This window comes from Castor canadensis, chromosome 7 (assembly GCF_047511655.1).
Source record: "Castor canadensis chromosome 7, mCasCan1.hap1v2, whole genome shotgun sequence".
NCBI classification, from domain to species: Eukaryota; Metazoa; Chordata; class Mammalia; order Rodentia; family Castoridae; genus Castor; species Castor canadensis.
Window position 1 is genome coordinate 35424070 of NC_133392.1, and position 72089 is coordinate 35496158.

Here is a 72089-nt window from a genome sequence, read left to right on the forward strand (position 1 = left end):
ATTCCCCTCTTCCCATGTTTCTATTTTTTGCCATGCTCCTGTGTTACTGGTTGGCTACTTGGTGGTTTTATTCACCTGTTATTTTTCATGTGACTTAATTACTATGCTTTGACTGTCTTATTCCTTAGCTAGGTTTTGGTGCTATTTCTGTTCCTGACCCGGAGGTATAATTTAGCAGTAATAAATTCACAGATTGAAAACCAGACCAGTTTTTTACATAATATACAGTGAACCCCTTGGTGATAATATCTATAAACAGTGAGTATTGGGGGTATAATGGTTGTTTGGAAAGAGAGAGATACTTTGGTAATTGAAAAAGTGGTGGTGCAGGAGGGGGCAGAAAGAGGGAAATACATTGTGGGGGGATTGGGAAGGTGATGACTATAGGGTAATGGGACCCTACTGTGTGTTAAAGTGTAATTTGGTTGTTGTGGGGGAGGGTGATTGTTGTGGGGGGGGTGTTTTTGTTAGGGATTGTAGAGAGCTAGGATGAATGTGTGTAATGTGTAATGTTGGTATAGTAGACCATTCAGAGAGTGGTGAGAGTGGATGAAGTAGGGTAGTGGAGTGAAAGGTAAGGGGAAACAAACAGGGTGGAGAAAAGAGGAGAGAATGGCAGAAAAGGCTGAAAAAAATAGTTGGGGAAGAGAAAGAAATGTGGGGCAAGTAGGGTTAAGCAGATTGATATTTGGACAGAAAGGAAGAAGGAGAGGTAACACTGGATTAGAGTATAAACAAAGGAGAGAAAATGAAGAAAGTAAGAATAAAGATAAGAAAAATTTTAGTGATAAAATTAAAAATACTAAATAAAAACCAGAGGGAATCAGTTTGCTGAAAGCTTTGGACTTACTCCTTTGACTTCAAATTTAGTTGCTGGTGCTTTTGACAGGGGCATTCTCAGTGTCTCTGTCTCTTTTCAAGTTTGGTATGTTGGGGTGTTTGGTGATGGACAACTTTCAGGGAGTCGGCTCAGAGTGTTTGAGCTCAGATTTTCCTTGGTTTGGTTGGCCATCTGGTGTAGTAGGGATCTCTCATGTGGTCCCACCAGGAGACTAGTTTGTGAGCAGTAGTGATTGCTGACTTTTCAACTCACTGCTAGATTCTGCAAGGTGGTCAAATATGTTTCTGATTTCCCCAGGTGTTAGCTGTGTCTCTCCACTGATGCTTTTGGCTCTGGCAGGTCAGCCCTTCCACCAAGAAGGTAGAGCAACTCAGCACTACCTCACACCCAATTCCACGAGTAAAATTCAATGTTCCTCCTCATCCCTGCTGTGGGAGTTTGGCTCTGCATTTTGTCCCACCCCCATTCTGGAAGGCCAGGTCTGAGTTTCACCCTACCCTTGCTCTAAGAGGTCAGCTCAGAGGTTCACCCCACCCCTGTCAGGCAGAGTTGAGTTATGTTCTCTGTCTATGGTGGTCAGTTTTGTGCCCACCAACTCTTTTGAACTTTGTGGTCCCCTCGAGGGTGGTTGATCTCTGACTCACCTGTGTGGACTGCAGATTCATTCTGGCAGAGTTAGATGCTGGTAGGCTGTGTCAAGGTGAAAGGTGTCCAGTACATCACAAAATCGTTCATTTTGTTTCACAGTGCTCTACTTTTTTCCAAGAAAAAAAAAGGGAAAAACCACTGGTGGCTTTCTTCAAGGCAGACTGGCACCTGGGGTGGTCCCTGTATGCGCTAGGACTTCCCAGGCTGTTATGTGCAATAAAAAGCAGTTTTAAGGGTCAACTGTGGAACTTTATGTGGACCATATGTATTGGCAATGATTTAGTTGCCTAAAAAATATAAATCAGAATTACCCATGTCTAGCTATCAGGAATGTGAAATATTTTTCTGAAATCATGCAACTCAGGGTTTCTGCTTCCCTCAGCTATTTGCCATCTTGGATTTCCCTATCCATTATATATATGACATGTTTTCTTTATATATTCAACCATTGATTGGCTTTTCAACACAGTAATTTCATTTCCTTTGAAGATAAATCCAAAAATAAGATGAGTGGATCATATGCTGAAGGCAAGCTTCAGAACCATTTGCTTATTTTATTTATTTATTTATTCATTCATTTATTCATTCATTTGATACTGGGAATATCACTCTAAAGCCCATGTTAGCTTTGAGCTCATGATTCTCATGTCTCTGCCTCCCAAGTGGTGGGATTTTAGACCTGCAACACCACCCTTAACTCAGCTTTGTTTTCTTTAAGTATTTTCACAGTTTTATTCCTTCATTCAATAGCCAATCAATTATGAGTTGACATTTGTAACTAGTAAGTTATAAATGGTCTGGTGTCATTCTTCTCTGTGTGGATATCAGGTTTTCCCAACATTAAAACTGTCTTCTCTAGAGTCCTGGTTAGATTTTTAAATGAAATGCATAAGATTTTTCTATTGACAAAATAGATGGCACTGGTGGTCCATGGCTATAATCCTAGCTAACTGGGAGGTTGAAATTGGGAATATGACGATTCAAGGACAGTTCAGGCACCTAGCTTATGAAAACCCCATCTCCAAAATAACCAGAGAAAAGTGGACAAGAGGCTTAGTTCAAGTGGTGGAATGTCTTCTGTGCAATCATGAAACTTTGAGTCCAAACCCCTTAAAAAATAATTGCTTTTCTTAATTCAAAAATACCTCCTTTTTATTAGAGTCTATGAAATTTTTATAGTACTTTTCTGAATATTTTATTATTTGTATCTCACATTCGTCTCATCGGATAGGAAGGTATGTTCTTATCCATAATGTATAAGAAAAATGAGACTTGTGACTGAAGGGATTTACCCAGTTTCCTAAAAACAAGGCAAAGACTCCAACACTGATTTTAGGACTAGAGAAACCTATATTGGAAGTAATTTAAATTCAAAGACATTACATGAATATTAATTGCTATGTATCTAAGACAAGCTATATAAAGTAAAACTTATTGGGACTCAGATACAATATGACCTTCCTAGTGGCATAAAATTTGATCACACTGTGCATATAGTACAATACATGAGACCTAGCTTAAGAGCATGCACAGAGTAAGTCAAATCTATCCATAACCCTAGCCCAATGCACACGAATGGCCCAGATATTTTCCAGCAGCAACTTCTCTTGCTCCCTCCTGCTTGACCTCTTCCCTCTCACTGCCATGCTTGCAGTTCTTTACCTCACCCATAAAAAAATTCCTTTTCTCCCTCACCCCATCTAAATATCATGCATGAATTGTTTCCAGATGGAATGCAAGAATCTAAGTGTCTTCTGACCAGAGTCTGCAGAGATTGCCAGACACTACAACATATCCACACACCATCATTTAAATCATAAACAAGTCCTTTAATCTAAACAGTCACTGATACAGTGATTTTCCACAGGATAAATAAAAATGAGAGTTCAGAAAATTTAGAACTTTGTAGTCTTTACAACATTGGGAAACCAAAATTCAAAGATTACTTCTTCCCCCAAAAATTCAATTACCAGTAGCATACACCACCTCAGAGATCTTCAGATTATGTAAGAAGAGCAAATTTTAAAATAGTTAGATAATTTATATAATGGTAATTGTTTACAAGCACATGTGAACACACACACACACAGAGTGAACAATTCCATTGTCCAAGAATCTTGTGTCCTCTCTCTACCTTAGTGACCTTTTTGGAGTACATCTCAGATGGCCCTCTTACTCTTCAATTTAGGAAACAGAAAACAATTGATTTGGGAAAGATCTTAGAAATCATCTAATGAAATCCTTAAGGATATTTTTTGAGTAATGACAAAAAATTACTCAGAGAAGCAAAAACAACTTTGCATTTAGCCACATACTGGGTTAAGCTCATAATTTAAGTTTTTGTATCAAATGAAAGAACTTTTATCACCTGAATCTAAAGAAATCATCAATACACTAGCATAAACACGGACTTTGAAAGTTTTGTTAAACTTCTTGATTATATTCCAGATGGGAGTGAGCAAATTTTTGTGTAGCACAAGGGAGATCAAAGGAATAGGAAGCAGTTGTTAGTTACCTGAAAACCTCAGAGTATGCTCAAAAAAATACTTGACTCTTAACTCAAAATACACCCTCTATTTTTAGTGACTATGAAAATTCTGGAATATCAGAGGACAGAACCTACATTCTAGGTACTCTTTCCTACTTTCTAAGGAGATGTATTACTAAATAATGTACAGAGAAGCAGAATCAATCAACTTTCAAAAGTAAATTTGCATGGGAATGTGCTTAAGTAGTTACGGAGGCTGAGAAATATGACAGTAAGCCATTTGCAAGCTGGAGAATCAAGAAACTCAATGTTCTAACTCCATATACTAGGACCAAGGCCTGAGACGAAGGAAACAATGGACTGCTAGTATAAATTCTGCTTATTTTGCACACAAGCATGTGTGTGAGTGTGTGTGTGTGTGCATTTTCTAACACCAGGGATTCACACATGCTAGGTCAGTCACAACTACTGAGCTGCTCTTATAACCTCACAGCAAGTTCTAAAATCAAAAGGCAGAGAAACAGAACTTCAGTGTCCAAGTGAAAGTGAACAGAGGTGTCTTAGTTGAACCCACAATGTATTGCATGCTATCCACTCACTTTGCAGGGTGATAGGGTATTTTCTTGACTAGCCTATTTATTGAAATGTTAATTTCTCCCAGATAAACTTTAACCAGACATACTGACAGATAATGCTTCATCAGCCATCTGTGTATTCTTTAGCAAGCTCAAGGAGACCCATAAACTATCATGATTGGTATAAAACAGACATAACAGTGCTTATGCCAGTTATTGTCACTTTCTTGGACAACTACCTGAGAATATGGCTGCTTATGGGTGGACAAGTATGTCTCCATCTTTATGTAAACATTCAAGAGACAACCATGACCCCAAATTTATGTTATACCTTTTCCTGTTGTCCAAATGACATAAGGTTCTCTTCTGTTTTGGCAGAAGTTATTTAATAACTTTTAAGTAAATTTATGCAAAATTGTAGAAGTGAGTATTAACAAGGTAAGATAGTACCCATTCCTGTGTTCGGCATATATTTATTATTCTAAAGAAAACCATATTGGAAAATAAAATAAAAGTAGCAGTAAAGGGATGAAACATTTACTATAATCTTAAAATTTCTACTTCTAATTATATGTCCAATTCATTAAGAAAAATCCTTATTTTTTTACTTTCTCTTCTTAATTAAACATTTTATTTTGTGATAATTGTATATTCATGTTCAGCTATCAGAACTAATACATAGCTAGCCTATTGCACACTTTACCCAGTTTATCCCAGAGCTGTACCTTTCAAAAGTATAGAAAAGTAACACACCAAGATATTGAAGTTGATACCATGAAGATGCAACACGATTCATCGGAGGAAGGGTCCTCCATCATTCCCCTTTATGCCATAAAGACCTCACTTCATTCAGCCTTACTCCCGGCTATTTTTAACCATCACAAAATACTAACCTGTTTTCAATATCTATGATTCTTCCAATAAGAATGATATGTGAATGAAATCATACAATGCCTGACTTACTGGGAGATTATTATTTCCATTTATCACAATTCTTTGTGAATTAACAAAGTTTTTGCCTATATCAGTGTTCATTCTTTTCATTATTGAGTAGTATTCTAAAGCTTCTCTGTACCACAGTGTGTTTAACTCCATACCCATTATAGAACATCTAGGTTGTTTAACAGTTTTTGGCTATGGCAAATAAACCTGCTGTGAACACTCATGCAGGGTTTTTGGATATAAATTCTCATTTCTGGGAGATTAACTCCCTGCAATTTTCTTGCTACTGTGGAGATATGGGAGTTGCTTATTTAATTTTTCATGAATCTCTCAATCCACTTTAGCAGACTTACTGTTTTTGTCTGAATGTTTTCCAAAAATTAATATATTGAAATATAATCACCAATGTGAAAGCATTAATTGATGGAAACTTTCAGATTTGATTAAATAACATGGGCAGAATTTGCATAAATGTGATTTATATGCTTCCAGAAAAGGTATAAAGAAGTTCTTCACCCTCTTTTCCATGAGAGGACACAGAAACTTGGCAACATCTTCAAAACAGAGACCTGGCTCCTGCTAGACACAAAATCTTTTACTGACTGAGGTTGGACTCCCACCATAAAGAACTGTAAATATTGAGATTTATCTCCTTATAAATTATAGTCTAAGGTATTTTGGCTACAAGGAATGTACTAAGAAAGTCACTGTACTATTTTACATTGCCACTATCAAAGTATGACTAGCAAAGTGTAACTTTTGTCTTTGTAATCATTGCTATTAACCAATCTCAGATGTATTGTGGTATCTCATTATGAATTTAATTTGAAATTTCCTGAGGTGAATGATGTTTTCACATGCCTACTTGCTAAATATGTATATCTTCTTTAGTGAAATGCCTGTTCATATCTTATGTCCAAAATTTGAGTGATTTATAAATATACAAATTATACAAATGTGATTTACAAATATCGTCTCCCATTTTGTAGCTTCTAGTGTTTTATATTTTAGCTAAATAAAAACAGTTGCAGTCTTCACACATTTACAGAAATTGGAATGATACAGAGATTAGCATGGCACCTGAGCAAAGATGAGATGCAAATTCCTAAGGCATTCCACATTTTTACATATAATAGAAACAGTAAAACAGAATACCATGTCAGAGGACAATGGGATAATATTCATAAGGATATTCTGGGAAAGAAGTTAGATTCTGCCAGAGTACTACTCATCATAGGGAAAGTCTCATCGAAGACGTACTTCAAGGCAAAAGGGCTGTACTTGGGAGGAGGAGAGGTCCAAAGACATTTTAACACTGAGCACTTACTATGTCAGGAACTGTAGCTCTAATGTAAGACTTACCACATGGTTATCATCATCACCTTTATAAAGATGCAAACAGTGATACCTAGAGTGTTAAGTAACTTGTGCAAGGTCATACAATCAGAAAATGACCCACATTCATTGAATTATCACAAAATCACTCCAATTTCTGCTTCCACCTTTGCATTCTCTTCTCTTCCCTGCTTCTTCATTTTCTTAACTTCTCTTAGCACTCTGAGTGTACTGATTCCCTCTTCTAAAGACCTTTGTGATTTACTTTGGACCCACTTGTACAAAGCAGAAAACCTTTCCATCTCAAGATTGTTCATTATATCTGCCAAGTCATTTTTGCCAAGCAAGATAACATAATCATAGGCACTGGGACCCAAAGTGTGAACATCCTTGAGGAGCCATTATTCAGTCTACCACAAGTTTGATTTTTGATTTCTGAAAAATAAGTTTGTCATATTTGTATGGTCTACCTTTGAGTTGTGGTCTACCTTTGAGTTGTCTATTCTTTTCTACTTTTTGATCATTTGTTTTGTTTTATCATTTATTCATATGTGCATACAATGTTTGGGCTATTTCTCCACCCTACCCCCAGCCCCTCCTCCCTCTCTCTCTCTCTCTCCACCCCCTCACTTCCGGGCAGAAACTGTTCTGTAATACCACTTTCTTGATTATGTGAGACCTTACATCAGATAGATATCTAATTCCTACATTTCCAAAATATCTTAAATGTATTTGTTCCTTTGAAATTCCATATAAATTTTTGAATTGACTTGTCTGTATATATTTGAAAGATCTTGATGGATATTTTTTGCCTTCAAAAGAAGTGCATTAAGCCAGCATATCAATATAGGAGGAAATAACTTTTTTTGTTAAATGTTCCAGTACAAGAACACAGTATATTAGTACTGGACATATTTTATTCAGTTTACACTGAGAATTTCGGGGTTTTTATCAGTGATACAGTGTCCTCATAATGTTACCAGCTTTATTGAAGTTTATTTTTTAAACTACATGTATTTAATATAGTCAGACTGTGAAATCAGCCTAGATGCCCAATAACCAATGAATGGACAGTGAATGTGTGCTATATATACACCATGTAGACTTATTCAGCCATAAATAAAAATAAAGCATAAGAACAATTTTATAAAGAACTATATTCAATTTATTTTAAATGTGTACATGATATATGTCACCATTACAATGATGTACTCATATATACAGTCACATACATGTACCCAGGCAGTAGTTTATTTTCTTAAATTGCATCACAAAGTGGCTTCCTTGAGAAATGAGCGTGGAAAAGTCAATGGTGATATAACTTCTCATTTCTAATACTCCAATACAGAAGGAATGGTAAATGATTAGAATTAGAAATGCATTAGATTTTCCTTGGTGTATTCTGTCAAGATGAAATGTGGCTACTGACTTTATGGACATAGAATCAAATTTTTATCAGATTTGTATTGAGTTTAAAACTTTGTGGTACAAAGTAGGAAAATTAAAGACCCTGGTGAGGCTTTCCAGGGGTTTCTTTCATGTTTGGAGAGAATGACACTAGGACATGAGAATAGTGATATGGAAGCATAAATTTCTACTAGACTCAAAAATGCAAACATGAAGCAAAAATTATATTTTCCATATTTATTTTATTTTCACGATAATACTAAAGCAGAAATATGTGTTCTAACACTTAATGTTCACTACTGTCCATGGCTGAACTTGTAATATTTCAATCCAGATTGGATCTTCCTTTGTATAGTTTCATTCTTTCAAATCCATAACTCTTGCAATATTACATGATATTCATTCATGAAGTTTTCTTAACATCTTCTGTGTTACTTCTATTTGCTTAACATAATGAAAAGAAAATACTCTCCTGGGCGTCTGTTTTCTTTTTCTTTAGCTGTATTATGCTCAAAAGAAAGAATGTTTGCAAACTGTCCCAAATTAATAATTCTTTTTACTCAGGACATGATTTCAAAAATTCAAGACAATTCTTCTGCCATTTTACAGTGATTACATATTAACAATTCAGTATTAGAAGTACTAACAATTCAGATGGTCAAAATATGTAGTTTAGAATTAGGAATAGCAGATATACTTATGCAGTGACCCAGGTAACTCTCCAAAAAGGGGGTAAGGCATTCTCTGTACCTCAAAGAAATGGAAAAATGTAAGGGATATCAGAGAAGGCAATCCTGAAGGGAGAAGGAGGTGGACGATGCCCCCAGAAGAAGGGATTGCAGAATATAGCACAGCAGCGGACAGTCTGCTCCTCTTCAGACAGGAATGAAGGACATCTGGTACTTGTGAGGCAATGAAGTGAATCCGTTGGCAACTGGGGAGGTATCAATATCCTTTGGGTCAACTGCAGATTTCAGGTTAAAGTGCTGTAAAATTGTGGTCAGGAATAAAAACAGCTCCATGCGGGCCAGTCCTTCTCCCACACAAATCCGTTTTCCTGAACATAAAACACAAAGAAGATTGTCACTTCTTGTGTGTGACTCTGGCAAGCACTCTTTCTGCAACTGTCACAAAGAAAATACCTAACAATATTTATAGATGACTCAGTGGATGGATGGATAAATGAATGGGTTGATGTTTGATTGGATAGACAAAGGGAAAAAAGATGGACAGACTTGGTCTCCACATCTGATCTTAATAAATATTTTATCTAAAATATATATTACCACTTCCATGTCATATGCTTCATTAAGTATTCCTGAATTATAATTGTTGTCTTGACATTTCCGAGTTCCCTCTATATTCTTCTTATAAACTACCAACATTACTGTTTTCTATTCCTGTCTGAGGTCCATGATCTTTGCTTCTACTGTTCATATCCTGTTTTCTCAACTCTAACTCTACAATCTTTTGATCGATTTCCAATATACTATGAATGTTCATGTTTTTATATCATGTTATTTTTTTTTTTACCTAAGAAGTGCTTTGCATCACTACTATTAGGTTGCAGACCAAATTTCTTTCTTGTCCCCTCAAGGAATACAATCTTGTCCTGTATTGATTCCCTCAAAATGATGTATGTACTTATACTAAAGCATGAATCACCTGGAATCTAATTTTACTACATATTTATTTATATTCTGTTATGGTAAAAATATGAGCAGACCTCTGGCTTTGTCATACAGTTATTTAAATTGAAGGGAACAAACTGGACCTTAATTTCACAGCAATGAAGAAAAAGATTCTAGGGCCAGAGTCAGCACACACACATTGAATTACGAAATTATGGAGATCCAACATTCCAGAATCTTGATCATGATTGGAGGAAGAGCAGGGTACTCTGTTGTCATTACAATATATCTTTCCTCATTCCAAATGTTTTTATGACCCCCTGATTATTTGGCAGAGAATCTAAACCCATGATTTGGATGTATGTCCTTTTACTATGAATTAATACCTGCTGAAAAATAATCTGCATTTTTCTTCCATTTTCTTTCTCCTTTTAATCATCAAAGTCAATTATATTATGCCATGTAACATTAATTACTACCTCTGATAATAGGTTATGAATGAGCCCAAAACCTGCACCTTCTCCCCCAAACCTCTTCCACCAGCAATATAAGCTTCCTTCTCTCTCAGTGCCAGTCCTATACAATGACAACAAAGTATCTATTCATCCCGTTCTGTTGTGGCTATGAGGGGTTTTGGGATCCATTTACTGCCTGTGGAAATTTGTGTCATCATAGCTGAGCCTGGGGATTTAGCAACACCACACAGAAGAAACTTGATCATGCTGTGGAGTTAGATGTCTTTCTCATAGTGGGTGTGGAGAGTCTAAATGAATTTCAACTTCTAGATGGAGAGCTCTAGTATTTCACTGATAAGTGGAAATGAAGAATTCAGTCAATCTATACTCTAATCCTTTCAATTTGGAAAAACTGGGTCAAGATCCCAAAGCCCCTCTAACCAGAACTCAAAATAAGGATGTATCATGGACAGGGAAAGTGTTGGAATTTGAGAGTGGTAGTGCTTCTGATCATGTACAAACAGCTACACGGGACCCCAGCACCTGTGTGATGCCATATATATTGGAACTGATACTCCAAAAGGTATTCTGTTCCCTGAAGAACACATGTGTAATTCTTATTACCTGATGAGAAAGCCATGAAGTAGTCACTTTTCTTAAAGTTTCCACTCTCATCTAGAAAGTGTCCAGGGTCAAATTTCTCTGGGTTGGGGAATTCTTTGTTGTCTTTTAGCACAGATGAGAGTGATGGTAATATTGTTGTTCCCTGAAAACAAAAAGCAGAGATAAATAAAGTTTTAAAGAATAAATGGTACTGAATGTTAAAATGGCAATTACTTATTTTTATCTTCTTGTGTATATGAGGAAAATCAAGCCCAGAGAGAAGTGACATTTAGTGTAGATCATGTATCAAAAAATGATTTTGAGGCCAGCGCAATCCAATACCATCTTAAGTGCTAATAACGTGGGGTTTTGAAAAATCTTCTGAATTTTTTCTCCTTATTATCAGCTTGGAAACTGATGTCTGCTCCCATCTACCTATCTAATCCATCACTTCAGTGTAAACATAGCACATATATTATTTATATTTTCAAATGGAAGTCTTTGCATAGAAAATATGTAGAGTATATGTTCATAGGTTTTCTGTACTTTGATTTTTGATGTGGTAACATTATATTTTGGTGGTATGATAACAAATGTAATAACCAGTATACCATTATTAATTGTTTACCATTGCCATGTAGTTTGTTTTAATTTTAAATCATTGCAACCTTTATTATAGATTAATTTTAAAAAACAAAAGAGATGATAAAATTATAAATTTTATTTTGTAATATTTCAGGTCAGGAACAGCTGTTCAGTCCCTAATCATCAGTTTAGGGAAAGAATACTTGAATGAGTGATTTAGGGATCAGATTTTTTGTGTGGTCTTAAAATATACAGTGTCTGCCTGACCAGCACCACAAAAGAAAGAGGAAAATGAATAATCCCCAGGCTTGGCTCTCTTTAAGGTACTACACTGGAACTTATACAAATGATAAAATGAAGTGTGCTTCAAATTTCAGTTACAAAGAAATAGAAAATATATTATAAAATTATAGCAATAAAAATGGTTGTTATCCATTGCTGTTGCTTGACTATAAATTATCCTCAGAAGGCTCATGGGTTGAAAGTTTGGTCTCCAATTCAATGTTCACAGGGGAGGCATGTGGGGAATTATTAGATCATGAGGTCTCTGACCAAATCAGTGTTTTGATCCATTGGCTGAGTCAGAATTTAATGGAATATTCAAACTTGGGAAACTAGGATATGAGGCCTGTAGGGGGAAGTGTATCACTGTAGCCATGCCTTTGAAGTATATATTTCTTCTAGACCTATCCTCAGCCTCTCACATCTTCCTCTCTGCCATAAGGTGACTCACTTTTATCTACCACATCCTCCCTGCCATGATGTCTTGCCTCACTCTGCAAAGGTTCAGAAGCAACAGAATCAAACAACTAATGGCTGAAACCTCTGAAATTGTGAGCTGAAAGATTTCCTTCCTCCTTTAAGATGATTATCTCAAAAAATTTGTTAAAGGGATGAAAGTGAGGAACACAGCTAGAAAAAAAATTCAGAAAAGTTTATCATTCACTGAACTACAACCAAAATAGTATTGAAAAAACAAAAGAAAGTCTAAATAATATGGAACAAAACATTTCAAGGAACTAAATGAATCAATGGGTCAAAATACCAATTCTTTCCAAATTTACCTAGAGATTTACTTTCACTCTGAGAAATATCTTAGAATTAACTTTTGAAAAATTGACGATCTGAAAATTTAATATTTATTAGTAAATGCATCTAATAGTAGCCAGAATACTATTTAAAAGGAAGAAGAAAATTTAAAGAGTTACACTACCAGATACCAAACTTGTCATAAATATTCATAGCCCGAAACCGAAAAGAGCACAAAACCATCAAATAGCCATATGTAAGATTTTTGTACTTGTGTTGATAGGAAATTGGAGCCATATTGTGGATTGGGGAAATAGGACATCACTGTGGTGTATCACAAAAGAAAATTTACCTTGGGAATGAGATAATTTCTGAATTTAATGTCACGGGTTACAGAATGGGGCACACCAGCAGGTACAAGGTCAATATATCTCTGGGTTTCATGTAACACAGCATCCATGTAGGGCATGTTGCTTCTGTCCTGCATGCAGGGGATCCGGTGTCTGCCAATCACATGATCAATCTCTTCCTGCAGTTTAGCTGGAGAGACACAAGCATGAAATGATGGAGTAGAAAAACACTATGCATTTGTCACAGCAATTCAGTGCCACCTATAACATAAAGGATGCACACACACAGCATTACACATTCATAAATCATATGGCTAGAAATATATGTGGACACATAAACACAATCAATACAATATATGTACATAATACTCTCCTACAAACTAGGAATTATGATACATCACTACATAATTATAAATGGGAATACATGATACCTATATATAGAAGTAATTATTTCAAATAAACTAAACATAATTAAGCCAATAAAATACAGAATTACAAGATATAAATTATAATCAAATCTTAAATGCATATCAAAATTATTAATGTAATTAATGTAGCATAAAATTTTATATATATAAAATTATATAAAATAATGAACTTAAAATTAAAAATTTTATATATATACATGTGTACTGTGTGTGTATTATGTGTGAGTGATGTGCAATGATAAGCCCATAATATTCAGATTCCAAACATACCCACTGAATAGTTTATCAGCGTATTCTGAAATTTATATTTATGATTCTAAATAACAACTATTTCCTGTTTATCCACATTTGTACAAATTTTAATGATATCTTGGTATAATGTAAAGAGAATTTTCATCCCTATTTCAATGCACAATAGATGAATACACATACATAGACAGATGCACACACGAAATAGAGAAACACACATATGTTTCTTCTCTACATTTATAGAATGAATCATGGAATAATTTTTGGTTATATCAATATCCACTGTTTACATTGCTATGAATAAATATGATGAGGTGTCAATGTTGTTATTTTTTGGACTTCACACTGTTTCTCTCTGTCAGATCATAATGCTTATTTGCAAAATATCAGGTAGATTTTTGAAACTCCTAGGAATAAATTTCCCATGTATTGGTAAACATCAGACTCTGGATTGCTTCTCTTGTGCTCCTGATTCTACTCTCACACCTGCATCATCTACCTGGTCCATTCTTAAGAGGATGTTTTCTAGGCCTAGTGCCCAACAGCCTTCCTGATACACTTGTCCTCCTCCATGAGCTCTACTGACTCCTGGAGCCCATGATTTCTGATGACTGGATTTAGACACATAGATGCAGCACATTCTACAGTATGTTTCTGAGAAAGGGAAAAAAGGGCATAATGGTTTTGGAAAATGTTCAAGACTGTATATACCCTTTTCTAGTGATAGCAACATATTGGTTTCTTGAGAGTTTGGGTGCTATTCTAAATCATAATCCTTCTTATATCATATGGCATAGTTCTCTGAAAAATTTTATGATATTCTCTTCATCCTTTTGATCTGAAATTCCATGCCCTGTTCTTTTGGTGGATGTTTTTACTACATTCGCTCTTCTGGAAACTTGGAGAGAATTTTCTATTAAGGCAAAATATGGTGGCCTTTCCTCTACAGTTCTTCAATCTATGGAGGACATAGCTGGCTCCTGAATTTCATGAAGACTTATGGAGTACAGAGCTCAGAATGTTTGCATTAACAGAATTGACTCTTTGTCAAACTTTCCCTTTAAGCCCTAAACATCACTTTTTTTGTTTCTTTGTTTTCTGTCACTGCTCACATTCATGAACACTGGGCTTCTCAGGCTTTTTCTCTGGAGATTGTGTTTCTCTTTCCTATGTGTACAAAATCAGTCACATAGTGAATGGTGATCTTGAGGGAATCCATGCATGGCAAGTCTTCTTTTGCAAGCACATTTGATAATATTTTTGACACAAATTATTTCCAAACACATAGGGAGGAAACTTGCTTTTCTTTTTTCATGAATTCATTTGTCTTATATTTATTTTACAGTATCATCTTTGCTGCTCAATTAATTTTCACCCTTTCAGACTACTCTGTTTTTCAGAAATCTTCTGAAACATCTCTTAGGTGTTTACTCTTCTCTCTTCCTAAACTGAATTACTAATTGCAGTTTGTAATTATGCAATCCTCATTTCAGTGGAATCCTAGCACAAAGGAAATATGTTTTACATGTGCTGCTCAAATGCACTCTTTATTGTGATGTTTGAAAAAGATAAAGTTATTGTTGCCCCAGATAAAAATGTCTGAATTGTTGAATAGTTGTTTTATGGATAAAGACTTCTGAAGTAATACATAAATTGCTTCAGAAGCTTATTCTCCCTATAATAGAAATATTTTCCAATGAATTTCAGTTTTTAAAATATTTCCCACAGTGGAAATTTTATCTGACAACCTCACTTAATATTAAATTTCTTACTAATGCTACATGAGGAGAGTTTCCATGGAATATAATTATTTGCATAAGAACTGTAACTGCAGAAATTTAAGTGCTGAATAAAATGGGCTTTTTTCAATACAGTCAGTATGCAATCTTTTGCCAAGTCATGTTGATTGTGCCTGCCAAAAAACTATACCCTATGAAATCAAGACATTACACCAGAGAGTTATTGCTCTCCAGTGCCATGCTGCACTGAAAGCTAAATATTGAGAATTTTCTAAGAAAATCATGATGATGCCACTAAAATGTCTTCCCAACATCTTCCTGAAGTTAACCTTGCTCATCATCTTTGGTCATACCTGTGACATCTGGATGCTTCATTAGGAGCAATAGAGCATATCTCAGTGTTGTGCCTGTGGTCTCTGTTCCAGCCGCAAACAAATCAGAGACAGTGACTAACAAACTTTCCAAAGTAAATACAGACTCTCGATTGTGTTTTTCCTAGGAATGATTTGATAATATTATCTGTCAAATTATTTACCAACATTTTTAGCTACAGTAAATCAAAAATTACAATAAGAAATTACTCACACCTCATCAAGCTGTGCTCAAATTTACTTTCCCAAAAGATACATGCAAGGAAATTCTACCCTTTTTTTCTATTTTCTTCCACTTATAAGGAGGTAAGGTAAATATCATCTTGGTATATGATGAAAATGAATAGTATATATGAAAATGAAGGTTTTAATTGTAAATGAGATGAAGAAAGTGTCCAGACTCTCATATTATCCCTATACTATTTCAACTTGATTTTCTTCATATTTGAAACAAATGCTTACATCTTTGATAACTAGACACTCTCTTTTATGTCTATAAAAATAATTTTATTAAGAAAAAAGCAGAAAAGTGAAGGTGATAAAATGCTACATTTTAATAGCCATTCTCAGGAGTTTGCAATGGTCTTCTTTCACAAATTTACATGGAACTAATAGTTCATACAGACTCAGTAAATGTTGAAAAGACATAAAAATGTTATGACATAAACCTAGAAGGAATCCCAGGTAAAGAGAGTGGATTTGTCAGAACAAACTTTCTCTGAACTTCTGTATCTCAGGTGGAAACCTACAGACATAGTCACATATGAATGCATGGAGGAGTGAATAGATATTCTCAAAGTAAGGAGAGACTAAGGGTGTCAATGTATCAATTACCTACATGGGATAAAGGAGAGTATGAATAGTGCAGATACCCATGCTAAGGTCTATGACTGAGAAAATCACATGTCACAGAATTGAAAACAAGGTAACAGTATAAAAAATGAGTACAAGGGATTATTAATATAGAAAAGATAATATATTCTATAAGTCCATGAGCTAGAATTCAATTAAAAGTTACTTTACAATTTCCAATTTGCCATTAGTGTATATAATATATGCAATCACACCATTAAACTGAATGGTTTCAATATTTGTACTTGAAAGACAAAGCCAGTCCTTTCAACTAGTAATATCAGTTTCAAGTAATTTCCTATGCTTATCAAGTTAAAGTTGTTCTTAAGTCAAGTTATTATAAATCAAACAATATTCCTAAAGCAATGTTAATACTTTCAAATTTTGATGTGAATTTATAGAATTAGTCATTATAGCCACACAGTCTATTTTAATTAAACTATACTACATAAACATCATTGAAAGAAATTAAACATATGAATGAAAACGCATTTTATGCCTCAAATTAAAACACTCATTGTGGTGGTAATCCTAGATATGAAAAAAATGGTAGATCTGGAAATGCAGACATGATTCCATCAACTAAATTAACCATTGACTTGCAAAATCTTCTGAGGAAATAATTTTGCTGTGCTGTAATCTACAGACACTTGGAAAATTATAGAGAGTACCTGATGAAGAAAGTTTCAGCAAAATTTTAGCATCTCATGTAGACTCTAGCATTCTCCATAACCCAGTTCTGGCACAGGTAGTTTTGGGGTAAGTGAAATGTGTTGTTGTGTAGCTTTCTGGTCATAGACTAAAAACAGAGACCTCTCCTTTAAGAATTAAGTTATGGGTCTTGATTACTGATGAGGTAACACAGACCAAGGTGATCATTGTCTCAGTCCTCATGGAATGAAGTGATTTTACCAGTACCATTAGATGAGGATCTTAAAGCAACATAAAGATATCACTTTTGTCTTTACTTGTTGGACTCAGGGAATTAGGGAAAGTTCCATCAGTCTCATTAGCCTGTTTTTGATATAACTGAGGAGAGATTCAAGTGATCACAAATGGTAAGTTCAGTATTTGCAAACATTATTTGAAAAAGTCACTCAATGAATGGATCAATGCAACCTTCAAACAACAGCAGTAATTTCTGGAAAAGTAACAAAAATCTGATTTCAGAGTTAATACTGCAGTATGTTAAAAGCCCAATTCTCCACAAAAAATTACACAGTGAACAAACAAAAAATGTATATGGTGCATTAACAGCTAAAAAGTGGATTTGACAGTAATCAACCACAAACAAACCCACATATTGGTTTAACTAAATAAAATTATTATTTAATTTCTCACATAGACTAAAAGAGCTGAAAGAAGTCACATAAAAACAACTAAAAATCAAGAGAATAATATATGCAAAATCTTCAATGTCAACAATGAAAAAGAAATTTGAAAAGGGGAAAAAATAGAATTTCTGAAGGTAAAAGTAGAATAGGTAAAAGAAGGTAATTCACCAGAGGTGGCAGTGGTGAACTTCACCAAGCTGAAGAAATAGACAGCAGGCATGAAAAACAACCAAAAGGAAAGGGAACAAAGAAAAATGAATAGAGTCTTAGAGACCTATGAAGTTCCACAAAGTGCAGAAAACTACACATTATGGTAATACCAGAAAAGAAGAGAGAAATATGATGCTTAAAATATTTGAAGAAATAATGACAGAAAACTTTCAATATTTTGGAAAGTTATTAATGTACACACATAGGAATCTCAACACAGTGAGAAATGAAAAAAATAGATGTGATTCATATCAAAGCATGTCTTAATGAAATTGTTAAAAACTAAAGACAAGGCAGAGGATTCCAAGATGGCGGCTAGAGGGAGGAAGTAGAAAATGAGCCTGCTATAGTGAAATCTTGGAGAGAGGCTAGAGACACACTTTGCAGGCATAATCACTGAGAAAAGGCATAACTTTGACCCCTCCACAGCTCCAGCCGGCGAAAGAATCTCCACTTCACGTTGAATGGAGAAACAAGGAGGGCCCCCGGCCGCCAGTCACTGGTGCCCAGATGGCTTGGGAAGACGCGGACCAGGTGAGCTTTGCTGTAACATGGTACTCCCACAGACAAGCCTGGGCCACAGCAGCATAGCCCCCTGGACAGACTGACCTCCACCCGGGGAAAAAAGAGAAACTGAGTAATAAGCAATAAGAACAAATAAGACACGCAGGAGAGAAGGTGGGGTGCACTGAGCACCGAAGTTTGGAGGAAGGGAATCCTTCCCGGGACTGTAAATAAACAAGCCGGGCAGGCTGGAGAGCCTCAGGTGGGAGCGGGGGCACGTGCCCAGCAACCAGGAGTGGGAAAGCTGGTGACAGTGGTGGAGAAGGAAAACTCCACAGGAGAGGAGGGAAGACCCACTTCCCACGTGAACTATAAACAAACATGGAAGCTGGCAGGAGCAGCAGCACAGCCCAGTAATTAGGAGCAGGAAACCTTGTGAGAGCAGAGGTGGGAGGAGAAATGCACAGGAGAGGGGGGAAGACCCACCTCCCACATGAACTGTAAATAAACATGCAGGCCTGAGAATGTGGGTGCAGTGTCACCTTTCCCAGTGCTTGGAAAGGGGAAAGCTTGTAGCAGAGGCTCACACACAGGAGAACTCTGAGCAAACAAAGCCTGCAGGGCCAGGTGAGTGCTAAGCTCACTCCAGAGATCTGCATAAATAACTCCTCCAGCAACAGCAGGCTGACAGCAGCATGCAGGCAAGCCACAGATGCAGAAACCATTCTCAGAACTGTCTCCACACTGCTTTTTTTTTTTTTGTCTCCCTACCTTTGATGAGACAACAACCGAATTACACCTGCAAGCTGAAAAACTTACTGAAACTGTATTGCATTTGAACTTGGGACACTTGATGGGGTTTTTATTTGTGCGTGTGTGTGTAGTTTTGTTCTTCTTTATGCATCCCCTTTGATGAGACAACTACAAAACAACATCTGAGGCCCCATCTCCAGGATTGGAGACTGAGACTTCACTGCATTAGAACATGGAGTTTTTTTGGTTTTTTGCTTTTTTAGAATTTTCTGTTTTTTCATTTTATTTTAATACATTTTTATAAATAGATTTTTCTTTCATTTATTTATTTTTTATTTTTACTCTTATCTTTACTTTTGTTTATTTTGATTTTCAATCCTCTCTCTTTCTCTTTCATGTCTGTTCAGCTTACTGTCGATTAGTACACTAAAGCTCCCTGTTTATACCTTTGAAATCTTCTTGTCTGACACCTTGTTCTGTTTTCTCCCTCCAGTCTGTGTATTTTTTTCCCATTTCTTTAACTTCTTGCTTTCCCACTCAGCTCACCCTTCCATTCTAAATATTACCATTGTTATTATTACAAGCTAGAAAATACTTAATTTCACATAGTACAGGGACAGTAACAACACCAAAGACAATGACGGGAAGACAGAAAAAACAGGGAAACCAGTTTCCCCACAACAAAAAATTATTACAGGAACCAGAAGGAAATGAAGAAAACAGGTACTCACATCCAGACTCCAATAAAATGAAGATAAACTTTGCCAAAGGACCCAATGATGCCCACAAGAATAATTTAAAAGAAGAAATATTACAGGTACTCAATGAGAATTTTATAGAGATGATACTGGATAGGGTCAACCAAAATGTACAGGAGACACGCAAGAAATTCCAACACAACAAAAATAGAGAATTTGAAAAAACAAAAGAAGAAATAAAGTAAACCATAGAAGCACTGTATAAACACCAAAGTGAAAGAGAGAACACAATAAATAAACGGATAAATGAACTCAGGAAAAAAATAGACAACATTAAAGAGGAAAACAGCCAGGATATGGAAAACATCAGAAAAAAGAACGAAACAGAACTGCAAAACAAAACGGAAGGCCAGACAGCAGAATAGAACAAACAGAAGACAGAATCTCAGAACTTGAAGATGAAATGGTAATTAAAGGAAAAACCGAAGAACTATTAATTAAACAACTCAAGACCTGTGGAAAGAAAATGCAAGGACTCACCAACTCCATCAAAAGACCAAACTTGAAAATCATGGGCATCGAAGAAGGAGAAGAGGTGCAAGTGAAGTGAATGCGTAATATATTTAACAAAATAATAATGGAAAAATTCCCAAATCTAGAGAAAGATATACCCATACAGATGCAAGAGGCCTCCAGGACACCAAACAGACCAGAACAAAATAGAACTACTCCACAACATATCATCATTAAAACAACAAGTTCAGAAACTAAGGAAAGAATATTGAAGGCTGTAAGAAAGAAAAAACAAGTAACACACAAGGTAAACCCATCAAAATCACAACAGACTTCTCAACAGAAACATTAAAAGCAAGAAGAGCATGGGATGAGATCTTCTGGGCACTGAATGAAAATAACTTCAACCCCAGGATACTCTACCCAGCAAAACTATCATTCAAAATAGATGGAGCAATAAAAGTCTTCCATGATAAGCAGAAACTAAAACAATATGTGACCACAAAGCCACCACTACAAAGGATTCTGCAAGGGATTCTGCACACAGAAAGTGAAAACCCAATTTAACCATGAAAAGACAAGCAGCACCAAACCACAGGAAAAGAAAAAGCAAGAAAGTAGAGAGTAACCTCAACTTCGGTACACACAATCAAACCTTCAAACAACTAAGACAACTAAATGGCAGGAATCACCACATACCTATCAGTACTAACGCTTAGTGTTAGCGGACTTAATTCACCCATCAAAAAGCACCGCTTAATGAAATGGATTAAAAGGGAAGATCCAACAATTTGTTGCTTATAGGAGACCCATCTCACCAACAGAAATAAGCATAGGCTAAGGATGAAAGGCTGGAAGAAGATTTACCAAGCCAATGGCCCCCAAAAACAGTCAGGAGTAGCAATAATTATCTCTGACAAAGTAGACTTCAAACCTACTTTGATCAAATGAGATAAAGAGGGACATTCCATACTAATAAAAGGGGAAATAGACCAAAAGGAAATAATAATTATCAACCAGTATGCACCCAATGTCAATGCACCCAATTTCATCAAACATACCCTGAAAGACCTAAAAGTATATATAAATGCCAACACAGTGGTTGTGGGAGACTTTAACACTCCATTATCATCAATAGATAGGTCATCCAAACAAAAAATCAATAAAGAAATCCAAGATCTAAAATATGCAATAGATCAAGTGGACCTAGTAGATGTCTACAGAACATTTCATCCAACCTCTACACAATATACATTCTTCTCAGCAGCCCATGGAACCTTCTCCAAAATAGATCATATCCTAGGGCACAAAGCAAGCCTCAGCAAATATAAGAAAATACAAATAATACCGTGCATACTATCTGACCACAATGCAGTAAAAGTAGAACTCAACAACAAAAGTAAAGACAAAAAACATGCAAACAGCTGGAAACTAAATAACTCATTACTTAATGAAGAATGTATCATCGAAGCAATAAAAGAGGAAATTAAGGAGTTCCGAGAAGTCAATGAAAATGAAAACACAACCTACCAGAACCTATGGGACACAGCGAAGGCAGTCTTGAGAGGAAAGTTTATAGCCATGAGCGCATATATTAAAAAGATTGAAAGATCCCAAATCGATGACCTAATGATACATCTCAAACTCCTAGAAAAACAAGAACAAGCAAATCCCAAAACAAATAGAAGGAGAGAAATAATAAAAATAAGAGCTGAAATCAACAAAATAGAAACCAAAAAAACCATACAAAGAATTAATGAAACAAAAAGTTGGTTCTTTGAAAAAATAAACAAGATCGATAGACCCCTGGCAAACCTGACTAAAATGAGGAGAGAAAAAACCCAAATTAGTAGAATCAGGAATGCAAGAGGGGAGATAACAACAAACACCATGGAAGTGCAGGAAATCATCAGAGACTACTTTGAGAACCTATATTCAAATAAATTTGAAAATCTTAAAGAAATGGGCAGATTTCTAGATGCATTTGACCATCCAAAACTGAACCAAGAGGAAATTAATCACCTGAATAGACCTATAACACAAAATGAAATTGAAGCAGCAATCAAGAGTCTCCCCAAAAAGAAAAGTCCAGGACCTGAATGGATTCTCTGCTGAATTCTATCAGACGTTTAAAGAAGAACTGATACCAACCCTCCTTAAACTGTTCCACAAAATAGAAAGGGAAGGAAAACTGCCAAATACATTTTATGAAGCCAGTATTACACTTATCCCAAAACCAGGCAAAGACACCTCCAAAAAGGAGAACTATAGGCCAATCTCCTTAATGAACATTGATGCAAAAATCCTAAACAAAATAATGGCAAATCGAATTCAGCAACACATCAAAAAGATTATTCACCATGACCAGGTAGGCTTCATCCCAGGGATGCAGGGGTGGTTCAACATACGAAAATCAATAAACGTAATAAACCACATTAACAGAAGCAAAGACAAGAACCACTTGATCATCTCAATAGATGCAGAAAAAGCCTTTGATAAGATCCAACACCATTTCATGATAAAAGCTCTAGAAAACTAGGAATAGAAGGAAAGTTCCTCAACATTATAAAAGCTATATATGACAAACCTACAGCCAGCATTATACTTTATGGAGAAAAACTGAAACCATTCCCTCTAAAATCAGGAACCAGACAAGGATGCTCACTATCTCCACTCCTACTCAACATAGTACTGGAATTCCTAGCCAGAACAATTAGGCAATAAGAAGGAAAAAAAGGAATACAAATAGGTAAAGAAACTGTCAAAATACCACTATTTGCAGACGACATAGAAAAATCATTAGCATTTCTATACACTAATAATGAGCAAACTGAAAAAGAATACATGAAAATAATTCCATTTACAATAGCGTCAAAAACAATCAAATACCTAGGTGTAAACCTAACAAAAGATGTGAAAGACCTCTACAAGGAAAACTATACACTTCTGAAGAAAGAGATTGAGGAAGACTATAGAAAGTGGAGACATCTCCCATGCTCATGGATTGGTAGAATCAACATAGTAAAAATGTTGATTCTCCCTAAAGTAATCTACATGTTTAATGCAATTCCCATCAAATTTCCAATGACATTCATTAAAGAGATTGAAAAATGTACTGTTAAATTTATATGGAAACACAGGAAGCCATGAATAGCCAACACAATACTCAGTCAACAATGCTGGAGGTATCACAATACCTGACTTCAAACTATATTACAAAGCAGTAGCAATAAAAACAGCATGGTACTGGCACAAAAACAGACATGAAGACCAGTGGAACAGAACAGATGACCTGGATATGAAGCCACAAAACTATAACCAACTTGTCTTTGACAAAGGATCTAAAAATATACGATGGAGAAATAGCAGCCTCTTCAACAAAAACTGCTGGGAAAACTGGTTAGTAGTCTGCAAAAAACTGAAACTAGATCCATGTATGTCACCCTATACTAAGATTAACTCAAAATGGATATAGGATCTTAATATCAGACCACAAACTCTAAAGTTGATACAGGAAAGAGTAGGAAATACTCTGGAATTAGTAGGTATAGGTGAGAAATTTCTCAACGAAACCCCAGCAGCACAGCAACTAAGAGATAACATAGATAAATGGGACCTCATAAAACTAAAAAGCTTCTGTTCATCAAAAGAAATGGTCTCTAAACTTTAGAGAACACCCACAGAGTGGGAGAAAATATTTGCCAGCTATACATCAGACAAAGGACTGATAACCAGAATATATAGGGAACTTAAAAAACTAAATTCTCCCAAAACTAATGAACCAATAAAGAAATGGGCAAGTGATCTAAACAGAACTTTCTCAAAAAAAGAAATTCAATGGCCAAAAAACACATGAAAAAAATGCTCACCATCTCTAGCAATAAAGGAAATGCAAATTAAAACCAAGCTAAGATTCCACCTCACCCCTGTTAGAATAGCCATCATCAGCAATACCACCAACAACAGGTGTTGGCGAGGATGTGGGGAAAAAGGAACCCTCTTACACTGTTGGTGGGAATGTAAGCTAGCACAACCACTCTGGAAAAAAATTTGGAGGCTACTTAAAAAGCTAGACATTGATCTACCATTTGATCCAGCAATACCACTCTTGGGGATATACCCAAAAGACTGTGACACAGGTTACTCCAGAGGCACCTGCACACCCATGTTTATTGCAGCACTATTCACAATAGCCAAGTTATGGAAACAGCCAAGATGCCCCACCACTGACAAATGGATTAAGAAAATGTGTTATCTATACACAATGGAATTTTATGCAGCCATGAAGAAGAACGAAATGTTATCATTCGCTGGTAAATGGATGGAATTGGAGAACATCATTCTGAGTGAGGTTAGCCTGGCCCAAAAGACCAAAAATCGTATGTTCTCCCTCATATGTGGACATCAGAACAAGGGCAAACAGAAAAATGGGATTGGACTTTGAGCACATGATAAAAGCGAGAGCACACAAGGGAGGGGTGAGGATAGGTAAGACACCTGAAAAACTAGCTAGCATTTGTTGCCCTTAACGCAGAGAAACTAAAGAAGATACCTTAAAAGCAACTGAGGCCAATAGGAAAAGGGGACCAGGAACCAGAGAAAACGTTAGATCAAAAAGAATTAACCTAGAAGGTAACACACACACACAGGAAATTAATTTGAGTCAATGCCCTGTATAGCTATCCTTATCTCAACCAGCAAAAACCCTTGTTCCTTCCTATTTTTGCTTATACTCTCTCTACAACAAAATTAGAAATAAGGGCAAAATAGTTTCTGCTGGGTATTGAGGGTGTTGGGGGTGAGAGGGAGGGGCCTAGTGGGTGGTAAGGGAGGAGGTGGGGGCAGGGGGGAGAAATGACCCAAGCCTTGTATGCACATATGAATAATAAAAGAAAAAAAAAACTAAAGACAAAAAAAGATGGATCAAAGCAGCAAGAGGGATGTGACACCTCACATACAGTGGATCCTCATTAAGAGCAAGAGCTAGTTTTTCTTCAGAACTCAGGGACTCCAGAAATATAGATATGAAGTACTGATTAGTTACATGGTCAACTAAATATCACCCATGTACTCCCAAATCTTTCCATAATAAATACAAATTAATGCATTCAAAGGTAATTCTTTAAAAAATACCTAGGTACTGACTCTGAAATTGTTCTTTCCTGAAACAAACTCTAAAGAACTGAACTCCCAGGCTGAAACCAAGATACTAAACAATAAATGAAAGTCATAAGTTCATAGTCATCAATACCTATAAAGTAAATATGAAAGGTAATATTACTTTACTTTTTGTATGTCACGTCTTTTAAATTTCTACATGGTTTTTTAATGCATAAAACAGTTAAAATATAGATTTTTTTAAGACACAGCATGGTATGGCATTGCTTGGGATAAATGAGAATGGTATATGTTGGCAATTTGAAGCTAACTCAGTATAAATTCAAAGTAGGATGCTATAAACTTAGGGTATTGACAGTAATACCCATGATGACAACAAGAAAATAACTTAAAACACACAGAGGAAAAAAAGAGTTAATTAAAAAGTAGAAAATAACTAATCACACAAAAATGAGTCAATATTAGCAGAAAGGAAGAAGACAAATGATATATGCTATGTAGAAGAAATGAATTAGATAGAGCAAAGTTGATCACTATGGCTAATAGTGAATAACTATTAGAAAGGATTAAAATTATAAGTTTAAATACCAATACAGAAGGAACTATGACTGCAAAAAACCCAAATGATTTGCTGTCTATTAGAAACTCACTTTATGTCCAAAACACCAACATATCAAACGTGAAAGAATATAAAATGAAGTCCTGCAAATAGTAGCCTAAGAGAGCTAGGATGCCTTTAGTATCAAAGAAAATAAATTTTTAAGTAAAATTTGTTAAAAGCAGAAAATGAGAATGTTTCATATTGGATAAAAGATTGGGTCCTTCAGAGGATAAAACTTTATTCATGTATATGCATTAAGTACTGAGGCCCAAAATATATGAAGCAAAAAATGACACTACAGAGACAAATACTCAGTTCTATAGTAATAGGAGATTTCAGTATGTAAGTTTCAACAATTCATAGCAAATACAATCAAAAGTTTTATCAGGTAATGAAGATTTCAACAACTAGATATCTAACAGACATACTGAACTTTTAATCCAACAACAGAACATACCTTCTTTTCAAGAGCACATCAGACATTCCCCATATATCATCATATATTACCATACATCAAAGACATATAAAATCCTCAGTAAAATTTAAAATTTCAAATCATAAAATATATCTTTTTTATCACAATGGAATGTAACTAGAAATCAAAAAATAAAATTGGACTTCAAGCAAAATGCTCTTGAACACCCAATGGATTAAAGACAAACTCAATACAAAAACTAGGAATTATTGAGAGAATGAAAAGCAAAACATGCTATACCAAACGACGATCGATAGCAAAACAAAATACTTAGAGACAAAGTTCAACCTCTGAGCATCTATTCTACAGTTGAAAACAGTGCTTACACTGATGACACAAATTTACATCCTAGGAATTCATTTAAAAAAAAACCACCAAACAAGAGCAAAAATAACATAAAAAAGAAAATAGGAAAACAACAAAATAATCACTGAATCCAAATACTGGTTTGAGGAAACAATTGACTAAACTGAAAAATCATAAGCTGGATGAACTCTAAAGAAAAAGCAGATACAAATGACTACATTAATAACTGAAGCAGAGGCATAACTACTGAATTTACATAGAGTTATGAGAAAGTGATATAAACAATTCTACTCCTACAAATTAAATAATGAAAATAAATGGAAAAGTACATACTCAAGTGATTCAGGATCAAATGAAAAATGTGAATATTTGTGACAAATAACAAGTAATTTGATTGCAATCAATTTATAAGTACAAAATCAAAAGAAAGAAGGGTACATCACTATATGACTACAATGATAAATTTAACCAAAAGTTTTGATTCTGTTACATGTAAGTGGAAAATGGAAAATTATTCTGTCACAAAAAGAAGGGAGTATATATTGTACAATATAGATGAGCCACTAAAAAATTATGCTAAATGAAGAATCCAAAAACAAAATGTCACATATGCCATCCGCGATAAGCAAGACCACAGAGAAAGAAATCAGATTAGAGGATACTATAAGTTTAGGTGGGAAAACAGTGACCATTTATAGATATAGGAAGCTTTGAGGATGTTTAGTTTTTAAACTATAGAGAGATGCTGCTTGCAGAAAAATGTAAATGAATTAATACTATCACATTTTAATTGCATGGCATGTGGATTACACTTTAAATTTTTAAATGACTTTACTCCTTGAACTGATATTCAAATTTAACACAAGCATGGTCAAAATCCCCACTGACTTCTTTATAGAAATTTGCAAACTCATTCTAAATTTCATTTGAAAATGCTAGGGTTACAGAGTAGCTTAAAAAACCTTGAAAACTGAGAGTTGCAAGACTGACACATCTTGATTTGAAAACTTGATTTAAAGCAATACTCAGGAATTGTGAAGATGGTGCACTATTGGCAAAAGAACAGAACTACAGGATAATATAGCAGAATTGAAAGACTACAAACAAACCCTTATGTTTACAGACAATTGATTTTTGGAAAGAATGTGAAAGAAAGTCAATGGGAAAAAATAGCCTTTCAATAAATGGTACAATGACAGCATTGTTAATACTTCCAGGTTACCTGAACACATATGTACAACTCCATGTCTCTGAAAATTCATTTGAATTAAAGCCTTCACAATTTCATGCTCTTGTTTTTCTTAAAGCACAGTATTGTGTACTCAATTGAGTATTCAACTGAGTCCTTCTTAAATTCCCTCTCCTCTTTATGTTTACAAATATTATATTTCAATCAGTACACATACAGTAGTCTTCCTAGAATAAGCCATTCTTTTTCTTTCTCCAATACAATGTGTACAATGATAAAGTAATCTCGTATTAGGGCATATTTTTCCTCAGCTGATGACTTTTCTCTCATTGATGATTATAATAATGTTGATGATAATGATTTTCTGTGTTTTGTGTTTTGTCTGTTTAATTTTTGAGACAACATTTCACTATGTAACTCAGACTGGCCTAAAACTGACAGTCCTCTTGCCTCAGTCTCAAAAATGTTAGAAATGTAAATGTGTATTTCAAGTACTGGCTTAGAAATTTTTGTCTGAAAAAAAAGGTTCAAGATATTCTAATTATTGAAAAATTTAATTTTATTTCATCTACAATGCTTAGTAGATATTCATATACACAAAAGGTACTCAGTGTGTTTCTCAAATAAAACTGTCCTGACCTTTTAAACAATCCTATAAAGTACAGAACTATTCAATAAACAATGAGGTACTCAAATATTAAAATAACTGAGCTGATGTTAACGTCTCACCTCCTCCATTTTTATCAGGAAACAATCAATAAAATCTCGAGGATTGTTAATGTCCAATGAGGCTTGGTGTTCTTTTACTTTCTCCAAAACATAAGTTCTCATTTCAGAAATATTTTTAAGCACTCTATTATGACTTCCTGGGAAGTAATCAATGATAGCAGGGAAAATATTGCATATCTACAAAAGAAAAGAATACCTTACTCAAAAAATGAATGAAGATGGATGACCCATATAGCAATCACTGGCTAGAAAGTATAGTTCATAATAAATTATGGTGTCTCTATTGAGGTACAATTTTACTGCAAGTCTAAAGTTATTCTCTGTGCATATGTAAAAATTTGTGGGAGACAACTCTAGTAAGAACTTCAAAAATGGAAACATTCTCTGTACTCATGCAGGACCATTATTCTTCAAAATATTTTCATTAATTCACTCATTTTCTATACTTCCCTTCAATGTTGAATGTTAAGATGGTGTGAACTAATGTAAATCACATTTGGTAGATGACAACACAGATTAAGGAACCTGGAGTAACCTTATCTACAGTACAAAGCTAGCCCCTACTGTTTGTTTGTTTGTATGTATGTATGCATGTTTTTTTGGGGGGAGGGGGTTGAGACATGGTCTTGTTATGAAGCGCAAGCTGTCCTGAAAATCACTATGTAACACACACCGTTCTAGAAATTGTGATCTTTCTGTCTCTACATTCAGAATTCTAATATGTGTGCTACTATACCCAGCTGTAGTCCTTGCTGTTTTTATTTCTATGAGTCAGTTTCAGATATAACACAGAATGAGTGTGATGGAAGTAGGAAGTGCTCAATGATGTCTTGAAACACATTTGTGTCCCAGAGTAGTTAAATGGCTTCTTTCTTATCATACAAGTATTATTTAGTAAGTGTTCAGAACAAAAAAAGTTATGCCTTTTTATGATTCATACACTATAAATCTTTCCTACCTGAGCAATATTCTCTGCTAGAATGCTAACTGAAGATCAAACATCTCACCCTACTCAGTGATCCCTAGAACTTTTCATTGTCCTTCCTGGAAGAAGATAACCTCTTCCCAAATTAAAATATCTCTGATAATTCCTGTGATGAAGAAGTCTCTATGTGTTGATTGAGAGATAAGCTATCTGGGTAATGAAAGCTTTGGGGAAAAAGTTCCTGAATCCTTGAGAGGAATGAACACCTTTAGACAGGTACCAAAAACACTTAGATATCTAAAAGAAAACCATGAAGAAATATCTCCACCTTTCTTTTCCTGAATTTAAAATAAATAGCTGAAGAATGCTCTAGCCAGCAACGTGATATCCAAAGATTCACTTTTCCACTCAGTCCATATAGAATTTTGAACACATCACTGAAAAGACCTAAGATTTGTCAGGAAGACAGGATTTTAGCCACACCTGCATCCATGGGGAGCCCAATATCCTGAAGTTTTCATTGAATCTTTTCATAAGGACAAGAAAATTCTGATCTTTATAATCAAAGCGATTATGGAAGATAATGGAACAGATCACATTGCTAGGAGCACAGCTCAGGATAAAGGTGGGATCACAGGGTGAGCCTGAAGAATAAGAAAATAAAACAATTTAAATACCATTAATATTCACATAAAAACACACTTTCATGATTAACAGTAAGGTTCTTTAGGAATTTTAGGCACTATATTACATACAAATTCTCCTGACAGCAAAATATTCAGCATGCATTCAAACAACACATCACATTTACCCTAAAAGATGAGTTGGCCATTATAATCTAGCTAAGTAAAAGAGTTTAATATACTCAGTTGACATCCACTGCACTTACTTCCAAACTTTATTTATTTATTTATTTATTTATTCATATGTGCATACAATGTTTGGTTCATTTCTCCTCCATTCCCCCCACCCCCTCCCTTTCCCCCCACCCCCTTGCTGCCAGGCAGAAACTGTTTTACCTTTATCTCTAATTTTGCTGAAGAGAGAATATAAGCAATAATAGGAAGGACCAAGCGTTTTTACTAGTTGAGATAAGGATAGCTATATAGGGAGTTGACTCACATTGATTTCCTATGCATGTGAGTTACCTTCTAGGTTAATTCTTCTTGATCTAACCTTTTCTCTAGTTCCTGGTCCCCTTCTCCTATTGGCCTCAGTCACTTTAAAGTATCTGCATTAGTTTCTCTGTGTTGAGGGCAACAAATGCTATCTAGTTTTTTAGGTGTCTTACCTATCCTCATACCTCCCTTGTGTGCTCTCGTTTCCAAACTTTAAATCTCAGCTGTTTGCTATTATGGATGAAAAGGAAAGATTTTTTAACCTAATAATAAGTCTTAATAGCAGAATCACATCTGTCTGGGTGTTGGGAGAAAATTTTTCTAAACTGAAAGGAAGAACCAGAAACTTGTTACATGAAAGGACTAGGTGAATGAATAGTGTGTTCTCCAATAGAGGAAAGAAATTGTAACGTTGGTGAGTTTATGTGTCTCAAGGAAAAAATGCAGAATGTATCCATGGGAAGATAAAAGTTATATATAGATCAATAAGTACAATATGTTTATCACTAAGATAAATGGAGAATTTTTTATTTCAAATATTTCATGTATAAGGCAAACATACATAGTTAACTAATAAGTATAGTCTGACTATTTTCCATTTTGATACATAAAAAATAGAAACAAAAGCAAAAATGAATTTCCTTTCTTTGGAATTGAATGTCCACAATCTCATACATATATGAATGTCCATTCTCTCCATTTAAACTTCACATTTAACTCTTTGAGACGAAGTTATTTTATGGCTACTCTGATTTTGTTGTATTAAGCCATCAAGGGCTAGAGGCATTGCTCAAGTGGTAAATCGCCTACCTAGCTAGTGTGAAGCCCTGAGTTCAAACCTCAGTACATATATATATATATACATATATAATTAACCAGGGAGAGGATGGTATGACTTAATAATTTACATTTTTAGTTCATCAGTTAGGGAAAATCTATTACTTTGCAGGTAACAGAATTGAAGAATTTTTTTTCATTTTTGTTGGTAATTTATACCACAAAATTGCTATAATAAAATTGTCCATGAACTTTTTATACAAAGTACTCCAAATTCACATCAGCCAACCCTAAAGTTATCTTAAATTGAGAGTGTTTGGGATACATATGAAGGTGTTTTGAACAATAAAAAATTTGTTGAGACAGCTGCTTGTGTATCATTTCTTTTAACCATTATGGGATCTAAACTTTTAGAACTGGAGGAGGAAGAGATAAAGGAGACCAGTAGAGGAAGTGAATTCAAGTATGATATATTTGATACACTATAAAATCCTGTGTAAATGTTACAAATGTAGCCCCACTAAGCAAAACAATAAAGAGTGAAAAAATAGAAAAGTTTTATTTTATTCATGGAATTGAAAGCTTTGGTGGTTGTGTATGCTTGTGTGTGTGTGTGTGTGTGTGTGTGTAAGATTCACAGGAAATAATGGTTCTAATCCTTTTCAATTGATTTGCAAGGAAGAATTTAAAAAGCAGGTCATTTAGAATTCAAGCTGTTAGGGCTGGGGACGTGGCTAAAGAGATAGAGCATTTGCCTCCCAAGTGTAAGGCCCTGAGTTCAAACTCCAGGTAACAACAAAAAGTAATAATAATAACAATAATCCAAGCTGACAATCAGGTTCATTTTGTCAAACACTTCTTAGGGAATTTGAGCTCCCAGTGGGAGGGAAATAATTGTCATAAATTTCTAAACAGGTCAAATAGGCAATTCTGAATCTAAAGACAGAACACATTTAGGAAAGACTAGATTAGAGTTACCATTAATTGTTGAAATCTTGGTAAATGAATTAATTTATAAGTTATAGTTTCTCTATTTTACAGAATTTATTAAGCCAAGACATATAGATCAACCTTGGAAGTGTCAGGGAATAAGGAATAAATAAAGATAAGTGTGATGAGTTTACAGAGAACACTAACTGATGAGAAATGTATTAAGATAGAGCTAAACGTGGCTGGCAGAGTGGCACAAGTGGTAATACCCTGAGATAGAGTGCTGCCAAAAAAAGCAAAAAAGAGAGAAAAATACAGTTAAACAAATACAGCAGTGCAGACCACCATTTCTATTGTATTTATGGAAACTAAATATATTAAGGCAAACTATGAGATGTATTTCTGAAGATAATCATGTAAGTATTGTCGATTTATGTGAGAGTATATATCACTTGGAAACATCCATGTAAGTGTGTGTTGGAGTCACTGCCACGATAACCACATATTTTCTGGTGAGATGATCAGTAATAGGTGAATCACATTAATGATAAGGAAAACGGATCATTAATTTTCAGAAAGTAAGGTCAAGACCTATATTCAAGTTTTTTTATTTGAGAAAAAGAAAGAAATTGAGCAACAATATGAAGTTATGAGAATGCTATACCCACACTGGAGGCAGTCATGCCTGTACAAGCACAGCATGGATATTAAAACACTCTATTGGCTCTCTCTTTCAAATCATCCTTCCTTCCCATGAGTTCACTGCCAAGACCCAAATTGAAACATGAAATCACTTCTGAAATAAACCCAAGGACCACATTAGAGAATAGAGAAGTCTATTGAGATCATGATATGAAATATGGCCCACCATTGGTTTTTCTCAACTCCTCCACAAGACAGGATGCTTCCTCTTGAACACGGTCCTCAATGCTCCTCTTCCCCATCCCAAAATTCCTCAGAGTCATGAGAGAGAAGCGCCTCGTCTCTTTCCAGTATTTTCCATTGCTGAAAACAATTCCTAAAAGAAGATCACAAAGGAGATGATAGGCAAGGAAGGAGATGCTTTTGGCTTTCTACCACAGAGATGGCCAAGCTCTGCCTAAGCACATTTTCAAGTCTTTCTTTTCCATCCTCCTCATAACCATGACTGTTGCCCAGCACACACTGGCACATACTTGCACACTTACCAAGGCCTATGTTAATTTTTTCAGACATTGCTGATTTGCCTCTTCCAGAAAACTCCTCCCCATAATCAACCAAGGCTTCCTTTACAGCCTCATATCCATGCAGCACCACAGCGGGCTTCATTCCCAAATACAAAGTGAATATGGGACCATAAACTTTTGAGAACTGAAAGAAGGTGAAAATTGTGAATATTACTAAAAGAATTCATATTTGGTGCATATATTGTGCCTTATTCAGACAGATGTTATAGCTGTATTTTTTATGCTTACCAACATACCTTCAAATATTTGTGAAGTTCACATTTAAATATAATGATAGTGATACCCATCACATATGCATGCCCTATCATATGCTATGCACTGGTCAATGAAATGGATACACTGATTATAAGTAAACCTAACATCAACACAGTCAGAATGTGTTTTTTTGTCCTGTTTCTCAAAGAAAAAAATCTGAGGTCAGAGAATTTTCAATTCATTTCCAGGGTGCCATGACTAATGAATAAAACACTTTAATTTGGACCTTTCTGTGTAAACTACTGGATGGTGCACAAAGAGTTATATCATCTCAAAACTACCTTTAAATCAATACACAAATAGGTGTTTCAGTGTAATCTGTAAATAATTTCCCTGACTCAGGGGCACAGAGATGAACAAAAGAACGCTGTATTTTTAAGTCACCACCAGTGATGTCTTACTCCAGTCAGGTTTGCATTCTACTGGTGTTACAAACTCAGAGATTTGGCATGGAAGAGTCAACACCAGAACATGAAGCATTTCCTGAAAAAATAGTTTCTTCTACCCTGCAGCATTCTGGGCACCAGACACATGATATTTTCACCATTCAAAGAGATTCAAATCACAATCAGGTATTAACTTTTTGTGTGCTTTTTATTTCTTAAGCTGTTTCAGATATATAACTGTTTACTTGACATCAGATTTACTTTTATTCTTCAGGAAAATTTAGCTTTCATGGAAATGCAAAAATTCACAGCTAATATGTTATACAACTTACTGAATGTATATGTACATAAGACAAAGAAGAGAAGAAGAATTCATAATTTGTGTCACCTTGTAGTTTTGATTCCTGTACAAGGAGCTAAATATTTCGCTCATCAGAAAAGGCATTACTTCATTGTGTAATTTTTTACTGTGACAAATTGAAAAAGGTAATAGGTACATCAAAGCTTACAGGGAGCATTTAGTTTCACAATCACCTATTATAATAGTGTGCCTAAGGCAATATATTTTATTTAAAATCAGAAGTCAATTTACTTCCCTTTGCAAGCCTATGGAGAATAATAAGGCATACTTACATCGGCTAAGGATTTGCTCATCTGCTTAAAATTTATCTGCAGGATATTTCCAATAATTGGAAGAGGAGTGGGGCCAGGAGGAAGTTTCTCTCTTCCAGAGCTCCATCTCCATAGTGAAAGGAGAAGCAGACAGAACACACTGAACCCCAGGACTAAGATTGGATCCATGGAAGTCTTCTCTTGTTGCTATAATGCAGGCAAGCTCAAAACCCAAATCCCTATAAACCCAATGCCAGTTCGCCTTTGATTTGTTGATACCTGACTGGCCAATCAGCTATATGCATTTTATTCTCTTTCATGTCTCCTCAGAGTGAACTTTGATCCAATGATAGTGACAAAAATAATGTTCTCTTATCTTTTTCATATATTAGGACTGAGAAGTTGGAACTTAGAGACTCAGTACTTGGCTAAGAAAGCAATGCATATACTGTGTACATATGTATGTAAATGGCAAAATGATATCTGTTGAAACTATTCAAAGAATAAGGGGAGGCAGGTATGAAAGAGAATAGTTGAGGGGGTATATTCAAGTATGATATATTTGATATGTCTTAAGAACTTTTTATATGCCACAACGTATTCCCACCTAGATTAATAATAAAAAATAAAACTAATCAAATTAAATATGGAAGATTTTCAGCTTTGTAAATCAGCAACACCTTTGTGTATATATATTTATATATTCACATGGACACATTATATATTTAGTAGAATGAAAAACAAACAGAAATGATGTTATGTGCAGTGAGGCTTGTATGTGATGCATGAATCAATGTTTGCCAGCATTGATGCCATCTTCAAATTTAAATCCTTACATAGTTAAAATCATATTTCAAGTTTTTAATAATTTTTCTAAATACTGAAAATTATATTAACAATTATATTAAAAAACAACAAAAATATGTATGAGTAAATATATTTTTTTAGAAACATAAAAAAAACGAACCCAAAAACTGCTGTTGGTAGAGCTGAGGCTGGAACCTACATTCCCTGTGTCTTGACCCTTTTCTCAAAGGAAGACATTTAGTTTTACAAGGTTCACTAACTTTCATTGGCAGTGTAATATGGATCGATACTCAGTGATTATTCTTAATCAGTTACACGTAAAATAAACATAGATTTGGTTAATAATTACAGCACCAATTGACTAAAATAGGGGTTAGAAAAGTTTGTTATTACATACTTTAGAACTAGAGTGATCCCAACTCATTGTGAGCCCATTATCCAGAACAAAACAAACAATAATTTATATTTGATTCATGTAGCTCTAACTTCAAAAGTACCACATCAGCTTATTTTTGCTAGTACAATTTCAGTGGCTTTCTCTACTAAGAAGCATCTTTTTAATTCCTTGAGAGATATGTTTTCCTGTTTTGCTTTTCCTTCCTTGTACTGAAGTGAGGCTCCTGCTTGGATCTTTTATGTATTGAAGAAGGAAATGTAATTTAAATCTAAAAGGGATATTTGAGATCATGGGCTCTATAGTTTGTTTTTAAGAGATGAGCACTTGGTGGTGTACTGAAATAAAGTGTCACCAGTTCATCATTTCGAAGCCTTGTCTCAGAATCCTGGTTCTCCAACCTGCAGCTTGCTGACCTCTCACTTATACTGTGCAAATTCTAACCTCAGTCCAAATACTTAGGAGAATTTCAACATTAATCCTTTGAAGCTTACAATGTAATGCAAACCTCAGCTTGGCTGTAGTTGGGGACTTGATTTCATTTCTTAATAATTAATGAAAATTATATTTTTGAGAACATTGAGGATCACAACAAAATGTGAAGTACACAGCTCCAGTATGAATGTTCCCACATCCACAGTCTCTCCTATAATCAGCAACCCTCACCAGTGTGGCTCATTAGATACAGTTGATACGTGAGCATTGACATATCAGCATTCAAAGTTCAGATCACATGTCATTCAACTGATAAGAACAACACCAAAACAATACCACAATATACTTGATGCAGATAGATGGTAAAATACATCCAAATAGATTTCAACAGCACATTAAGAAGATCATACACCCAGATCAGGTTGCTTTCATCCAAGGGATTTGAAGGGAGTTCAACATACACAAATCAATAAATTGAATACAACATGTAAATAGTATCAAGAGTAAAATTCACATTATCAACTTGATACATGCAGAAAAATCTTTCATAAATTTCAATATGCTGTCATGATAAAATATTAAACAAACTATTTTCAACATAATAACTCAATATAATAATGGTTAATGCAACAAAGCCACAGCTGGCATCATACCAGATGGGGAAAAATCAATGCATTTCCTCTAAATTCAGGCAGGTGACCACTGTTACTCAACATATTACTTGAAATTTTAGCCAGAAGAAATAGGTGTAAGGAAAAAGAATAAAAGGGATTCAATTAGGAAAGGAAGAACTAACATTATTCTTGTTTTCAGATGATTTGATTTTATACTTAGAAGACCCGAAAGAGACCACAAAAAGATTATTAGAACTAACAAATTTGGCAAAGTAGAAGGGCAGAAAATCAATTTTATCAAAATCAATAGTTTTTTTGTACATCTATAGCAACCTTGCTACAAAATTACACTAGGAAAATAACCCCACACAGAATAGCAGCAAAAATAAACCAAGCATGGCGATATACAGCTATAATCTTAACTTCTAAAGAGGTAGAAGGAGGACAATCAAGAGTTTTAGGCCAGCCCAGGAAACATTAGCAAGATCTTATCTCAAAAATATAATGCAAGCAAAAGTTCTTTAGGTGTGCTTCAATTAGTAGAGTGTTTGCATGAGTTAAGCCCTGGGTTTAAACCCCAGTACTGCAAAAATCAAATAAAATGAACAAACCATCTGAAAACAAGGAGGTGAAAGACTTCTACAGTGAAAATTATAAAACACTGAACAAAGAAATTGAAGAAGACATGAGAAGATAAAAATCCCTCTGAAGTTCATGGATTGGAAAAATTAATGTTGTTAAATGGGTATATCAAAAGGAATCTACACATCCAATGTAATCCCTGTCAAATGTTGATGTCATTGTTTATAAAACTAGAAAGTGTGATGCTATACCGTGTATGGTATCAGAAAAGACCCAGAATAGCCAAAGCAAATCTGAGCAAATAGAAATTCTAGAGACATCCCAATAATTGATTTCAAAATGTACTATAAAACCATAGAATAAAATAACATGGTATTCACACAAAACAACACACAGAATACAATAAAGGTTGCAGGAATAAACACAAATACTTACAGCCATCTGATTCTCAGCAAAACTCCAAAAACATACCTTGGATAAAAGGCAGCCTGTTCAGCAAATTATGCTAGGGAAACTAGATATCCACATATAGAAGATTCAAGCTAAACCTCTATATCTCACCATATACAAAAACAAAATGAATCAAAGACATTAAGACAAAATTCTGAAACTACTAGGAAAAAGAAACATAGGGTAAACAGCTCAAGATGACCCAGAAAATAATTTCTTTACCAGCTACTCTTCTAATTATTAATATCCAGAATATGTAAAGACTGAAAAAAGTTTAACAACAAAGGAAAATGCAACAAAGTCAGTAAACAGGCAAATGATTTAAACAGACTCCACTAAAAAGAAGAAATATATATTGCCAACAAATATGTGGAAGAAATACTCAATATGTTTAGACAGGAGAGAAATTTAAAGAAAATTACATCCCATGCCACCCAATGAAAATGACAATTATCCAAAAGCAAAAACAAAGTAAAACAAAAAATTAAACCAAACAAACAAACAAAAAAAACCAACTTCTCATGAGAATATGGAGTAAAAGGAGCCCAGAATGACTGCTGGTAGGAATGAAAACTAGTACAACCATTCTGGAAAACAGTATGAATTTTCCTCAAAAATCTGAAAGGAGAACTGACATGTGATGAAGTTCACCACTCCCAGATATATTCTAGAAAGATGAAGTCACTGTGGAAGAGAGACTCCCTGAACACCCATGTTCATTTCATTGATATTGACAAATGCCATCATATGTAATCAGTCTAGGTGCCAGTCAAGAGGTGATTGAATAAATAAAATATGGTGGAAAAGCCAAAAAGATTATTACTAAGGCAAAAGGAAGAACAAAAATGTCAAATTCAAGAAAATGGTTGTAACTTAAGGTCATTATGTTAAGTAAAATAAGCCAGATTAGAAAGACAGTATTGCTTGTTTTCTCTCATATGTGTAAAAAAAAATCATTGAAAAATGATGACTTGAAAGACAAAGAGCAAGTATAATGGAAGATAAAAGGAACTGAGGAGGAAGATGGAGGAGGGAGGAGAAGTTATTGGAGAGGGAAGATTCAAAGAAAAATGGTGTATTCATGCTTGGAAACGTCCCAGAGAAATCCATAAACCTGTACTATTAAAACTTAAAAAATTTGATAGAAGCAATAGTGAAGTCATCATTTTCTATACTTTGTCAGGATATTTTTTTTTACTCCTTATATCTCACTATTTATTATTGGAGTGTTTAGGTAATTTATGTCTTCATGGTCAATTTTGATAACTTATAAGTGTACAGAAAACCATTTTCCGTAGGTGTTCCAATTTATTTGTTATAGTTGTTCATATTAGTCTCTACTGGGCTTTTGTATTTCAGTTCCAATACCTTTAACTTGCTATCCTTGCACTCTATTCTATCTATCTCAGCTTGGGTTCTTCATCACTCCTATACAGAAAATGACAGAGTCAACTTTATGTCAGTATGCCATGAACCTTGGTGTAAAATTCTTAACAAGGTGACCATCAAAAATCACTGAGTATTTCCTCTATACAATAATAATTTTGTATTAAACATATTTATTTTCATTTAAAATTCATTTTCATATGAATTGTTTTACTTTTGATAAAACAATTGACTAATTATGATTTGTAAATTAGTTATATTACACTTACATAATAAAAACTGTTCTCATTTAATTGTATTCCCTAGTTTGTTTAAGTAAAATTTTTTATTTGGTGAGCTTATCTATGTCCATAAAGAAAAACCTTTAACTCACCAAAATAATATTGAATATCAAAAGACACTTCTTTGCTATTATGTTTTATGTACCATCATGGTAACAATAAAGAGAAGGTATGGGTAACTCTCAGGACCCCCAAAGCCTCATGGAAAAGAGCAGTCACTGTAGCTTTTGTACAACAGCCCTAAGAAAGATTGCAACAGTCCAAGAGGACAGTTGCTGACCTCCCCTATTCTCTCTATGTGTAGGACCAGGAAGACCTAGTTCCAAGAACATGATGTTCAGCACTTGGGCTCGTAGCCATAGCAACGTGACAACCAATCCTAGTACAGAGGTCAAGGGAAACCTGGGGACTGCCACGTAGTCCTTCCTGCTTGTCTGCACTGCTTAAATACACTCTTCAGAAAATAAATTGCACCATTGCTGCCCAGCACAATCCTGAGTTCATGTCATTATTTGCTGCTCAAGCACCCAAGACCAAAATCAGAGCCTCCGTTGCAGCTGGACTGCAGCAAGTGGTGCCATGACTTATATGTGCTCTGAACATTTTGGCAGTATAATTCAAGGAGGGAAAGGCTCACTGCAGAGCCCCAACCCAAGGTGTCATGAACTGTAAGTTGGGGGACAGAATGGGGAACTCACTGAGTTCAGAGCATAGACATTTCTTATAGCTACAGCATTGTTTGCTAAAAAGTAAGGATATATCTTACACCCAGAGACAAATTGAAGATTTTATAGAGACAGTATTCCAATTTAATCATTGGACTCCTGAGCATAGAAATATAGATCCTGAAAGCTGGAAGCAGATAGGACAAAATGTAAAGAGAGCTCACCAGAGAGGGGGAAACATTTCTATTCTTTTTTTTGGCATGTGATCCTCTATTCATTACTGCTTGGGACCTCTAGCAGATCCTTCTAAAGAGGCTTCTGAATCAAGTCTTCAGGAGGACAATAGGACAATAAGGAGGAGGAAAAGCCTCCCCAACAAAAGCTTGTAAAATTTCGGTCTTCCTCTATGGAGGATTCTGCACCACCTTATGCTAGCCTTTACCCATCATTGGCCCCATTTCAAATTGATCCTCAGACCAGTGCCATACCTAAGGCAAGAACAAAACCAAGAGAGGAAAGTGAAGTTTCCCTACAAACAACTTTTAGGCAACTCTTATTGAAGGATGGGAATAATGACCCTTCTCCTCCACCTTTGGTTCTTTCATCTTCAGAGAACTCTCTGGTCCTTTCAGTCATCCTGGGACCTCAAGGACAATGATGGCATGAGCCCATTTCTCTTGAGGTACTTAGAAGATTTAGAGATTCAGTCAGGGAGAATGGGGCTAATGGTCCCTATACTCTTACTCTATTGGAAAATCTGAGTAGATAATTTTGTACACCATGGGACTACAAGCAGTTAGCCCAAGCTTATCTCAGCCCTGGAGATTTCCTAGTTTGAAAGGCAAAATATTATGGTGAATGTGATGAACAGGCACAAAGAAATAGGGATGCAAGTGTTCCTTTAACTGAGGACCAACTGCAGGGGTTTAGCCCATTTGCCAATGCCCTTCAACAGATGCAGGGCTCACCCCAATATTTTGATCAGGTAGGACTTTGTGCCAAGAGAGCTTGGAATAGTCTCCCTGAAACCAGTAGAGAAAGGTTCTTGGTTCACCAAATTGCATATGAGGGGGCTACCAAAGAATGTAAACAAGCTATCAGACCAGTAAAGAATGGAAATCTTTCTACTTGGATTTCTGCTCCCCAGGATATTGGCACCCAAACCTATATGGCCACTGCTCTTGATGCCACAATAACAAAAGGGAGCCCTACTCTCTTCGACACTACATGCTTTGGATGTGAACATAAAGGCCACTGGAAAAGGTACTGCCCTGAGGGCAAAGGTTACCAAGGCCCAAAGCATGTCCCACCAGAAGGAAAACCTTCTAAAATGTGCCCATGATGCAATAAAAGTTATTTACTGATGATGGCATCAGTAAATATCATTGGGCTAAAGACTGTAAATTCAAATATCATGCTAATAGGATACCTTTAAACAGGACTGGGGGCAACCTTCATCCCCACATCAAGAAGGAAGAATTTCCTGTATCCAGTGGGAAAACTCCCTGAGTTCAGGATTTAATCTCCTGGTTTTAGAGGCATTAACCATCTCTCCAGGTAATACACCAGTCCCAGTAACATGTCATTTCTATAACTCTGTAAAAGAATTAACAGGAATAATCATGGGGAATGAAAAGTATCTTTTCAAGGACTAACTGTGCATCCTTACTATACTATGTTGCAACCCAAGTCTCCAACAATAGTCTATGTTTCTAGCTCTAAGCAATGGTTAGGATTAGAGAAGGATACCAAGATTGCAATATTTTTGCCTTTACCATCTAAGACCTCTCCTCAAATATATTGGACTCAACCCATTTTATATCAAAGGCCCTTAACTACTATATATATTAGGGGAATAACTTTTCGAGTTCTTCTAGACACAGGAGCAGATCAGAGTGTTATCCCTCAATCATTATGGCCTAAACATTGGGGAAAAAAACAGGAACCACAGTACAAGGAGTAGGGGGACCACAATTAGCCAAAGTTAGTGCAGAGGTACTCCAATGGGAGGATGAAGAAGGCAATTCAGGGACTTTTCAACCTTTCATAATTACAGGAGTACAATTGTGCTTATGGGGGAGAGTCATAATGCAACAATTGCACAAGACTCTCACCACGCACAAAGCTCAACCTTGGGAGAAAGCTCTTTCCCAGGCTCAACAAAATAAGACAATCATAAGACAATGAGAGGAGCCCTTTCCCAAGGTTCTTCCTGTCTCTGTGGACTTGGCTATTCTTATAACGACCCTCCCCCAGGGGCCACTGATATAAAGTCCCGGCCCACAGCTATACCACTTAAATGGTTAATCAATGAGTCTATATGGGACAAAAATTACAACAGGCTCATATTTTCATACAACAGCAAATAAAAGCTGGACATGTGGAGCCTTCCAATAGTCCATGGACTAGTCCTACTTTTGTAATAGAAAAAAAGGCCAAAGGAAAATATAGATTAATACATAACCTTTGAGCCATTAACAAAGCCATGCAAACCATGAGAGCTTTACAACCTGTCCTCCCGTCTCCTGCCATGATTCCTGCAGGATTTACAATTATAATTATAGTTTTAAAAGATTGCATTTTTACTAGCCCATTACATGACAATGACAAGGCAAATTTTGCCTTTACATTGCCATCCATTAATAATGAAAAACCAGCTCTATGATACCAATGGAAAGTATTACCTCAAGGCAAGAAAAACAGTCCCATCATATATCAGGCCTATGTCCATGCTGCTCTTACACCTTTCTATAAAAATGGCTACAGATTAAATGTTTGCATTATATGGATGATCTTTTAATTGCTCATCCCTCACTTACACTATTACAACAGGCCTTCAAAGACTTAGAAAGATGCCTAGCCAAAGAAGATTTAAGTATAGCTCCTAACAAAACACAGCTCTGCCCACCATTCAAATATTTTGGACACACTATAGTTGATAATATAATCAACCTCCTAAACTAAAATTAGACATAAAAGAGGTTATGACATTAAATGAATTACAGACACTGTCAGGAAACACTAATTGAATTCAGCCTTTTCTTAAGATCCCCTCAGACTCTTTAAAACCTGTATTTGAACTATTAAAAGCAGACACACAATTCAACTCATTAAGAAAATTAACTCCAGAAGCACAACAGGCTACACAGCTTTTTGAAACCACTCCTCAACATAGTTTCATTAACAGGATAGACCCCAGTCAGCCCCTCAAGCTACTCATATGGTATACTCCAACTACTCCAACAGGGGCTACTATACAATGGCCAAATAAGATGATAGAGATGCTCTTTTCCCATAACACACTCCCTAGGAACTATTACTCCCTATATACAAGAGGTAATATGTCTAATTATGAAGGGAAGGCAAAGATGCAAACAATTGTCTGGCAATGATCCATCATTCTTAGTTACTCCTTTCACCAACATTCAAGTAGACTATCTTTATCAACAATATTATTTATAGCAAATTGCAATTAGTAATTTTTCAGGACAATTTGACAATCACTATCCCAAAGACCCTACCATAAAATTTTTAAAATCTCAGGCCTGGATTTTACCTCACATCACAGCCACCAAACCCCCAGCCAATACAATCATGGTATATACTGATGGCATCAGTAGAGAGAGAGCCGGCTATATCATTTACTCCACTTCAGGGACAAATACAGAACAAATAAACATTGCAACTCTAGGAGCAACTGCACAACATGCTGAAATCTTAGCAGTTCTTGCAGCCCTGTGAACTCTCTCTGGTCTGGTCAATATAGTTTCAGACTCCCAATATGTGGTAAAAGACATTAACGCTATTGAAACAGCTAGACTAAAAGTAGATCCTAATTCTACCACTTTTCAGTTATTCACATGGGCTCAATTGGTCATTCAGGCTCACACTTCTCCATTTTTTATTACTCATATCCATTCACATACAGGCGGCTATGGCCAAGAGAAGTCAAACAATAGACCAGGTCATCTCCTTCACTGCTGTTGAGAACTCTCAACATCCCTCTTTCATTTTTCAACAGGCCTAACAAAGCCACTCTTTACTACACCAGAGTGCTAACATGTTACACAAACAATTCCCAACCTTGTCTAGAGACAAATGCAAACATGTTATTAGGGCCTGCCCCACCTGCAGTACTCTTCTACCTTTGGGCCCTAATACTGGCATCAACCCTCATGGTCTTAAAGCAAACCATATCTGGCAAACGGATGTCACTTATATTCCCAAGTTTGGCACCTTAAAATATGTTCATGTGACAGTGGACATATACTCTGGTGTCCTCTTTGCTTCACCCACACAGGAGAAACTACCAAACATGCCCTTGGTCACCTACTTAGTGCTTTTGCAAACTTTGGAATTCCAAAGTCCATAAAGACAGACAAAAGTACTTCCTATACAAGTCAAAAATTTCAAGAATTCTGTACATTATGGGACATTACTCACAATACTAGGATTCTTTACAATCCTCAAGTCCAAGCCATTTTAGAACAGCAACATCAAAAGATCAAAAAACAACTTTTAAAAATAAAAAAGGGGGATTTCACCCCCAAGCCTTCACATACCCAATTACATCTCATCCTATTACCTTTAAATTTTTTCTCACTTGATGATCAAGGCATTACACCTATGGAAAAGCACTTCCATGCATGGAACACCTGCTCACCTGTGCGTGTTCTTTGGAAGACTTTAGAGACAAACAAATGGCAGGGATCTGACCCTATACTAACTACAGGTCGAGGGTATGCTTGTGTCTTTCCAGAACATGAACAAAAACCAAGATGGCTGCCTCTCTGATGCATCAAACTAGTCACAGCCATTGACAGAGCCCATGAAGAGACTTCAGCTAAACAAACTTAATCCTAGTCATTGGTTTAATTTTGGACTTAAAGGACTAATAGGCATAGGTGAACTCATGCTTTTGGGTCTACTTAGTATTATATGGCTAAAAAGACTAATCACTCGAGAGACTAACCACCACAATAAAGAAAAATTTCTAAATGCCTTTTTCATAAAAAATTTAAAAGGGTGAGATGTGGATAACTCTCAGGACCCCCACAGCCTCTTGGAAAAGAGCAGAGTCACTGTAGCTTTTGTGCAACAGCCCTAAGAGAGATTGCAGCAGTCCAAGAGGACAGTTGCTGAACTCCCCTGTTCTCTCTCTGTATGGGACAAGGAAGACCCAGTTCCAAGAACATGATGTTCCTCACTTGGGCTCGTAGGCATAGCAACGTGACAGCCAGTCCTAGTACAGAGGTCAAGGGAAACCTGGAGACTGCCATGTACTCCTTCCTGCTTTTCTGCACTGCTTAAACACACTCTTCAGAAGATAAACTATGCCATTGCTGCCCAGCACAACCCCAAGTTCATGTCGTTTTTCACCACTTGAGCATCCAAGACTAGAGTAAAAGCCCCTGCTACCACTGGACTACTGCAAGAAGGTTCCTCTGGGCCTGGATACATGGCAGTTGACTTACATAATAACTGATCATGCAGAATGAGTGGTAGGGAGGGTTTTGAGTCCAGCACAACACAAACTTGGGTTTTCTCCTTCCCTTCACAGCCTTATTTCATATTGTTATAATTCACTGTACAGTCCACTGGTCAACTTGGTAATTTTTATTCTGACCACAATTTTGTGCCCATGTGTATAGTATATCACTATTTCCATGTGCTTAATTCTTCCAAAGAGTTCAAAAACTTTACCCCTCTCATGTTGAGAAAAATCAACAATGGTGCAATCAAATACTATCTAACAATATTGTCTTCATAAAACCTCTGAAAACCTTTCACTTACTCCTAAGCTGTAGTTCTTTGGAACTAATTCCTCCTCTCAGGATCTACCTTTGACATTTTCTGAAGTTTTTCCTTTGCCACTGATGTTGGATCCACCATTCTGAAATCAGTTCTTCCTCTGACTCATTTTATGTTTTCAATTGGCAGAACAATATTTTCCTGAGAAAAAGTGAATGAAAGAAAATTATCTGATATTTTCCTCCCATTTATTTGAAAGATGGCTAGGTTTATCACCTTAGATTGTAAATAATTTCTCTTAGAATGTTTGAGGTTTTTCCCAACAAATCCTAGTTACTATTACAGTGTTGTTTTTGAGACACTTCCTCTTGAAATCCCAAACACCTGGAAAGTCATAAAATTGAAGTCTCAAACAGGTATTGGTAACATATTGGCTAACATTGTCATCTACCAGTTTGTAATGGAAGAATAGCACCATTCTGGGATAGTCCTGATGAAAATGCATTACTTGATCCAACCACAAAGGAGTAAAAGATGTTTACAATGTGACCTCCTTTACACAAACAGTTGGGATGAGATAATGGAATTCACAAAAAGAAGGAAGATTTTTCCAAACTAAATGTGACAAAATAGATATGATGAGCTGCCACATGTGCCCTGCACTGGAGTCTAACTGGGAAGAAAATATATTATTCTGATTTATGTGTGAAACACACATGAAAATGAAATGTGATGGCTATCATGAATCAATATTATTTTCTTCATTTTGGTAGCTATTTATAGTTATGTAGATGAATGACCATATATTGGGAAATACTTGTGAACACATTTTATGTCTTTGAACATCAGGCCAGTAATTTACTCTCAAATAGTTTGGAAACAAAATAGTACCTTGTTTTGATTTGATTGTTAAATTTTGAAGCATGTGTATGTATATCATATATACACATATATGTATACTGAAATGTGATCCTAGTGAACATACAAAAGTTAAAAAGAAAAAATATATTACCAGTACATAATTTTTCTTTGCAAATTTATTATCTAAGAGATGCAAATTAAACAATGAGATCTTATTAAATAGCCCTCAATTATTTGGAATGTAAATAGAGTAATTATGCTAAATGAAGATTAAAATAACAATAACACATATGAAAATTTTGAAAAGGGTCTGGGGATGTAGTGGTAAAGTGTTGGCCTAGTATGAACAAGTCTTGGGTTAGATCCCCAGAAGTGCAAAAAATTGTGCATTTGTTCAACCATTTGGACAATTCCTGTCAAGGGGCAATAAAATTGAAGACATCCAAAGCAAGCAATTACAGTAGTAATTATATATTGAATAAAAATTCAATACTTCGGAATAACAAAAGGGTACGTATAAAAACACCAAATACATCACTATTTATAATAACCACAAAAAGGATACAACCAAATATCCATGACATGATTTTTTATGATACTAGGGTTTGAAATAGGGCCTTGAGCTTGTGAGGCAGATGTTCTACCTCTTGAGCTATGCATCCAGCCCATTTTTAATTAGTTAATTTTAAGATAGGGTTTAATGTTTTTGCCTGGGAATTAACCTCAACAGTGCCATCCTCTTACCTACACTTTCTTAACCACCTATCATCTTTCCTCCTGCCCTTTCAAATAGTTTTTGTTGTGCTATTTTCATACAAACCAAAACCATTCTGAGATGGAAAGAGTAACAGATGGAGACATCCATATCTTTGAGAAGAGAGTAATTGATCAACAGTGACCATCTAACCAATATACACCAGTGTCAGTCTTTTAGAGTCTACCAAATATGTGTACTAAGAATGAAGCTAATGCTTCTCACTGAACTTGATGAAAGATTCATTGAGACTTGAGTACATACAAGTTCTTAAACTTATAACATCATTCTTTCTTCTTTCTTTCATTATTTTATTTTTCCCATTCTCCCTTTCTTCTTTCCCCCTTTTGCAAATATGTTTGATGGGTTTCAAATACAAAGGAACATTAGAGATTAGTGTGAACAACCAAATGCTAAAAAATTGAGAAAGCTAGGAGAAATGGATCAATTCTTAGTTACACATAACCAGCCAATACTGATTTATTAAGACATAAAAAACAAAGGACACCAATGACAAGCTGTAATGGTTAATCAATAATGAATCTTCCCTATAAGGAGAAGATCAGGGCCCAGGCATGGTTGGGCATGTCTATAATCCCAGTCACTCAGAAGGCTTAGTTACTTTTGTAGAAACCAAAAAATGGCAAGATGCCTTCTCTTTGATTTCCATTTAACCTTGTACTAAACTTTAAACAAATGCAAAACCTGAACAGGAAACAAAACTTACACTTATTTGAAAAAATAAAACTATCATTGTTATTAGACCGTAAAATAGTTTAAGCAGAAAACCCCAAAGAATCCAGAAAACATACCAAAAATCCAAATAACTCAACAATAATAACAACATACTCCTTGAATCTTGAACTGATAATAATCAGCTATAGCAAGACAGTATGATACAAGGTTAAAGTACAGCCATCAATCTTTGCTATATTCTAGCAATAAAAATTAGAATTTGGTATTAAAATCTCAATATCACTTATATGAACCCTCCAAACATGAAACAGTTATATGCTTAACAGAATATGTAAACGGTCATTGAGAAAAACTTCAAGGCTCTAATAAAAGAAATGAAGAAGCTCTGAATAAATGGAAAGGTGTACCTGGTTGATGAACACAGATTCATTATTATTACCAATCTTCTTGAAGGTATAGATTCAATTCAACCCCAATAAAATTTCATGGAAATTCTATTTTAGATATTTATAGTCTGATTTTAGATTTTAAAGCAAAAAACAACACTAAAAATAGCCTATAAATGTGAAGAAAGTCCAAGGACAGAGCCTACCTAATCTGAGGTCTAGTTATTTCAAAGCTATAGTTATCAAGAATCTGTGATATTGAGGAAATGACAAGCAAGAAGATAAATGAAACAGAATAGAAAGTAAAGAATATATTTACAAAAATATCATTAATTGATCCTTGTTGAAAGGACCAAAGCAATTCAATGAAGGAAGAACAGTCTTTTCAAGAAACGTATCAGGAACAACTGAAGATTTTCATGCAAAAAACTGAATCCATATGTAGATCTTACATCCTTCACAAAGGATAACTCAAAATAGCTCACAGATATAAACTTAAATGTCAAAATATAAGTTCTGAGAAGACAGCATAGGAGAAAATAGATAACAGTGTGCAATGCATTCTTAAATATAGTAAAAAGTACTATTAACAAAGGGCGAAGAGGGTTCACTGGACTTCATGAAAATAATTTTAAAAAAACACTGATAAAACCAAATGGAGGGAAGGCTATGATACACTAAGAAGTGGAAGCCATTGCTGTTGGGGAAAATGATATGATACACTTGATGACATTCCTCCACTTTCATAATATATGAGAATATATTTCCTATTTGATTAGTAGTTCTGCTCCTTTGTAATGCTCTAAATAAGTAAAACACTTATGTCTACAAAATGCCTGCAGATAAACATTTATAACACCCATGTTCATCATAGCCATAAGTTAGAAGCAAGCAAAAAGGCTTTGATTGGTTTATGTATAAACAAACTGAGGTACATCCACACAATGCAGTGTTATTTAGTGATAAAGAAAATGAGCTATACAAGGCATGAAAACATGGAGGAACCTTATTAAGTAAAAGGAACTAAATTGAAAATTTTACATGCTATATGATCCAAATATATACCCTTCTGGAAAATGCAACACTTCAGAGAGACTATAAATATCATTTTTGGACTGGGGTTTGGATAATAATAATTGCATAGAGCAAAGATAATTTTTAAAAGAGTGAAATGATTCTGCAATGGCATATACATGAAATTGTACATTACTCAAAATCCATAAAATAAGCACTACAAAGAGTGAGTGCTATTGCTCTGATCTTTGAAGGAGAACGTGTCAGTGTGAGTAAATCAGTTTTATCACAGCTGAGGGTTGTTGGATGTCGGAGAGTATGTGTGGATATCAGTAAGGTTCAGTCTAGAATTGTGTACATTACTGTTGCTGTGAATATAGAGCTACTCTAATAAAATATGTTTTATTGTCTATTGAAAAACAAACTCTAATCCACATTTTAGCCAGATGAGACATTATTCTGTGAATGCCAGGGTTTAAGCCTGATACTCTCCTTAAATATTTGACATGGAATAGAATTCTGTGCAGTAGGAAATGAGAAGTCCCTGAGCTGCAAGATGACAAACTACAATTCTGAGACAAATCCTTTATTGATGCAACAGTATAGCTACTCTATTTTAGTGCATCAACAATTGTTCATTCTTTAAACCAAAGCAACATTTAGACTAGTTTATCTCAGATATCCCTTTTACTTCAAACAACCTCACATATTTTGTTGTATAAAAGAAAATGTCCAGGCAACACAAGGAAGGAGGAGAAGATAAGGCACACTTATTTCTCAAACAAAACATCGAAACTAATAGTAGAGAAAGCAATTGAGTTTACATTGTCAGAAATACGTTGTTGGGTCCTTTTGGAGTCTAGAGCTATAATAATCAGGTGCCTAAGCACTGCCTATTTTGTTCTGAAAAAGCAACCTCATCCAAACCTGGTGTCACTAAAGTTCAGAAAATTATAAAAACACACTATTTTGACCTATATTTTAATCACCTGGTGTTATAATCATTTTTTTATTATTTTATTATTCATATGTGGATACAAGGCTTGGGTCATTTCTCCCCCCTACCCCCACCCCCTCCCTTACCATCCACTCTGCCCCCTCCCTCTCCCCCCAACCCCCTCAATACCCAAAAGAAACTATTTTGCCCTTATCTCTAATTTTGCTGTAGAGAGGGTATAAGCAATAATAGAAAGGAACAAGGCTTTTTGCTGGTTGAGATAAGGATAGCTATACAGGGAGTTGACTCGCATTAATTGCCTGTGCGTGTGTGTTACCTTCTAGGTTAATTCTTTTTGATCTAACTTTTTCTCTAGTTCCTGGTCCCCTTTTCCTATTGGCCTCAGTTGCTTTTAAGGTATCTGCTTTAGTTTCTCTGTGTTAAGGGCAACAAATGCTAGCTAGTTTTTTAGGTGTCTTACCTATCCTCACCCCTCCCTTGTGTGCTCTCGCTTTTATCATGTGCTCAAAGTCCAATCCCATTGTTGTGTTTGCCCTTGATCTAATGTCCACATATAAGGGACAACATACGATTTTTGATCTTTTGGGCCAGGCTAACCTCACTCAGAATGATGTTCTCCAATTCCATCCATTTACCAGCGAATGATAATATTTCGTTCTTCTTCATGGCTGCATAAAATTACACATTTTTTTAATCCATTCGTCAGTGGTGGGGCATCTTGGCTGTTTCCATAACTTGGCTATTGTGAATAGTGCTGCAATAAACATGGGTGTGCAGGTGCCTCTGGAGTCACCTGTGTCACAGTCTTTTGGGTATATCCCCAAGAGTGGTATTGCTGGATCAAATGATAGATCAATGTTTAGCTTTTCAAGTAGCCTCCAAATTTTTTTCCAGAGTGGTTGTACTAGTTTACATTCCCACCAACAGTGTAAGAGGGTTCCTTTTTCCCTGCATCCTTGCCAACACCTGTTGTTCGTGGTGTTGCTGAAGATGGCTATTCTAACAGGGGTGAGGTGGAATCTTAGTGTGCTTTTAATTTGCATTTCCTTTATTGCTAGAGATGGTGAGCATTTTTCATATGTTTTTTGGCCATTTGAATTTCTTCTTTTGAGAAAGTTCTGTTTAGTTCACTTGCCCATTTCTTTATTGGTTCATTAGTTTTGGGAGAATTTAGTTTTTTAAGTTCTCTATATATTCTGGTTATCAGTCCTTTGTCTGATGTATAGTTGGCAAATATTTTCTCCCATTCTGTGGGTGTTCTCTTCAGTTTAGAGACCATTTCTTTTGATGAACAGAAGCTTTTTAGTTTTATGAGGTCCCATTTGTCTATGCTATCTCTTAGTTGCTGTGCTGCTAGGGTTTCATTTTTAATTTGTGTTTATTTTGAATAGCACTGATTGAGAGCAACCACCAAATATTGAACCATAACACACAGTCAGAAAAGTTAGTGAACCAGGTTGAACTGATTTCCTTATTTGAAGGGAAGAGGGCAGGATGCACGGGATGTGAGTTCCACCCTCAGATCCAATTACTGCAGTATGTGTGTCCTAGGCCATGAGTACTAAGGATGAATTTGTCAATATCTTTCATGGAGCTTGGAGATTTTGACAGGGATTGCACTCAATAGGTAGACAAGTTCAAGTGATGACATTTAATATTGGGGGGAAACTCACCTACCATACAATTAACCATGTTTTGTGTACATGTTTGTGACATTAATTGCATTCACAATGTTGTACAATCACAAGCTCACATTTGCTTCAACATTTTTCAACATTCAACAACAACAAAACATATCCATTAAATGATCACCACTCAGTCCTTCATTCGTTGGAAAACTTTAATTTTCTCTCTGTCTCTGTGGATTTTTCTAATATTGATAATTTCTCTATTAGTGCACAATAGATGTGATCTTTACCTTCTGACTTCTATTACTTAACAGATGATTTGTAGGACTCATCTGAGTTGCAGCATGCATCAGTACTTCAGTCATTTTGTAGTTCATTACTTTTACAATTTGCATGCACATATACTACCATTCATTGATAAATTAATCCATTCATTGATGATCATTTGTATTATTTCTCCCTGTGACTCTCATAAACTAAATGACTATGAATGTTTGCCTCCAACTTTCTTCTTGAGCATGTTTTAAGTTATCTTGTGTATAATCTCAGGAATGGAAATTCTGAGGCATATAGAAATTTTATGCTCACTATTTTCAAAAACAGCTAAGCTTTTCTATAATAAATGAACTATTTTAGACAACCTACAAGCAATATAAGAGGGTTCCTAATTTTCAAAAAGAGTCAAAACTTGTAATTTACATTTTCTTGGGTGGTACTAGGGTTTGAACTCAGCAATCTGTCATGTAAGCCACATCTCCATTCCTTTTAACTTTAGAGTATTTTTAGTCCAACAGTGTAAGAGGGTTCCTTTTTCCCTGCATCCTCACCAACACCTGTTGTTCATGGTGTTGCTAATGATAGCTATACTAACAGGGGTGAGGTGGAATCTTAGTGTGCTTTTAATTTGTATTTCCTTTATTGCTAGAGATGGTGAGCATTTTTCATGTGTTTTTTGGCCATTTGAATTTCTTCTTTTGAGAAAGTTCTGTTTAGTTCTTACCTATACCTACTAACTCCAGAGTATTTCCTACTCTTTCCTGTATCAACTTAAGAGTTTGGGGCCTGATATTAAGATCCTTGATCCATTTTGAGTTAATCTTGGTATAGGGTGATATACATGGATCTAGTTTCAGTTTTTTGCAGACTGCTAACCAGTTTTCCCAGCAGTTTTTGTTGAAGAGGCTGCTATTTCTCCATCATATATTTTTAGCTCCTTTGTCAAAAACAAGTAGGTTATAGCTGTGAGGCTAAATATCTGTGTCCTCTATTCTGTTCCACTGGTCTTCATGTCTGTTTTTGTGCCAGTACCATGCTGTTTTTATTGTTATTGCTTTGTAATATAGTTTGAAGTCAGGTATCGTGATACCTCCAGCATTGTTGACTGAGTATTGCCTTGGCTATTCGTGGCCTCTTGTGTTTCCATATAAATTTCACAGTAGATTTTTCGATCTCTTTAATGAACATCATTGGAATTTTGATGGGAATTGCATTAAACATGTAAATTACTTTTGGGCGCATAGACATTTTTACTATGTTGAGACTACCAATCCATGAGCATGGGAGATCTCTCCACTTTCTATAGTCTTCCTCAATCTCTTTCTTTAGAAGTTTATAGTTGTCCTTATAGAGGTCATTCACATCTTTTGTTAGGTTTACACCTAGATATTTGATTGTTTTTGAGGCTATTGTAAATGGAATTGTTTTCATACATTCTTTTTCCGTTTGCTCATTGTTAGTGTATAGAAAATGCTAATGATTTTTCTATGTTGATTTTATATCCTGCTACATTGCTATAGCTATTGATGATGTCTAGAAGCTTCTGAGTAGAGCTTTTTGGGTCTTTAAGGTATAGGATCATGTCATCTGCAAATAGGGATATTTTGACAGTTTCTTTACCTATTTGTATTCCTTTTATTCCTTCTTCTTGCCTAATTGCTCTGGCTAGGAATTCCAGTACTATGTTGAATAGGAGTGGAGATAGTGGGCATCCTTGTCTGGTTCCTGATTTTAGAGGGAATAGTTTCAGTTTTTCTCTGTTAAGTATAATGCTGGCTGTAGGTTTGTCATATATAGCTTTTATAACGTTGAGGAACTTTCCTTCTATTCCTAGTTTTCTAGAGCTTTTATCATGAAATGATGTTGGATCTTATCAAAGGCTTTTTCTGCAGCTATTGAGATGATCAAGTGGTTTTTGTCTTTGCTTCTGTTAATGTGGTTTATTACGTTTATTGATTTTCGAATGTTGAACCACCCCTGCATCCCTGGATGAAGCCTACTTGGTCGTGGTGAATAATCTTTTTGATGTGTTGCTGAATTCGGTTTGCCATTATTTTGTTGAGGATTTTTGCATCAATGTTCATTAAGGAGATTGGCCTATAGTTCTCCTTTTTGGAGGTGTCTTTGCCTGGTTTTGGGATAGTGTAATACTGGCTTCATAAAAGGTGTTTGGCAGTTTTCCTTCCCTTTCTATTTCATGGAACAGTTTAAGGAGGATTGGTAGGAGTTCTTCTTTAAAGGTCTGATAGAATTCAACAGAGAATCCATCAGGTCCTGGACTTTTTTTGCGGGGGAGACTCTTGATTGCTGCTTCAATTTCATTTTGTGTTATAGGTCTATTCAGGTGATTAATTTCCTCTTGGCTCAGTTTTGGATGGTCATATGTATCTAGAAATCTGTCCATTTCTTTAAGATTTTCAAATTTATTTGAATATAGGTTCTCGAAGTAGTCTCTGTTGATTTCCTGGACTTCCATGGTGTTTGTTGTTATTTCCCCTTTTGCATTACTAATTCTATTAATTTGGGTTTTTTTTCTCTTCATTTTAGTCAGGTTTGCCAGGGGTCTATCGATCTTGTTTATTTTTTCAAAGAACCAACTTTTTGTTTCATTAATTCTTTGTATGGTTTTTTTGGTTTCTATTTTGTTGATTTCAGTTCTTATTTTTATTATTTCTCTCCATTTGTTTTGGGATTTGCTTATTCTTGTTTTTCTAGGAGTTTGAGATGTATCATTAGGTCATTGATTTGGGATCTTTCAGTCTTTTTAATATATGCACTCATGGCTATAAACTTTCCTCTCAGGACTGCCTTAGCTGTGTCTCATAGGTTCCGGTAGGTTGTGTTTTCATTTTCATTGACTTCCAGGAAATTTTTAATTTCCTCTTTTATTTCATCGACGATCAATTCTTCATTAAGTAATGAGTTATTTAGTTTCCAGCTGTTTGCATGTTTTTTGTCTTTACTTTTCTTGTTGAGTTCTACTTTTACAGCATTGTGATCAGATAGCATGCACGGTATTATTTCTATTTTCTTATATTTGCTGAGGCTTGCTTTGTGCCCTAGGATATGATCTATTTTGGAGAAGGTTCCATGGGCTGCTGAGAAGAATGTATATTGTGTAGAAGTTGGATGAAATGTTCTGTAGACATCAAATAGGTCCATTTGATCTATTGTGTATTTTAGATCTTGGATATCTTTATTGATTCTTTGGTTGGATGACTTATCTATTGATGGTAATGGGGTGTTAAAGTCTCCCACAACCACTGTGTTGGCGTTAATATATGCTTTTAGGTCTTTCAGGGTATGTTTCATGAAATTGGGTGCGTTGACATTGGGTGCATACAGATTGATGATTATTATTTCCTTTTGGTCTATTTCCCCTTTTATTAGTATGGAATGTCCTTCTTTGTCTCATTTGATCAATGTAGGTTTGAAGTCTACTTTGTCAGAGATAAGTATTGTTACTCCTGCCTGTTTTGGGGAGCCATTGGCTTGGTAAATCTTCTTCCAGCCTTTCATCCTAAGCCTATGCTTATTTCTGTCAGTGAGATGGGTCTCTTGTAAGCAACAAATTGTTGGATCTTCCTTTTTAATCCATTTCATTAAGCGGTGCCTTTTGATGGGTGAATTAAGTCCATAAACATTAAGTGTTAGTACTGATAGTTATGTGGTGATTCCTGTCATTTAGCTGTCTTAGTTGTTCGAAGGTTTTATTGTGTGTACCTAAGTTGAGGTTACTCTCTACTTTCTTGCTTTTTCTTTTCCTGTGGTTTGGTGCTGCCTGTCTTTTCATGGTTAAGTTGAGTTTCACTTTCTGTGTGCAGAATCCCTTGAAGAATCTTTTGCAGTTGTGGCTTTGTGGTCACATATTGTTTTAGTTTCTGCTTATCATGGAAGACTTTTATTGCTCCATCTATTTTGAATGATAGTTTTGCTGGGTAGAGTATCCTGGGGTTGAAGTTATTTTCATTCAGTGCCCAGAAGATCTCAGCCCATGCTCATCTTGCTTTTAATGTTTCTGTTGAGAAGTCTGCTGTGATTTTGATGGGTTTATCTTTGTATGTTACTTGTTTTTTCTCTCTTACAGCCTTCAATATTCTTTCCTTAGTTTCTGAACTTGTTGTTTTAATGATGATATGTCATGGTGTAGTTCTATTTTGATCTGGTCTGTTTGGTGTCCTGGAGGCCTCTTTCATCTGTATGGGTATATCTTTCTCTAGATTTGGGAATTTTTCCGTTATTATTTTGTTAAATATATTACACATTCCCTTCGCTTGCACCTCTTCTCCTTCTTTGATGCCCATGATTCTCAAGTTTGGTCTTTTGATGGAGTCAGTGGGTTCTTGCATTTTCTTTTCACAGGTCTTGAGTTGTTTAATTAATAGTTCTTCGGTTTTTCCTTTAATTACCATTTCATCTTCAAGTTCTGAGATTCTGTCTTCTGTTTGTTGGATTGGCCTTCCATTTTGTTTTGCAGTTCTGTTTCATTCTTTTTTCTGAGGTTTTCCATATCCTGGGTGGTTTCCTCTTTAATGTTGTCTGTTTTTGTCCTGAGTTCATTTATCCATTTATTCATCGTGTTCTCTGTTTCACTTTGGTGTTTATACAGTGATTCTATGGTTTCCTTTATTTCTTCTTTTGCTTTCTCAAATTCTCTATTTTTATTGTCTTGGAATTTCTTGAGTGTCTCCTGTATATTTTGGTTGACCATATACAGTATCATCTCTATAAAATTCTCATTGAGTACCTGTAGTATGTCTTCTTTTAAATTATTCTTGTGGGCTTCATTGTGTTCTTTAGCATAATTTATCTTCATTTTGTTGGAGTCTGGATCTGAGTATTTGTTTTCTTCATTTCTCTGTGGTTCCTGTACTAATTTTTTGCTGTGGGGAAACTGGTTTCCCTTTTTTTTCTGTCTTCCCATCATTGTCCTTGGTGTTGTTACTGTCCCTGTACTGTGTGCAATTAAGTATTTCCTAGCTTGTAATAATAACAATGGTAATATTTAGGATGAAGGGTGAGAGGAGATGGAAAGCAAGAAGTTAAAGAAAAAGGAAAAACAAACAGATAGGTAGGAAAAAACAAAACAAGGAATCAAACAAAGTTTCAAAGGTATAAACAGTGAGTGCTAGTGTACTAATGAACAGTAAGCAGAACTGGCCTTAGAGAGACAGAGAGAGGATTGAAAATAAAAAATAAAAAGAATAAAGATAAGAATAAAACTAAAAAATAAGTAAATGAAAGTAATATATATATATATAAATAAAATAAAACAAAATGAAAAATAGAAAATAAAAAAAAAAACCTCCAAGTTCAAATGGAATGAAGTTTCAGTCTTAATAATTTTGGTGTCCCTCTCAGTCTCCAGTCCTGGAGATGGTGCCTCAGATGTTGTTCTGTAGTTGTCTCATCAAAGGGGATGCATAAAGTAGAACAAATCTGCACAAAAAAATAAAAATAAAAAACAAAAAAACCCTCAAAGTGTCAAGTTCAAATGCAATACAGTTTCAGTAAGTTTTTCAGCATGCAGGTGTAGTTCAGTTGTTTTCTCATCAAAGGTAGGGAGAGCGAAAAAAAAAGAGTCTGGAAACAGTTCAGTGAATGGTATCTGTGCCTGTGGCTTGCCTGCCCACTGCTGTCAGCCTGCTATTGCTGGAGGTGTTATTTATGCAGCTCTCAGGGATGAGCTTAGCACTCACCTGGCCCTGCAGGCTTTGTTTACTCAGAGCTCTCATGTGCACAAGCCTCTCCTACAACCTTTCCCCTTTCCAAGCACACTGGGGGAGGTGACACTGCATCCGCTTTCTCAGGCTTGCATATTTGTTTACAGTTCACATGGGAAGTGGGTCTTCCCCCCTCTCCTGTGGAGTTTTCCTCCCACCGCCACTTTTACAAGCTTTCCTGCTTGTGATTACTGAGCAGTGCTGCTGCTCCTGCCAGCCACCATGTTTGTTTACAGCTCACATGGGAAGTGGGTCTTCCCTCCTCTCTGTGGAGTTTTCCTCCCTCCACCATTCTCACAAGTTTTCCCACTCCTGGTTGCTGGGCATGCGCCCCCGCTCCCGCCAGAGCCTCTCTGGCCTGCCTGGCTTGTTTATTTACACTCCCTGGAAGGATTTCCCTTCCCCCACTCTTTGGTGCTCAATGCACCCCACCCTCTTTCCCGTGTGTCTTTATTGTTCTTATTGCTTTTTACCCAGTTTCTCTTTTTTCCCCAGGTGGAGGTCAGTCTGTTCAGGGGGCTATGCTGTTCTGGCCCAGGGCTGTCTGTGGGAGTTTCACGGTACCACAAAGCTCACCTTGTCTGCATCTTCCCAAGCCATCTGGTGTGGAGGGGTCAAAGTTTTGCCTCTTTTCGGTGGTTTTGCCTGCAAGGTGTGTCTCCAGAGTCTCTCCAAGATTTCACTATAGGAGGCATGCTTTCTGCTTCCTCCCTCTAGCTGCCATCTTGGAATCTCCCTCATGGATGTACTTTAAATGCACCTTCTTAAGGAAAGGAGACACCTGCAGTCTACAGCTTCAGAATCTCAGTTATGTAGCATTCAGAAAAAATTGTTACATTTGTTGATCTTTAGGATGTTTTGGCATATTTTTTAGTAGAAAAATCTTCAATTATAGCAAAGATGCATAGCATTAGCCCAATTTTATAAAGATACATACTAAATTTCTTGCAAATGTATAAGTGTTACATATTATGTGTTAGTGTGTATCTATGCTATGTGCAAAGTTTCATATGTGCTTATACATACAAACACAGTACCTTAAAATGAGTACATGACAAAGTGGATTGTTCTGGGAGACAGACTTACAAAGGCTAATGAGGGATGTCATTTCTCATTTCTTACACTTCAAAACAAATGGGAAGGTAAAGGAAGACTAAAATTAGACACGTATTAGATTATCATGGTTTATTTTGTGAGATGAAATGAAGCTAATAGCTTCAGGGCAGCAGCACCAAATTTAAAAATTATTACATTATGTGCAAAAGAATTTTGTGAAAAGTACAATAATAAAAAGCTGAGCAAGGCTTTTAAGGATTTGTACGTCTTTGTTATTTAAAAATATTTCATTCTAACACTATTTACTGAATATTGTTCTGCCAAGCACATTCTAAATAATTCCATCTTATAATTAATTTTTTGATATCTGAAGTTTAAGTATGTATTTCTAGAAACACCATAGTGCTTATGGCTCCTGTTCCTATTCTGATATTTCATATACTTGCATTACATTCTTCATACTCCCTGTTGTCACATCCATCCATCCACCCTTTACATGAATCTACAAAATACCATTGATATTCATATTTATAACATGCTAAGATTCTTGGCTAAGAAGCATTTTTAGTATTTCAAATTGAAAATGTTGATCGAACTTCATTTCCTTATTATACTCTTTGTGATCACCACAGGTGATAAAATCTTTCCCTTTATGCATTACCTCAGTATCACTTCCATGATTTCATTGAAATAAACATCATCCAGATCCATGATTTTAGGTATTTATTTCTTTTGTGTTGAAATGTAAATTCTTGAATAATGTTCTATCTCTGCCATAATGGTGTATGGTGCTAGGCACAAAGAAGACATCAAAAGTCGCAGAACCAAGGAAGGACATTCCATAGCCAGAGGCTCAACACACACATTCCATTGCACAGATCCAGTATTCATGACCAAAGATCATGAACTCAGGAAGAGAAGGATTTTCTGTAATCATTGTAGTGCATTCTGTCATACCCCAATGTAAAAGTGACCCTATATTGATTTGGCACAGGATCTGAAACTCATGGCTTAGGAAAATGTCCTTCTCCCAGGGTTCATTAGCTCCTTAAAAGTGATCTGCCTTTGTTCTTTCCATTTTCTCCTACCTCTAAGGTAGCTGAAATTTCATTTATGCTATTAGAATGTTGCTTAGAGTGGGGTATGAGATGAATATGATGCTTTGTTACCTATAACTGATCCTAATCATGGCAATTTGGTTTTACTTGATTCTGCCGTAACACTGTTTCTAATAGATTCCAATCAACTATTTGCATATCTGCTTATCTAACTTGATGTCTTTTGTCAATTTCTATTTGTAAAGAATTGTTATCTCCACACAGCATAAAGAAGGCAATCATATTAGGAGTTAGTTGCCTTTCTCATGGTGACTACAGAAAGTTTAAATGAGTTTTACTTGCTTATAGGAAAACTTCAGCTCCTTAATGATATATCTGAAGGAAGAATTCAATTAACCTATATTCTAGCTTTCTCGGTTTGGAAAAACTTTCCCAACACTAAAAGTTCCACTAACCTGTTCCAGCAATGAGGATGTATTCTGACCAGGGAAGGTAAATGGACATTTGGAGTGATTCTTCTTATTACAAAGAGCTATTCTATAAGCCCCAGAGAGTCACCTATAGTTCCAAATGATCCCCCAAAAGTACCCTGTCTCCTTACACTCATAGAAATGAATTTTTATTATTTGATGAGAAAGATATAAAGTAGTCCATTTCTTAAAGTTGCTACGTAATCTAGAAAGACAAAAGGGTCAAACATCTCTGGGTTAGGGAATGTGGTCACACATCAGAAATAACAGATAGGTATAAAAGCAAGTTGTAAAGTATTAAGGGACCTTAAACACAACAGAAATCACTTACCTCCATCTTCTGATATATGGAAAGGAGATTGCGAGCAGTGACGTTTCAGTGAGACAGATAATATACCAAACATGGATGAGTTGGAGTTCAGTGGCAGCAATAATGCTAATGGCCTCCCATTAGCATTATTTGAAGTATTTGAAGTATTGAGTCCTTAGGGATTTGGTGCAAAAAGTTCCAAATCCCTACTTATCATCAAGCTTATATGCAGGTGACTGTCTCCACCTACTGTCCTAGTTCATCACTACTATTTTTATGTAGTTCATACATGAATTAACGTTTTAAATGAAAGTGCTAATTTCTACAAAAAATGACCATGTTATCTATTCATAGGATTTAGGTAAATGAATATTTGATCTATTTAACAATATCCTTTTCTGGAATGAGAGAAAGTTTATTCTTGCTGGTTTGCTTTTCTATTTTAAAAATATGAAAGGAATCTTTCTTAGAGATTAAGCAAATGTGAAAAAAGTGATGATAAAGTTAGGAAAGTCATGATTTGTAATGTTAAGCTGATGATATGAGTTCAGGAATAGGATCACCAGTTAAAACTAAAGCAACTTAATAAGAGATTTAGTAAGAATGATTTTTGGATAGTTTTAAAGTATTGAGTCATAGATTTTAAAAGTAGGTAACAAAAGAACCTCTGAAAAGAGGAGATATAGATGATGTCAGCTTATTAAATGACAAAATTATCATAAACAATATGGCATCAGAGATAATATTGTCCCCAAAATAGCATCATGATTCACTGGATTATCCATTAGCCAACATGTATTCCAAATTCATGAATGGAAAGTAATCTGTAGAGAACAAACAAACAAACCCAGTCTGAGGAAATTTTCAACTGCCTGCTAAACTGAATCCTTCAGTAATTTCAACATACTGAAAGAAAACAACCAAGAGAAAGGAACTGTTCTGGATTACAGGATACTGGAGGGACCATATAACCACATTTTATGTTTATTTCTTCTCTGGTTACTGCACTGCAAAAGAAAAAAGTAAGCTCTAAAGAATATTCTAAAAATACTAGGAAATTTTAAATATATTTATGGTAGATAATATTATTGAATCAATCATAACTACAGAGTGTAAATACAATTATTTTACTGTAGGAGGGAAAAGAACCCTATTTTGTGTGGCATACATTCTGTAATATTGCCATGTAGATGTATTGATACATAGATACTAACATAGATATATACTATTTTCAAATACATAAACATATCATTTGAAATTGCTTAAATGTAAGCACTTTATCTTAATTGATTCAAATAAAAAGTAAGGAAACTTTCCTTCACCATACCTTATCATATAACAAACCTATAATTTTGTTCTACCATACTTGATCTTGGCCAAAAGATCAAGAAGAGACTATAATTTTGTTTTCAAAATCATTCTTTTGAAAACTTTTAAGAATACATGAAAATCTTCCTTTAAAATGTAAAAGTAAAGTCTACACAAAAAACATCTTGCAATTCAAAAGATTTTCATCAAATAATGGGAAAATTGTAAAGAAAAACATTAACCATAACCAATACTTTACACTGTAAAATAAAATTAACTTGAAAATGACTGATGATCTAAATGTAATAGCTAAAACAATAAAATTTCTATTATAAGATTATGGTGGGGGATTCTAAGATGGTGGAAAGCTGAGGGATGCAAAAACCCTGAGCTCAATGACTTAAAAAAAAAATACTTCAGAATAGTTGTAAGAAGAATTGGGTAACTTATTTTTAGTTAACTAAATTATCGCCAACACATATAGGTTCACATAAGGTTCAATGAGTGACCATTAAAATAGCTTTTTATTGCACATAATAGCTGTGGAAGTTCCAGCACAGGCCAGGACTAGCTTTGCCTATTACAAAGCTGTTTTTGCCTCTTTATTCTCTTGCTTCTTCTTTCCCCTGTGAAATAAGAAAAGATTCAATAAAGAAGACCACAGAACAAATTTAGCAAGAATCTGTGGCTTCCTGGATCCACCATACCACAAGTCCAACTCAGACTCCAGTCAACCTGTGCCCCACCCAAGATAACCCAGTTCCACCAGAGTGAATGTGCAACTCCACCAATGAGCACAACACATCAACTGCCCTGGAGGGAACTACATATTCCTGCTCAGCTTGTGGTCAGATTGCACCAGCCTTGAGAAAACTGGTGACCATAAATGGAGGATACAATTCACCTCTGCCTGGTGGGGAGGGTAGAATGCTGAGCTGATCACACTGGAGTGACAGCAGGGTGGAACACAGAGCACTGAGGTTAACTTGTCTGAATGGGTACAGGGTGGAAAGCTGAGCTGTCTTAGACTGTTGGATTCTGGGTAAAATATTGAGCAGTCTTTGCCTGAGTGGCCGAAGAGCAACACAGCTGCCTTCTGGGGAAATCAGCAACATACTAAACAACTTTAGAGAAACTGGTTTTGAGCTGAAAGTGAGTGATCAAAAAGCTCTATTTCAGCATGCCATGTGAGCAGAAGGGACTTGCAACTGCTTATAAACCAGCTCCTGGCTGGACCACTCCAGAGAACCTGCCTGCACCACACAATCTACCCAATAAAACCTGGGCTCAAATACCTGGTCCAATTCCCCCAAAAGCTGTCCAACAGGGAGGGGCAACATCCATTGAAACACATCCAAGAAAATCAATCTTAAGAAAAGACAAAGACACTGAGAAAGTGTACTGTTAAAAGTGTTAATACCTAGATTTCAATTACAGGAAAAGTCCAGAACTTTCAGTGAATTAATTTTTTTTCTTTTCATTAGTACTTTATTTTACTATTATTTTTTACCTTTATTTTTACATTCTTCATTTTCTAACTTTTTTTCTACAATCTATTGTTACCCACCTCCCTCCTCCACTCTGTCCAAATATCAAATTACTTAGCCCTCACCACTTTCCTTCTTCTCCCCCAACTTTTTTTTCTTCTATTCTCTCCTATGGTGTTCTTTCCCTCCTCACCTTCCCCTACATCCTCCACACTCACCATTCACTGAATAGTCTACTATAATAACTTTATGCATTACCCCCCCATCCTTTCTACTCCCCTGCAATCCCTGACATAAGCACCTTCCTCCAGTGACTGAACTACACCTTTGCACACATTAAGGCTCAACTATCCTACAGCCCCCACACCTCACACTTATTTTGCATGTCATTTAAAACTGCCCACTTTTTTAGCACCATCTTTCCAATTACCCAAGTTTCTATCTCTATCCTAACAAAAGTTATCTCCCCAATACCCACTGCTGATAGACAACATCACCAAGTGATTTATTATATGTTATGTAAATAACACTTGAGATGGAATTTGTGAATTCTTGCTGCCTAGTTATAACTCCAGATTAGAGAACAAAAATATTACAACAACCTAGCCAAAAACTAACTTAGCCAGAGCATAGAAATTAAGTTGGGGGAAAGAAAACAAGTGATCAACAATTAAATGAATATCAAGAGAACATGGATAAAAGACTCAAGAAGACACAGACACAACTAATTAAACTCAGAGAGGATTTAATGAAACTCTGAAATCAAACTAAGGAGACTATAAAAAAAGAAGTATATGAAATAAAGAAAATAAAAAAATATGAAAGAGGAGTATAACAAAGATATGGAAGGTCTGAGGTAAAAAATATCAGTCAGAAATCCTGTAAATATAAAGTCCCTTAAGACAACTTAAAAACAGAATTGAAAGCCACTCTAACAGACTGGAACAAGCATCAGATAGATTTCTGGCATTGAAGACCATATTTATGTAACAGGACTCCAAACAGACATGACCAAAATAGAACCCTTCTCTGGGATATTATAGTTCAAACAAGTAGCACAGTAAACAAGAAACGAATATTGAAAGCTGTAAGAAAAAAAGTCAAATATGATATAAAGGTAATACCATCAAAATAACAACAGATTTTTCAAAAGAACCTTAAAGGAGAAGGGCATGGAGTGAAGTATTTCAAGCACTGAAAGAAAAGAACTTCAGCCTTGGGATACTCTCCTTGGGAAACTTAGCATCCAAAATTGAAGGAGAAATAAAAATCTTCCATGATAAAGAAAAACTAAAATAATACGTGAACATGAATCCACCACTCCAGAAAATCCTAACAGGAATCTTAAATGGAGAGGATGAAAAAAAACATAGCTATGAAAAGATGGGAATTTTAAACCTCAAGAGAAGAGCAGACAAATATTCAGAAAGTAGCACAGATTTAGTTACTTATGCAAAATCCCTTACACAATAAAACCAAATAAATGGCAGAAATAGTAAAGTACCCCACATTATTAACTATGAATGTTAATGGTCTCATTCCCCCATCAAAAGCACCTGTTGGCAAACTGGATTAAAAAGGAGACATGAAAATCTGTTTATAAGAAATCCACCTTACATACAGAAACAAATATTGCCTTTCAAGTGAAAGGACAGAAGAAGATTTAACGAGCAAATGTCCCCCCAAAACAGGCAGGAGTAGAAATACTTACATCAGATAGACTTCAAATCTAAATCAGTCATCAGAGATAAAGAAGGTCAGTTCATTATAATTAGAGGAGCAATACAAGAGGAAATAATAATGAGTAACTTACATGCACCCAACATTGGTGTACCCAACTTCATTAAACATACACTAGTAGACTTAAAAACACATATAGACCCCAACACAGTAGTAATGGGAGACTTCAATACTAGGCTACCACCAATAAATAGGTCATCCAGACAAAAAAAGTCAACAAAGAAACTCTAGAATTGAATGAGACCATGTGGAACTGACAGACATCTACACAGTATTTCATCCTGCAACAGCACATGATACATTTTTCTCAGCAACCCATGGAACGTTCTCCAAAATAACTATTGTTTAGGTCACCAATGCAGTCTTAACAACTATAAGGAATTTTAAATAACCCCTGCATACTGTCTGACCACAATGTAGTAAAGCTAGAATTCAACAACAAAAGAAGCAGCAGAAAATATTCAAATAGATTGAAAGCTGAACAACACATTGCTCCATGATGAGTGGGTCATTGAAGAATTAGAGAAGAAATCAAAAACATCCTTGGATATAATGAGAATGAAAGTATAGCCTATCAGAACCTATGGGACACAGCAAAGGTAATCCTAAGGGAAAAGTTTATACACATGAGTGCGTATATTAAAAGCACAGAAAGATCTCAAATAAATGACTTACTGCTACATCTCAAAGTACTTGCAAAATGACACCAAGCTAAACTCAAAACTACCAGAAGGAGGGAAATAAAAATAACAATGACCAAAATCAACAAAATATAGACCATACAAAGTATAAGGAATCAAAAGAATCAAAGGAATCAAAGAATCAAGGAAACAAAAAAACTGGTTCTTTGAAAAAATCAACAAGACTGACAAACTCCTGGAAAATCTGATTAAATGAGGAAAGAAAAGAAAAAATATTAATAGAATTAGAAATAAACAATGGAAGATAACAAAAAGTATCAAGGAAATCATCAGGAACTACTTTGTAAAACATTATTCAATCAAGTGGGAAAATCTACAAAAAATGGCCAAATGTGTGTCTATATATAACAATCCAAAACTGAGCAAAGATGTTAATAACCTGATTATGATCTATGACATGCAAGGAAATCAAAGCAGCAATAAAAAATCTTCCAAAAACAAAACAAAACAAAAAACCAGGACCTGACAAATTCACTGCTGAATTCTACCAGATCTTTAAAGAACACTAGTACTCCTCAAACTTTTCCATGAAATAGAAAGGGAAAGAACACTGCCAAATTCTTATTACAAAGCCAGAATTATACACACCCTAAACCAGTCAATAATGCAACAACAACAAAAAAGAATTACAGACCAATCTCTTTACTGAACACAGATCCAACTATCCTCAGTAAAATATTAGCAAATCAAATTTGACAGCAAATCAAAAAGATCATACACTATGATCAAGTTGGTTTCATTCCAGGGATGGAAGGATGGTTCAATATGCAAAATTCATTACATGTAATATAGCATATTAAAATAACAAAGACAAAAACCAAATGATCATCTCAACAGATGCATAAAAGCCTCCAATAAACTTCAACATAATTTTATGATAAAAAGTCTGATGAAACTAAGAGTAGAAGGAACGTAACTCAATGTGATAAAGGCCATATACAGAAAGCCTATAGCCAACATCATAGTAAATGGAAAACCATTTCCTGTACCATCAGGAAAAAGACAATGGTGTCCACTCTCTTCACTCTTATTCAATATAGACTTGAAATTTTTGAACCAGAGCAATAAGAGACGAATAAGAAATAAAAGGATCACAAATTAGAAAGGAAGTATTCAAACCATCCTTATACACAGTTATACCAAAAACAGCTTTGAAACTCCACCAAAATCTCCTAGACACCATATACGTTCAGCAAAATTGTAGGATATAAAATCAATCTACAAACATCAGTAGACTTTCAAAACACCAACAAGGAACAGATTGTGAAAAAATATAGGAAAATAATTCCATTTACACTACTCCCATAACAAATAAAATACCTAGCAATAAACTTAACAAAGGATGTGAAAGATCTAAACAAGGAAAACAATAAACAATTGAAGAAAGAAATCAAAGAACACTAAAGAAGATGGAAAAATCTCCCATCCTCATGGATTGGTAGAATCAACATAGTGAAAATGGCTATACTACTAAAAGCAATCTATATGTTCAATATAACTCCCACCAAAATTCCAATGGAAGTAATCAAAGAGATTGAAAAAATAAACCCTAAAGTTCATTTGGCAGCACAAAAGACCATGAATAGCCAAGGCAATAATGAGCAAAAAGAACAATGCTGGAGGTATAACAACATCCAATTTGAAACTATACCACAGAACCAGAACAATAAATACAGTATGAAACTAGCACAAAAACAGTCATACAGACAAGTGGAACAGAGTTGAAGACCCAGATATGAATCCACACATCTACACCCACCTGATTTCTGACAAACACACCAAAAACACATGGTGAAGAAAAATCAGCCTCTTTAACAAATGCTGCTGGAAAACTGGATATCTGAATGCAGAAAACTAAAACTGGATCCATGTTTGTCACCCTGTGAAAGTATCAACTCAAGTTAGATTAAGGGCCTTAATGTAAGATCTGAAACTTTGAAGCTAGTGTAGGAAAAAGGTGGGAATACACTGGAATTAATAGGCATTGGCAATGACTACCTCAATAAGACTGAAAGAGCTCAACAACAGAGAAATGGTGGAAAAATGGGACTACATGAAATTAATAAGCTTCTGAACAACAATAGAAGTGGTTTTTAAATTGAAGAGGCTGTCCACACAGTGGGAGAAAATCTTTGCCAGCTATACATCTGACAAGGGATTAATAACCCTAAAACACAGGAATTCCCAAAACTTCAATGAACCTATGAAGAATTGGGCAAAAGAATTTAGCAGAACTCTGACAAACTACGAAATCCAAATGGCTAAAAAGCACATGAAAAATCCTCAGCATTCCTGGCCATAAAGGAAATGCAAGTCAAAACCATGTTAAGATTCCACCTCACATCTATTAGAATGGCTACCTTCAACAACACAAACAACAACAAATGTTTGTGAGGATGTCAAGAAAAAGAAACCTCATACACTGCTGGTAGGAATGTAAATTAGTTCAAACACTATGGAAAATACTAAAAATAGAACTACCACACAATCAAGCAATTCCAATATTAAGGATATATCCAAAGGAATATAATTCAGGGGGTGAAAAGAAGTATGATGTAAATACACTAAATATTAGTACATGCAGTCTCATAAAGTAAATATTACTAGACTAGCTATTTAATAGTAGAGTGTTTGCCTAATACAGTTAAAGTCCTGGGTTCAATCCCTAGTGCTGTAATATAAATAAATAAGAGAAAAAACAAATTAATTAATTTAATCCCTACTGCACTTATGGGGAAAAGGGTCCAGGTAAAACAACAGTGAGTAACTTCAATGCCTGCTTCCATGAATAAATAGATCAAATAGACAGAAAATCAAATAAAAATTTAAGGCTAATACTTGTTGCCTCAGTGGTAGAACTCTTCCTTACCAAGAATAAATTCATGAGTTCAAACCTCAGTACTACATAAAAAAGTAAGGAAAACAAATTTCACAATTGAACCTCATCATAGAAAATTTGGAAAATTTGCTGGCTATATATAGAATATATCATGTGTAGAGAACACTTTCTTATCATCACTCCACTCAACATCCTCAAAATAGAACACATTTTAACCCAGAAAACAAGTTTTGGTACATATAAAAGCAAAATTCAAATAATTTCATGAACCTTATCAAATCACAATAGAAAAAATAGAAATCAACAAGTGAATACATAAAATATGCATGCATATGGAGACTGAACAATATGGTTTGAATGGTGAGTGGTCATTGAATAAATCAGGGAAAATTTTTTTTAAATTCCTAGAATAAAATGTGAAGTAAAATATAACTTACCAGAACTTTCAGAATATAGCAAAGTTCTAAGAGGGAAGTTTATAGCAGTGAATACTTACATTAAGAAATCAAATAGATCTAAAATAAATAATCTAACGGTGCTCCTCTAAGTCTTAGAAAAAGAAAAACAAGAAAACCCCAAATTGGTAAATGTAAATAAACAGATAATATCATAGCAGAACCTACAAAAAAAGGTTACGAAAAGAACAATGTAAAGGGGACTGGGCATGTTGGCACCAGACTGTAACCGTAGCTTCTCAGGAGGATTGAGATTCAATGCCAGCTCTGGCAAAAAGGTAGTGAGACTCCATCTCAACAAGCAAACGTGGCATATTGGTTTATGTCTATATTCTCTACTACATAGAATGATCTAGGAAGGAGAATTGTGGTATGAGACTGGCACTGGGAACAAAGTGCAAGACCTTATCTACCAAAGCCTAAGCAAAAAGTGTTACAGAAATGGCTCAAAATGAGCCATTGAGTCTTGGTCTCAAGAATGATGCCGTATGTTCAAAATAGTAACATCAAAAATTATAAAGAATCAGTTGGTTCTTTAAAAATATGAAAAAGATTGATAAAACCTTAGCCAAAATAACCAAAAGAGAGAAAAGACATGAATTCACAAATAAATGATTGGAGGTTGTTACATCTGATAGCAATGAAGTCCAGAGGATTTTTACAGAATATTTTAAAACTTAGAGTCCATTAAATTGGAAAAATCTAGAAGAAATAGCCCAATTTCTGGGTGCATATGACCTATCAAAATTGAAACAAAATGATACAAATAGCTTTAACATATCTATAACAAGCAAAGAGATTAAAGCAGTAATAGAAAGACTCACCTAACAAAGAAAAGCACTGGACCAGAAATCAAGTGAACACTAACTTTAAGAAGGATTTACTAAAAACGTTCCTAAAACTATTCCTCAAAATAGAAAGGGAAAGAAAACTACCAAGCTACCAAATCCATTCTGTGAGGCCAGTATTGCCCTAATATCAAAACAGGATAAGAGAAAAAAACAAAATTGTATTCCAATATCTTTTTCTTGAAATTTATTATTGCATATTAAGTTTACAAAAGGGTTTCATTATGAAATTTTTATACATCCATATAATGTTCTTTGATCAAATTCCCTGATGAGCATAGAAGCAAAATTTTCAATGATATATCTACAAAGTGAACACTACAATACATTAAGAACTCTTCATAGTGCACTGTACATGTGTATGGATTTATCACAAGGAAATTCCCTCATGTTATTAAAACAAAAGGTCACATACCATGATTAAGTTGATTTCATTCCAGAAATGCAAGGATTGTTCAACATATGCAAATCAATGAACATATTACAGCACATAAAAAGAATGAATGATAAAAATTGCATTTGCATTTCAATAGAGAACAAAAAAGTCTTTGACAAAATTCAATATTCCTTCATAACAAAAGCTCTGAAGAAATTAGGAATATATGGAACATAACACTACTCAATGAAGTCAATATAAGTTAAAACTATTAACACTTGATTAAATGAAGAAAACCTGAAAGGTTTTAATCTAAAATCAGGAATAAGTGTGTCCAATATATCCACTCTCATTCAATATGGTATTTGTACTGTTAGACAGAATAATAAGGCAAGAAGAAATGAAAGGAATAAAAACAGGAAAATCAAAATCAAAATCTCCCCATTTGTAGATGATATGGTCCTATAGTTAAAAGACCCTAAAGGACTCTTAAAGCTGATAAACACTTTCAGAATGCTAACAGGTTATAAAATTACCAAAACTCAGTAACAAAAACAAATATTCTAAGAAATAAATCATGAAAATAATCTCAT

The 72089-nt window shown here is 35.3% G+C and overlaps 1 protein-coding gene and 1 pseudogene across 2 annotated transcripts; one reads left to right on the plus strand and one right to left on the minus strand.

Annotated features, from left to right (window-relative positions):
• Positions 1-6518: 6518 nt before the first annotated feature.
• On the plus strand, positions 6519-6619 carry LOC141425234 (U6 spliceosomal RNA; annotated as a pseudogene).
• A 1525-nt stretch (positions 6620-8144) lies between these two features.
• On the minus strand, positions 8145-35429 carry LOC109678434 (cytochrome P450 2C18-like). Of its 2 annotated transcripts, XM_074078716.1 has the most exons (9): positions 35209-35427; positions 33896-34058; positions 33577-33726; positions 30367-30527; positions 28959-29135; positions 15659-15800; positions 12892-13079; positions 10947-11088; positions 8145-9293 (listed from the first exon to the last, which is right to left on the minus strand). In XM_074078716.1, exons 1-9 carry the CDS (start codon positions 35374-35376, stop codon positions 9112-9114), a joined length of 1473 nt encoding a protein of 490 aa, XP_073934817.1. In that variant the 5' UTR covers positions 35377-35427; the 3' UTR covers positions 8145-9111. The 2 variants fall into 2 exon arrangements, with proteins under 2 accessions (XP_073934817.1, XP_073934818.1); XM_074078717.1 differs by lacking the exon at positions 28959-29135 and having other exon boundaries at positions 35209-35429.
• Positions 35430-72089: the final 36660 nt, after the last annotated feature.

Coding starts and splice junctions, on each gene's coding strand:
- LOC109678434 (XM_074078716.1), bottom strand. CDS start 35,376: ATGGATCCAATCTTAGTCCTGGGGTTCAGTGTGTTCTGTCTGCTTCTC. Junction 29,136..30,366: donor TGGGCTCCCCATGGATGCAG/GTGTGGCTAAAA, acceptor TTTCTTTTGTAG/ATATGCAATATTTTCCCTGC. Junction 15,801..28,958: donor TCCTGATAAAAATGGAGGAG/GTGAGACGTTAA, acceptor AATCATTCCTAG/GAAAAACACAATCGAGAGTC.